At 42.9% G+C, this 60948-nt stretch overlaps 2 protein-coding genes across 3 annotated transcripts; both read right to left on the reverse strand.

The window, feature by feature from the left end:
- Nucleotides 1-17861: 17861 nt before the first annotated feature.
- Nucleotides 17862-24716, reverse strand: SPMIP10 (sperm microtubule inner protein 10; the record flags this gene model as incomplete). Its single annotated transcript, XM_080699037.1, has 3 exons — nucleotides 24616-24716; nucleotides 23756-23864; nucleotides 17862-18071 (listed from the first exon to the last, which is right to left on the reverse strand). The coding sequence occupies exons 1-3, from the start codon at nucleotides 24696-24698 to the stop codon at nucleotides 17862-17864; spliced, it is 402 nt and encodes a 133-aa protein (XP_080555163.1). The 5' UTR covers nucleotides 24699-24716.
- A 9128-nt stretch (nucleotides 24717-33844) lies between these two features.
- PHAX (phosphorylated adaptor for RNA export) lies at nucleotides 33845-52724 on the reverse strand (the record flags this gene model as incomplete). 2 transcript variants are annotated; one of them, XM_080698208.1, is made up of 5 exons in its annotated part: nucleotides 33845-34114; nucleotides 38840-38923; nucleotides 41929-42049; nucleotides 48688-49301; nucleotides 52635-52724. In XM_080698208.1, the coding sequence occupies 5 exons, from the start codon at nucleotides 52722-52724 to the stop codon at nucleotides 33845-33847; spliced, it is 1179 nt and encodes a 392-aa protein (XP_080554334.1). The 2 variants fall into 2 exon arrangements, with proteins under 2 accessions (XP_080554334.1, XP_080554333.1); XM_080698207.1 differs by having other exon boundaries at nucleotides 52629-52724.
- Between the last annotated feature and the right edge of the window lie 8224 nt (nucleotides 52725-60948).

The following is a 60948-nucleotide window of genomic DNA, read 5'->3' on the forward strand; positions in this document are numbered from 1 at the left end:
CTTCCCAAACCAAGTCATGAGAGCCAGAAGGGCTTGGAGTAACATATTCCAAACTCTGAAAGAAAACAACTTCCAGCCAAAAATTTCCTACCCAGCAAAACTTTCTATCAAATTAGATGGAGAAATAAGAAGCTTCCATGACAAACAGAAACTGAAGGAATTTATGTCTTCAAAACCAGCGCTAGAGAAAATACTCAAAGAGATTAACTACAAAGAAGAAATAGGTAACACACACCAGAACCAGAGAAACAAGAGTTTCCATTCAACAGACAACTAAGATTGGTTATCTGTGGAGATTCATTATTTATGTTAGTCTTTTACCTATCTCTAAATTGTATTGTTTGCATTTATTGTTGTTAATTTTTAGGATTTCTAGTTGGAATATTAATATACCTTCAGATAGAGCATTTGGAAATATTTTATCCTATTCTATCAGTAACTTTTAACTCTGTTTACATTGTCTTTGGATATACAATATTTTTTTTATTTTTTAGGGAGTTTGTTTACCCTTTTGTTGCCTGTGCCATTGAAATCATATCCAAGAAAACACTGCCAATTTCAATGTTGTGAGGTTTTATGAACCAGATTTTCTTCTAAAAATTTATAGTCTTAAAATTTATATTTAGGTCTTTTATCTATTTTGAGTTAATATTTGTATATGGTGTTAGGTAAGGGTCCAATTTTATTCTTTTTCATGTAATTATTATTTTCAACAATATTTAGTTAAAAGATTATTATTTCCTCCACCAAATGTTCGTGGAAACCTTGTCAAAAATAACTTGACACTATATGGAAGAATCTATATCTAGGCTTTTATTTAACTCCAATGGTTTATATGTCTGCTTTATAACAGTACTACACTGTTTCAAGTATTGTAGCTTTATATGGTTTGAAATCAGAAAATATACATCTTCTAGCTTTGTTCTTTTTCTAGATCGTTTTAGGTATCTAGAGTCCATATTCCATATTAGGATAGATTTTTTTTTCTGAAAAATAAATAAATAAATGTATGATAGTTTCACCTAAAAATATAAAATAAAAATATATTCTCTGGTAAGAAAGAAAGCAAAAAGAAATATTGAAATGTTATCTTTAAGTCATCAAAAGCTTGGTATCAGACAAATGAAACTGTTATTTGAGATTATCATCGTTAATATTGGATAAATTGCTATAATACTGTCAATCACTAAGCCAAGCATGGGAAGGAGGGATGGGGAGGGAATGAGGTGGGGATAGGGTAGGGGCTAACTGGGCGATGTGTGCATGTATGTCTACAAAAGTATTTTTTAACCCATTATGATGTATGAATACAGTGCACCAATGAAAAAATATATATAAAATAAAAAAAAGAAAAATTCAGTCCAGAAGCTTCAGTCGGGACCACTATTTGGTTGACTTTTGGTAGTCTAGGTCATCTGTCATAATCCATTAGCTTTTTGCAGGAATCAATCTACTGAGTTAAATGAGGATATGTGGGAATCACTGTTCTGTAGCCCTTAGGTCTTTGAGGATGGTATTAATGTCTACCATTCTACTGAGGATACAATGCTATGCTCATGTTACTGATGTTTGTTTTCATTTTGAAATATTTATGATTCACACATCCCGTGTCCCCAGCTTCCCTGTTTTCTGCACGTCTCAAATCTAGATCCGGTCCATAATTTAACATATCTTCTAAATACATTTTTATAGTGAACCTCTGAGCAACTGCCTCACCATGGTGAGCCCAAGAGTGGCAGTGTCTCACCCACCCCAGTGGTGATGAGAACCGGCATCCAGTGGGTGAGCGATCCAACGCCAAGGACCAGGTCCCTCAACAACCGTTAGTTAGATGATGCTCCCGCGAGCAAAGCCTGGGCTGGGAATTCTGGCTTCAATGATTTCAGGAAGAAACTTTTCACTTAAAGTGAAAAAACAGAAGGAAGACAGCAGAGGAAGAAATCAGGCAAAGAACTACAACTTCAGGAGATGTCCAGCTGCAGACCAACCCCGTAAGGCAAGCCCAGAGCCCAGGTCCGTGCTGCACAAGTTGTCCAGCTCAGGGGCCAGGAGTCTGCTATCACTCCCATCAGTTCAGCCAAGGTCCTTTCATGGGCGACACAACCTTTCAGCCATTATCTCCAGGACCATGTCCAGGCGAGGAGGCTCCTGCAAGCCTGTGATAATCCCCCCAATGGGACAAAGTCTTGAGCCACTGGCAGCCAGAACCCACAGGAGGCAGAGAGGAGTGTAGAGTTTGGAGAAGGCAACATGGAGACAGCAGTTGACAGCATCTGCTCTACATCTTGGAGAAGACAACATTCAGTGTAAAAACAGGATGAGCCAGGTGTGGTGGCACATGTCTGTAATCCCAGCATTCGGGAGGCTGAGACCTGGAGGATCGCAGTTTGTAGACAGCCTCAGCTACTTAGTGAGGCCCTCTGCAACTCAGTGAGACCCGGTTTCAAAAATAAAGAATAAAAATAGGGCAGGGGATGTATCTCGGAGGTCAATTGCCCCTGGGTTTCAACCCTAGACCTGCAAAAAAAAAAAAAAGGAAATAAATAAATAAAGGATAAGCTGGTCATGGTGGTGCACGCTTGTAATCCCAGCACTTGGGAGGCTGAGACAGGAGGATCGCACAGGTTCAAAGCCAGCCTCAGCTACTGAGTGAGGCTCTCAGCAACTTAGTGAGACCCTGTTTCTCAATAAATTTAAAAAAAAATCGGGCTGGGAATATAGCCTGGAGGTAGAAAAGCCCCTGGATTCCACTCTCAGTACCACAAATCAATCAATTAATTAATAAATGATAAAAAATAGGGCTGGGCATATAGCTCAGAGGTAGAATGTCCCTGGGCTCAATCCTCAGCACCACAATAAACAAACAAACAAATAAATATAATAAAAAGGTCTGGAAATGTAACTCAAAGATAAACTGCCCCTAGGTGCGAGCCCCAGTACATGATACAAAATAAGAAGAGTTAAGGGTGTAGCTCAGAGATAGAAAGCCCCTGGGCCCAATCCACAGTACCATGAAAAGCAAAGCCAGTCATGGTGCCGCACACTTATAATCCTAGTACTTGGGAGGCTGAGATAGGAGGATTGCAGGTTCACAGCCAGCCTCAGCTTCTTAGTGAGGCCCTCTGAAAATTAGAACTGTTTAAAAAAAAACAAAAAAAACCCCCCAAAAAACAAAATATAAGGCTGGGGGTGTAGCTTGGACATGGAATGCCCCTGGGTTCAATCCCCAGTAACACACGTACACATGCACAGGAGTACAAACACACACACACACACACACACACACACACACACACACACACATACACACACAGACAGTACCAGTAAGGAGGCAGCCATGTGAAAATCTCAGGAAGGACATTCTGTTTAGTTCTGAGATGGGATGTTTGAAGTACAGAAATTAGGTCGATATGAGTGGATGGCGGTGACCAAGGGGTGTGACTGAGTGCAAGGTAACACGGCTCTTCCTCTAACCACTGCTTCCTCGGGGCACTTCATATCTTCAAGACATGCTGATAAAGTAATTTATTTTCTGAATAAATAAATAATTTTTGTTGGGAGTCGCTTCTTTTTAATAGTTGGAGAAAAGAGATTGCGTTCATCTGATCTGTGCCAGGACGCAGAGAAATTCGAGTTCATGACATAATGGGATGTGTCGTCTCTGTTCTCGTTTCAGCCGCACACCCACACATCAGCGCACAGCTCGTCCCAGGAGCATCGGGTCTCAGACACTACCGCGTTCATGAATTTATATAAGGTAGCAAAGCCAGTCCAGTGTTGACCTTGGGTGTCTTATCTATTTCCACCTAATTAGGCTGAATTAGAATGAACCATCTTTGAAGGGGAAAACAGATTAGTCATACTAAATGGTGTTCTTAAAATACTTTAACTTAAAAGAAAGCCCTGCACCTCTTACTCCTTCTGACACCGCACATTGATCTTCTCCCCCTCTATTATTAACACTTTCTAGTAGAAGTGTTTTATTACTTACCTTGGAGGTGAAAGTGACTCCCTTTAATAGCTCCTGGCCTCACTTATAAAGGTATTGACCAAGTGCATTTCGACAATCTCAGTGTGCGTCAGACCCGTCTCCCTGTGTTCAGCTCTGTGGGGCACTTCACCCCACCAGTGCGGGGTGACCCTCTCTGTTCATGGATCCTTCATCCTCACCAGCACTTCTCACCAGGATTTGTTTCCAAACAAATGTCCCTGTCAGCCGGGCGTGGTGGTGCATGCTTGTAATCCCAGCATTTGGGAGGCTGAGACAGGAGGATCGCGGTTCGCGGACAGCCTCAGCTACTTAGGCCCTCTGCAACTTAGTGAGACCTTGTTTCAAAATAAAGAATAAAGATTGGGCAGGGGGTGTAGCTCAGAGGTCAAATGCCTCTGGATTCCATCCCCAGACCCGCAAAAAAAAAAAAAAAAATGTCCCTGTCTCCTAATCCCCAATTTGTCTTTGAACTATGGCCAGATTAATTTTTGTCCAACCCAATTCTGATCATTAATATCACCCTCTGACCCACAGTAATCTGTTTCAATATTTGTTTGAGAATCTAAAGATTTTTTAAGAGCTGGCTCTCTTCTCCCACCTAGAAACTTCTTCCTTGATTTTTTTTTTAACAAATGAGGCAATTTATGACAGCATCCTTTGTTCTAATGTTTCTTGTTGACAGCGGCCACCTGTCTGGTGATTCTGTCCAGATCGCTCTGTTTCTGAGGTGTTAGCTCAGAATGGGTGTCAGCCGCCATCGTGGTCCCTTTCCACCATTTTCAGCCCCTCCAGGCCTTGGAGAACCTGGCGGGCCACACTCTTGGAGCCTCTGCTGAAGTGGCTGGGCATGACGCCATTTCTATGCCTTCCCCCGTAGATCTTGGTCATGGAGCCAGCCCCAGTGCCACCTTGGAGGCCCAGGTGCCGCGCTGTGGAAGAAGCTCATATGTAGAACCAGTTCTCATGGTAGGGAGCAAGCTCTTTATGCTTGGCCAATTTGACTGCCCACCCATTTGGGAACTTTCAGCTTCCCTGACTTTTTCTTTCTTTCTTTCTTTCTTTCTTTCTTTCTTTCTTTCTTTCTTTCTTTCTTTCTTTCTTTCTTTCTTTCTCTCCTTCTCTCTTTCTTTCTCTCTTTCTTTTTTTTCTTTTTTGGAGTACTAGGAATGGAACTCAGGGGCAATCTACCTCTGAGTGACATCCCCAGCCCTATTTTTAATTCTTTCTTTCTTTACTTTTTTGAAACAAGGCCTCACTAAGTAGCTGAGGCTGTCTGTGAACCGCGATCCTCCTGTCTCAGCCTCCCAAGCGAGGGGATTACAAGTGTGCGCCACCATGCCTGGAGCCTTTTTTATTTTTACTGCAAAGCAGTATCTGGCTAGGCTGACGAGAGTCTCACTACTTGCCAAGGCCGTCCTTGAACCTGTGGTCCTCTGGTGTCAGCCTCCCAGGTCCAGCTGTGTGCCACCATGCCCAACTCACCAGGTCTCTTACAATAACCTCCCACTTTGTTCTCTGCCTTCTTTCCCAGCTTTCCCGTTTGTAAACGGGGTCAGCTCAGTCAACTTGAGGTCTTGCTGCTAGAGTGATCTTGCCCAAGTTACCCAGAGTCCCTGCAGCTTACGGATCAGAACCATTCCTAGGTGTGGTGGCGTGTGCTTGTAATCCCAGTACTTGGGAGGCTGAGACAGGAGGATCACGGGCTGGAGGTTGGAATCTACAAGTAGTGAGACTGTCACTAGAGTAGTGAGACCCTATTTAAAAAATAAAATAAGAAGCCAGGCGTGGTGGCGCACACTTGTAATCCCAGCATTTGGGAGGCTGAGACCTGGAGGATGGTGGTTCGGGGCCAGCCTCAGCTACTTAATGAGGACCTTTGCAACTCAGTGAGACCCTGTTTCAAAATATAGAATAAAAAATAGGGCTGGGGGTGTAGCTCAGAGGTAAAAATGCCCCTGGGTTCCATCTCCACTCCTCCTCCACAAAACCATTTGTAAAGAGAGAAAGTCAGCTGGGCATGGTGGCACAAACCTCTTATTTCAGTGTTTGGGAGGCTCAGACCAAAAAATCACAGGTTTGAGGCAGCACGCATGGTAACGTGTGAGATCCTGTTTCCAAATAAAAAATTAAAAGGACCAGTGGTATAACTCGATGGTAGAACTTCTCCTGGGTTCAATTCCTAATGTCACGCATAAATGGTGAAAATAATAAATTTTGTTATAGATCTTTCTACAAAAAAATAAATCAACTGAGCGTGGTGGTACTTGTTTGTGACCCCAGTACTTATGAGACTGAGACAGGAGGGTCGCAGGTTTGCGGCCATCATCAGCTATTTAGGCCCTCTGCAACTTTGTGAGACCTCAATTCAAAATAAGAATAAAATCCAGGCGTGGTGGCACACGCTGTAATCCCAGCATTTGGAAGGCTGAGACAGGAGGATCGTGGTTCGAGGACAGCCTCAGCTAATACTTAGTGAGGCCTTTTACAACTCAGTGAGACCCTGTTTCAAAATAAAGAATAAAAAAATATAGGGCGGGGGTGTAGCTCATATGTAGAATGCCCCTGGGTTCCATCCCCAGTACCACACACACAAAAAAAAGAATGAAATAGGGCTGGCAGTGTGGCACGGATGTAGAACACCTCTGGGTTCAATCCCCAGTTCTGCAAAAAAAAAAAAAAAATTAATAATAATGATAATAATTAGAAAATAAATAATTTAGATACACACAGCAGCACATTATGTAAGGAACATCAACATGCTCCTAATCAGCTTTCAGTTGCATGGTGTCTGGCACAGCGGACCAGAAAAGATGGGCGAGCGGAGGTCTCACTGCGGGGCACTGACGCCCTGCCCAGCGGCCCCCCGCACAGGTGCCTGCACTCACCCTGGCTCTGCAGGCACCGTGCAGAGTCCTGCTCTGTCCTGGATTTGACCCTCTGGTTTTTCCAACCTGCCTAGTATGACGATATGCTGGCTGCGGGCCACAGGAAGCCCAGTTCAACAGTATCTCGTCCAGAGAGTCTCCTCTCTTATATCTCCTGTGTTGGAAACATCACCCCTCCCCTCTGTCTGGGCTTCAATGGCGCTTGATGGCACTGCTCTGCCTGCAGGACCAACCTGAGGACGCAGGCCATCCTTAATGCTTCTCCACCCCCCACACCACAGCTTTGCACCAACAGCTCTGCGTGAATGTTTATGGAATGGCTGAGTGAAAGACAAAGGAGGAGTCTGAGAGCTTAGGCTGGGAGCAGCGCTGGCTTCCCACCTGACCAACCTGCCCACACAGGTTTTAATGGCTTTGTGTGCTTTGTTATAGCCTTTTTTTTTTTTTTTCCCCTATTTGGCTTAATCTTAGAAGAAGTGTTAGTTGTCTTGCTTTTTTTTTTTATTTCATTAACCACTAAATTCCAAACTGAACTTGTGTGTTAAGTGTGGAATCCCTATGTGATAGATTCATAGCCAGTCTTCTCTGGATTTCAATAAAGATACGTTAAGAAAAGAATATCCCGTATCTCTAATTCTTCTTAGTTATTTATTCTTAGTTATTTATCACTGGCAGAATTTTGATATTATGTGGTCTAAGGGCATTCAGAAATTATTATAAAACTGTACATGTTTATGGTATATCCTTTTTTTTTTTTCAGTGCTGGGGATCAAACCCATGGCCTTGTGCAGGCTGGCAAGCACGCTACCACTGAGCTATACTCCAGCCCCTCCACTCTGTTTTTTGTTCATTTATTTGTTTGTTTTGTTTTGTGGCATTGGGGATGGAACCCAGGGGCATTCTATCTCTGAGCTACACCCCCAGTCCTATTTTATTTTATTTTATTTTTTGAAGCACGGCCTCACTAAGTTGTAAAGGGCCTTGCTAAGGTGCTGAGACTGGCTGTGAACCTGCCGTACTCCTGTCTCTGAGAACCTTGCTAAGTCACCAAGTTCTGAACCTGTATTTCCCCTGTCTCAGCCTCCCAAGTACTGAGATTACAAGCATACCATGCCTGGCTTCTCTGTTATCTTTTGAATGAACCACTGCTGAGCAGTATTTCATCTTCCAGGAAAACAACCCTGGAAAAATGTGTGGTTGTCCATGATAAAACTTTGCCTCCAGTATTATAAGAAGTTAATGTTAGGTCAACATCTTCATCATAAAGATGAATCTTAGCCAGACGTGGTGGCGTATGCTTGTCATCCTAGTATTTACGAGGCCAAGACAGGAGGATCAAAGGTTCACAGCCAGCCTCAGCAATTTAGTGAGCCCTCAGCAACTTGGCAAGACCCTGTTCGAAAATAATAAAATAGTGTTTTGGGTGTAGCTCAGAGGTAGAACGCCCCTGCATTCAATCTCCTGCACCATGCACACAAAAAAGATGAATCTTCATTGTAAATTATTTGCTGAACTAACAGTGAACTCTGAATTCTCAGCTGGAGAGAAAAGGGAAACCATCTTTACACTGGAAAAAAGATTAACTCTTTCACACACACACACACACACACACACACACACACACGAGATGATGACAGTAATTCTCAGAGATGATGCAGTCCAAATCCAAATTAAGGGAAATAATCATTATCCAAAAAGCAAAAAGAATTTTCAAAGATGATACTTGCATATGATTTTTTAAAAAAGTAATTTAGGTTCTCCAGATCTTTGCATCATTCAGGAAATTACAAAACAAAACAAACGAAAAAGCCATTGATACCTAGGCCCTCCCACAAGCAGCATCAAGAGATGGCAAAGGTTATTTATTTATTTATTTTAGTTCTGGAAATTGAACCCAGAGGCATTCTACTTGCAGGCTACACCCTCAGCCCAATTTTATATCTTATTTGGAAACAGGCTCTCACAAAGTTGTTGAGAACCTTGCTAGGTTGCTGAGGCTGGCCTTGAACTTGCGATCCTCCTGTCTCAGCTTCCAAAGTACTGGGATTACAAGCATGCACCAACATGCCCAGCTAGAGGTTTCATTTTTATTTATTTATTTTGTCGTATTAGGGATGGAACCCAGGGGGAGTCTACCTCTGAGCTATACCCCCAGCCCTGTTTTTTTTTTTTTTTTTTTTTTTTTTTTTGCAGTACGAGGGATGAAACCCAGGGACATTCTACCTCCGAAATATATCCCCACTCTACCCCTAGCCCTATTTTTATTCTTATTTTGTTTGTTTTGTTTGTTTATTTTTGTGGTACTGGGGATGGAACATTCTTCCTTCAAGCTATACCTCCTGCCCTATTTTTTATTCTTTTTTTTTGGGGGGGGGCGGGTCTGGAGATGGAACTCAGAGGCATTCAACCTCTGAGCTACACCCCTTGCCCTATTTTTTATTCTTTATTTTGAAACAGAATCTCACTGAGTTGCAAAGGGCTTCACTAGGTAGCTGAGGCTGTCCGCTAACCTCAATCCTCCTGACTCAGCCTCCCAAACGCTGGGATTACAAGCGTGTGCCACCAGGCCCGGCTTTATTCTTTAGTTTGAAACAGGATCTCACTGAGTTGCAAAGTGCCTCACTTAAGTAGCTGAGGTTCTTGAACTGTGATCCTCCAGTCTCAGCCTCCTCAATGCTGGGATTACATATGTGTGCCACCACGCCTGGCTTCCTATTTTATTATTTATTTCATTTATTTTTTGCAGGTCTGGGGAGGGAACCCAGGGGCATTCGATTTCCAAGCCACACTCCCTGGTCTATTTTTTATTCTTTATTTTGAAACAGGGTCTCACTAAATTACAGAGGGCCTCAGTAGCTGAGGCTGTCCACGAACCGCGATCCTCTGGTCTCAGCCTCTTAAATGCTGGGATTACAAGCGTGGGCCACTATGCCTGGCTTCCTGTTTGTTTGTTTGTTTGTTTGTTTATTGGTGGTACTGGGGTTCCTGGAAATCCTTCTACCTCCGGGCTACACTCCCAGACACCTATTTTTTATATTTTTATTTGGAAACAGGGTCTCTTAAGCCAGCAAGTCTGGCTTCGAACCTACGCGATCCTCTTGTCTCTGCCTCCCAAGTGCGGGATTACAAGCGTGCACCACCACGCCCAGCCTATTTTATTTGTTTTAGTAGGGTCTCACTACGCTAGTGAGAGTCTCACTACTTGTTGAGGCTGAACTCCAGCCTGAGCACGTGCCACCACACCCAGCCTAGGAATCGTTCTGATCCATAAGCTGAAGGGACTCTGGGTAACTTGGGCAAGATCACTCTAGCAGCAAGACCTCAAGTTGACTGAGCTGACCCCGTTTACAAACGGGAAAGCTGGGAAAGAAGGCAGAGAACAAAGTGGGAGGTTATTGTAAGAGACCTGGTGAGTTGGGCATGGTGGCACACAGCTGGACCTGGGAGGCTGACACCGGAGGACCACAGGTTCAAGGATGGCCTCGGCAAGTAGTGAGACTCTCGTCAGCCTAGCCAGATACTGCTTTGCAGTAAAAATAAAAAAGGGCTGGTGGTGTAGCTCAGCTCAGAGGGAGAATGCCCCTGGGTTCAATCCCCAGTAACACGCAAAAGGAAGAAAGGAAGGGAGGAAAGAAGGAAGGAAGGGAGGAAGGAAGGGAGGAAGGAAGGAAGGAAGGAAGGAAGGGACTTGGTGTAAGGAAGAAATTAGCTTCCTAGAGGCAATGGAAGAGGGGCAGTTGTGGGAAACTAGCACCATCCACCTGCAAGAGCCGGAGACAATGGCTTTGCGTGGGGAGGCAGCAGGAGTCTGTAAATGATTTCTGAGACCTAGAGAACGGAGGACACGAGGCTGCATGAGTTCATGGTGTTTATCAAGAGCAAATAACTTTCAGAGATAGTTAAGTCAGGCCAGGTACCAAGGCCAACTTCAGCAACCTAGCAAGACCTTGTTTCAAAGTAAAAAAATAAAACAAAGAGGGCTGGCGGCACAGCTGAGAGGTAGAACACTCCTGGGTTTAATCCTCAGTACAAAGAAACAGCCAAGCATGGTGGCACTCACTTGTAATTCCAGCATTCAGGAGGCTGAGACAGGAGGATCGCGGTTTGCAGACAGCCTCAGCTACTTCGTGAGGCCCTCCTCAACTTAGTGAGACCCTGTTTCAAGCTAAAGAATAAAAAGCCGGGCGTGGTGCCGCACACTTGTAATTCCCGCATTTGGGAGGCTGAGACAGAAGGATCACACAGGTTTGAAGCCAGCCTCAGCTACTTAGTGAGGCTCTCAGCAACTTAGTGAGACCCTGTTTCCAAATAAAATATAAAATAGGTCTGGGAGTATAGCCCGGAGGTAGAAAGCCCCTGGGTTCCACCCCCAGTACCACCAAAAACAATAAATAAATAAATAAATAAATAAATAAATAAATAAATAAAATAAAAAGGGCTGGGGATGTTGCTCAGTGGTAAAGCCTTTGCCTAGCATGGGTGAGGCACTGGGCTCAATCTCCAGTACTGCAAACGAATAACTGGGGAGTTCTACCTCTGAGCAATACCCTCAGATTTATTTATTTATTTATTTATTTACTTATTTATTGGTGGTACTGGGGATGGAACCCTTCTACCTCCAGGCTTTACTCCCAGACCTATTTTATATTTTATTTGGAAACAGGGTCTCTTAAGCCAACGAGGCTGGCTTCGAACCTGCGCCATCCTCCTGTCTCCACCTCCCAAGAGCGGGGATTACAAGCATGCGCCACCGCGCCTGGCTAGTTTTTAATTTAGTAGGTTCTCACTAAGTTGCCCAGACTGGCCTCAAACCTGTGCTCCTCCTACTTCAGCCTCCCAAGTACAGGGATAATAGGTAAGCACCCACACAAGGCTTCTGTTTTCAATTTTTTACATACTGGATAAAATTCCTCTGCTCAGTAAAGACTTAGGTTTTAAAGAGAGCAGTCCAAAGGCTACAGAGTCCTCTTTGCTGATGAAACCATCTATATGAAAACTTGTTACTTACGGAGTCATCAATAAATATCTCTAATTTCTTTTTTTTTGGTTATTTATTTATTGATTGATTTTCTTACTTAATTATTTAGTGATACTGGTGGTTGAAACCAGGGGCATTCTACCTCAGAGCTATATCCCAGGTAGTTTTTGTTTTGTTTTGTTTTGTTTTGCAGTACTAGGGATGGAACCTAGGGGCATTCTACCTCCAAGCTACACCTCCAGTCCTATTTATTATTCTTTATTTTGAAACAGGGTCTCCCTGAGTTGCAAAGGGCCTAAGTAGTAGCTGAGGCTGTCTTTAAAACGCCATCCTCCTGTCTCAGCCTTCCAAATGCTAGGATTACAAGCATGTGCCACCACACCCAGCTATCTCTAATTTTTATAATATTATAATATCTCAGCTGGGCTTGATGGCACGTACCTGTAGCCCACTTGGGAGACTTAGACAGGAGGATTATAGGTTTGAAGCCAGCCTCAGCAATTTAGAGAGGCTCTCAGCAACTTGGCAAGACGCTGTTTCAAAATAAAAAATAGCAGGGTGTGGTGACACACGCTTGTAATCCCAGCATTCAGGAGGCTGAGACCGGAGGATCGCAGTTCACAGACAGCCTCAGCTACTTAGTGAGGCCCTCTGCAACTCAGTGAGACCTGATTTCAAAATAAAGAATAAGGAAAAAAATAGGGCAGGGGGTGTAGCTCGAAGGCCAAATGCCTTTGGGTTCCATCCCCAGACTCGCCAAAACAAAAAAGAAAAAAAGAAAAAAGAGAAAAATAAATAAATAAAAAATAAAAAGGACCCAGGCATGGTGGCTCATGCTTGTAATCCCGGTATTTGAGAGGCTAAGACAGGAGGATCACAGGTTCAAAGCCAGCTCGGCACTTTAGCCAGGCTCTCAGCCACCTAGTGAGACCCTGTTTCAAATAAGAAATAAAATCGGGCTGGAGATGTAGTGTAGATCCGAGGTAGAATGCCTCTGAATCAATCCCCTGTACTCAAAAAAAAAAAAAAAAAAAAAAGCCAGGCATGGTGGTGCAAACTTGTAATCCCAGCATTTGGGAGGCTGAGACAGGAGGATTGAGGTTTGTAGAAAGCCTCAATACTTAGTGAGGCCCTTTGCAACTCAATGAGACTCTGTTTCAAAATAAAGAATAAAAAATAAGGCTAGGTGTGTAGCTCGAAGGTAGAATGCCCCTGGGTTCCATTCCCAATACAGGGGGAAAAAAAAAATTATAAAGTGATGCAATAGCGCCCTCTCCTGGTCAAGAGGAGGAACTATTAGGCAGATGACCAACCTGAGAAAGTCAAGTCCAAGAGAAAACAGCCTGAAACAGGTCTCCTGGGAGGTGGTGTTTGTGGGGTGGAGGGTGGGGTCGGAGCCGGTCGCAGGCCCGAGGGGGCGCATCCTCCCAGCAGCGGCTTTGGCGCGAGCGCCCTGGGTCCCTTCTTCTTTGTTGATATGACATGTTTGCTGTAGCTGATGTATAAAGATCACCTGCAACTTGACATACGGAAGCACTGGGGACGCTTTGGGGAGCTGGCGTTCAGCTTTGTTTTCTTTGTCGTTACCCACAAAACTGAGGAAACCCTGACTTTGTCCTCCACTGTTCCATCACACACGCGTGCACGTGTGTGTGTGTGTGTGTGTGTGTGTGTGTGTGTGTGTGTTTTACTGGGGAATGAACCCAAGGGTGCTCTACCTCTGAGCTCCATCCCCAGCCCTATTTTATTTTTTATGCTCCGTCAGGGTCTTGCTGTATGCTGGCCTCGAACCTGTGATCCTCCTGTCTTAGCCTCCCAATACTGGGATCACAGGCATGTGCCACCATGCCTGGCTTCCCACCTTCTTCAAGAAAGAAAAAGATGTTTTCTTTGACTTTATTCTTATAATTTTATTAATGAAAAAAGATATTTTCTGAGAGCCAGGTTTCTTAGTAAATGACATTAAGGCTAGAGAACAAGTTTTTCTGAGTGTTTTTATACTGAATCCTGTTTGCCAGGGCCCGGTGAATATGTGAGATGCACACAGCACAACTCAGATCCTGGCAGGGGCTCGCCTTCTCACCGACGCCCCACGTGGAGTACAGCTGTGTGGCATCTCTGGGTGGCCCCACAGCCTGCCAGGAAGCCATTAGTAACAATCAAACATGATAGCCTCACCAAGTGCCCTGTGCAAGTATGAATATATCACTTTGAATATCAATGTGATATATAACTACAATATATCAATAAAAGTATTTATAAAACATGATCGCTACTGGGTGTGGTGGTGCACGCTTGTAATCCCAGCATTTGGGAGGCTGAAACAGGAAGATCATAGTTCGCGGACAACCTCAGCTACTTAGTGAGGCTCTTTCAATGCAGTGAGACCCTGTTTCAAAAATAAAGAATATAAAATAGGGCTGGGAGCCAGGCCACTACTGGGACCATCAAGAGTGGGATCGGTACTTGCAACACAGCATGCACAGAGAAATATCGCAGAAAATATAAATCAGACGCTTCTCTTAATCAGCAATAACTAGGAGGAAAAGGGCAACAGGAAGAGGTTGAGCTATAGAAAGGGCCCTATAGTGAAGCAACTAATGTGACCAATCAGAGGGTATGTAATACTGGAGGACGGAGCCTCTTTAAAATGCAGGAGGTACATAAACAAATGTATCAAAGTAAATCACCAAAGAAGCATGTGATGGAGGGACGGGGAGGGAATGGGATGGGGACTGGAGGAGGGCTAATTGGATGATGTGTGCTTGTATATCCTCTCAAGTCTTGTACTCCAATGTGATTGATATATGACTACAATGCACCAATTTAAAAAATAAATTAATTTTAAAAAATCATAAAAAAAAGAAAACAGAAAAATAAAATAAAATAGGGCTGGGGGGTGTAGCTCAGAGGTAGCATGCTCCAGGTTCCATCCCCAGCACTGCAAAAACAAAAACAAAAACAAAATATAATTGCCAATATTTTTACTATATTAAACCCATATCTATTAGCATTTTTTACTTTGAAAACCCCAGGGATTTTGCAGTCACTGGAACCAACCCACCTGAGCTAAGATGCAGCCTAATACTCTGCTCTCTTGTAAGAAAATTTACAATTTCAACCTAACCCACAGGCCAGGCACAATGGCACCCACCTATAATCCCAGCTATTCAGGAGGCTGAGGCAGGAGGATTGAAAATATGAGGCCAGCCTGGACAACATGGTGAGACTCTGTCTCAAAAAAAAAAAAAAAAAAAACAACAGAAAAACTCACCTCTTCTGACATGAGTAGAGCTATGGCACAAATTAGAGTTTACATTGAAGAGAGTAAAATTAAGTAAGCTGAAAGAAAGTCAATCACCAGGAAGTAACCGTGAGGTCACAGGAACTTAGAGAAAATTGAGATATTTTAATATTATAGGATAATAAGGTTGTCAGTCAGACCTCACAGGATGAATTTGTTATTTAATCTGTTTTTGTTGTTGTTGTTATCATAATAATGTACCTGAAGCTAGATAGCAACCTTACATATATATTAAAAAAAAATAATTGGAAAAGAAAAGAATTAGAACCAGGAGTGGTGGTCTCAGGCCTGTAATCCCAGTACCTGAGAGGTTGAGACAGGAGAATTACAGGTTCAGCAATTTCATTTATTTATTTATTTATTTATTTATTTATTTATTTATTTGGTGGTACTGGGGGTGAAACCCAGGGGCTTTTCTACCTCTGGGCTCTACTCCCAGACCTATTTTATACTTTATTTGGAAACAGGGTCTCACTAAGTTGCTGAGAACCTCACTCAGTAGCTGAGGCTGGCTTCAAACTTGTGCGATCCTTCTGTCTCAGCCTCCCAAGCGTGGGGATTACAAGCGTGCGCCACCACGCCTGACTCAGGTTCAACAATTTAACAAGGCCCTCCACAATTTAGTGAGCTTGTTTTGTTTTGATTTTTGCTTCCCCCCCCCCTTTTTTTTAACCAACCTCTGACCTACACGCTCAGCCCTATTTTTTTTTTTAATTTGTAAACAAAATCTCACGAAGTTGACGTGAGCCTCACTGAATCGTTGAGGCTGGCTTCAAACCTGCCATCCTCCTGTCTCAGCTTCCTAAATGCTGTGATTACAGACATGCACCACCACGTCCCACTTGTGACATCCTGTTTAAGAAAAAGGGGCTGGGGCTGGGAAATGCAGCTCAGAGGTAGACTACCCCTGGGTTCAGTTTCCAATAACACACACACACACACACACACACACACACACACACACACACACACACACACAATTTGGGGCTGGGAGTGTAGTTCCATGGTAGAACACATGCCTAGTGTGTGTGAGGCCCTCGGTTTGATCTCCAGCACTGCAAAGAGAAAAAAAAAAATTCATTTAGCTCACATGTGAAGGCTGAAAGTCCAAGATCAGGCAGCCCCATCAGTTCAACCTGTGATGAGGACCTGAGGGCAGGTGCATCATGGCAGGAGAAAGAGTAGAGAGGAGCCGGGCGTGGTGGTGCACGCTTGTAACCCCAGCATTCGGGAGGCTGAGACCAGAGGATCGTGGTTCGCAGACAGCCTCAGCTACTTAGTGAGGGCCTCTGCAACTCAGTGAGACCTGGTTTCAAAATAAAGAATAAAAAATAGGGCAGGGGGTGTAGCTTGGAGGTTGAATGTCCCTGGGTTCCATCCCCAGACCCGCAAAAAAAATTAATAATAATAATAATAATAATAATAATAAAATAAAAATAAATAAATAAATAGCAGCAAAAGACAAGAGGACTCAGGGTCGGGCCGGGCTGGGCAACAACCTGCTCTCACAAGGCGGACGTCGGTCCAATGAAAACTAATACGTGTGTGTGTGTGTGTGTGTGTGTGTGTGTGTGTGTGTGTTACTGGGGATTGAGTCCGGGGGCATTCTACCTCCGAGCCACACCCTCAGCCGTATTTTTATTTTGTCTTACTTATTTATTTATTTATTTATTTTTGTGTGTGGTACTGAGGGTGGAACCCAGGAACTGTCCACCTCCGGGCTACACTACCAGCCCTATTTTATATTTTGTTTGGAAACAGGGTCTCACTAAGTCGCTGAGGCTGGCCATGAACCTGCGATCCTCCTGTCTCAGCCTCCCAAGTACAGAGATTACAGGCGTCCGCCACCACGCCCAGCTCCTTTTTATTTTTGAGTCAGGGTCTTACTAAGTTGCCCAGGCTGGCTTTAAACTTGTGATCCTCCTGCCTCAGCATCCTAAGTAGCTGGCAGAACCTATTTTCTTCCCAAGGCTTCTATATATTCATACTATTGACTTAGGATATTTACACAAATTAAACTTATAGATGAAATATAAATGTACAACTGACTTATGAATATAAATTGAAAATGAATACAAATGCATATATATGAATGGATATATGATATATAATATATTTATAATATAATTATTTATATAAAATATATTTATATAATTATTATTTATATAAGTACAATTTATATAAATATATAAATTATATGAATATATAATATATAAATGAATATATAATGAATGAATATATGTGAATATAAAAGAATATATATGAATATAAATTGAAATTAAATAAATATAAATGTACATACAACCTTACAAGAGGTAAAGCCTGGCGTGGTGGCACACGCTTGCAATCCCTGCGCTCGGGAGGCTGAGACAGGAGGATCGCACAGGTTCGAAGCCAGCCTCAGCTACTTAGTGAGGCTGTCAGCAACTTAGTGAGACCCTGTTTCCAAATAAAGTATAACATAGGTCTGGGAGTGTAGCCCGGAGGTAGAAAGTCGCTGCGTTCCATTCCCAGCACCACAAAACAAAACAAAACCCAAACCTTACCAAAGGTAAGTGGGAGAGCAAGAGATTGAGACAACTTAACACTTTTCCATTTTTATTTGTTAGTGGTGATAGGGACTGAGCCCAGAGCACTGTTGCGGCTAGACAACACTGCGTAAGATCCAAGCTCACACCATCTTACCACTCTGTCTTTCCTCCCTCAGACCAGTCGCCTCCTGAAGCCATGGGAAATCACGGTGCTTTGGTATTTGGAGAGAGGGGAATGCAAGGGCATGTCTGCAATTTTTATTTCTGGTGGGCCTTTCTTCAAAACGACTTTACGATCTTCCCCATGACAGAGCCTTTCACTGTGGTCCAAAAACAGAGAGTCTTCTAATGGGCCAGTATGGATTCCACACGCTTCTGCTTGCTGGGGGAAAAATAAACCTTTGCTTAATAGTAAATCAAACAGCATTTTCTTGTTAGATTGGGATGGAGGGCTCCTGATAGTTTTTCATTCTTTATTTTGTAGTACTGGGTATCAAACCCAGGGGCATTCTATACCCTCAGGCCTATTTTTTTTTTTTTTATGGGTCTGGGGATGGAACCCAGGGGCATTCGACCTCCGAGCTACACCCCCTGTCCTATTTTTTATTCTTTATTTTGAAACAGGGTCTCGCTAAGTTGCAGAGGGCCTCACTAAGTAGCTGAGGCTGTCTGCAAACTGTGATCCTCCAGTCTCAGCCTCCCGAATGCTGGGATTACAAGCGTGCACCACCATGCCCCACTCTTATTCTTTTATTTTGAAACAAGGTCTCACTAAATTGCAGAGGGCTTCAGTTGCTAAGGCTGGCTTTGAACCTGTGATCCTCCCTTCTCTGTCAACCAAGTATTAGGATTACAAGAGTGCTCCACCACGCCCTGCTTCCTGATAGCTTTTCTAACTCTCAGATGCTGACAGATCAGCATCTCTCTTTTTTTTCTTCCCCTTCCTTCCTTTCTTCCTCCTTCCCTCCTTTCTTTCTCCCTCCTCTCCTCTCTCCCCTCCCCTCCCTTTCCTTCCTTCTCTCTTTCTCTGACTGGGGATTGACCCCAGGATGCTCTACCACTCGGCTACACCTTGTCTGAAGATTTCTTTGAGACAGGGGCTCACTTCGCTGCCTAGGCTGGGCTCAAACGATGTTCTCCTGTCTCAGCCTCCCGATCACTGGGATTACAGTATGTGCCATCACGCCTGGCTGACCAGTATCTTTTTTAGAAATCAATGCTCTGTTGCTTGATGTTACCCAAGAACCAGGAAGAGTCATGTGGACTGCAGGTTATAAAGGTGAGAGAGAAACTTGGAGTCATTAAATCTCAGCTTCGCGCTTGTGTGACCTTATACAAGTCACTTACCACTGCCCCAAACTCAGTTTTCTCAAATATAACTGAGGTTATCAATCAAAGGATTTCTTGAGTACTGAACAAAATGTATGTACATGAGGACTGGGAACGCAGCTGAGCAGTAGGGTGCTTGCCTAGCATGCTTGAAGTCCTACATTCAATCCCCAGCACTGGGAAAAAAATGTAAGGAAAAAAGGCTTTTGCCAATTATTAGCTATCAAATTGATATTAAGTATGAGGCTAGCAGGTGCAGTGGCACAATCGGTAAGTAATCTCAGTACTTGAGAGGCTCATGGCTTCCCAAACAGCCTCAGCACCTCAATGAGACCTGTGTCAAAAGAAAAAAAAAAAAAAAAGAGTATAACCTGGCGTGGTGGCGCACGCTTGTAGTCCCAGCATTTGGGAGGCTGAGACTGGAAGATTGCGGTTCTTGGGCAGCCTCAGCTACTTGGGGAGGCCCTCTGCAACTCAGTGAGACCCTGTTTCAAAATAAAGAATAAAAAATAGGGCTGAGGGTGTAGCTCGGAGGTCGAATGGCCCTGGGTTCCATCCTCAGGCCTGAAAAAAAAAGTATGACGTTCCTGTCACAGTTATCACTAAATAAATAACAGCTATTTGGGGTTATTGACCTAAGTGTACATTTGGGTTTGGTGCTACAGTAAGCCAAACAGCATTCCGGGGTGTCTTGAGGGTGCAGGTCCATTTCTGGTATACTGGGTTACCATTTTAATGTTACTAAATGTGTTTTATCACCTTAGGAAAAATGGTGAGGATGAATAGAAGGAAGGAAGAAGGAAGGAATATACTAGAATGTACTAGAATTTACTCAGGGCGGGCACATTTATTTATTTATTTATTTATTTATTTATTTATTTATTTATTTATTTATTTGCGGTGCTAGGGGTAGAACCCAGAGGCCTTCTACATCTGGGCTGCACTCTCAGTCCTATTTTATTTCTTATTTGGAAGCAGAGTTTCCCTAAGTTTCTGAGCCTCACTACTTTGCTGAGATGACTTCAAACTTGTGATCCTCCTGTCTCAGCCTCCCCCCCCCCCCCGACATACACACACACTTCTGGGATTAGAGGCATGAACCACTATACCTGGCTCACTCATTTTATTATTTTTTTTAATTAAAAAAATTTTTTTGTGGTACTGGGGAGGGAACCCAGGGGCATTCTACCTCTGAGCTACATGCCCAGCCCTAATTTTTTATTCTTTGTTTTGAAAGAGGGTCTCACTGAGTTGCAGAGGGCCTCACTAAGTAGCTGAGGCTGTCTGCAAACCGCTATCTTTCTGAAGCCTCCCAAATGCTGGGATTGCAAGCGTGCGCCATAACGCCCAGCTTGGATCACTCATTTAAATTTATTTATTTATTTTTGTGGTACAGGGGATTAACCCAAGGGCATTCTATCTCCAAGCTCTACCCCCAGCCCTATTATTATTATTTATTTATTTATTGGTGGTAGTGGGGTTCCTGGAAGCCCTTCTACCTCCGGGCTACACCCCCAGACCTATTTTATACTTTTTTATTTTTGGAAACAGGGTCTCTTAAGCCAGCACCGCTGGCTTCAAACCTGCTCGATCCTGCGATCCTCCTGTCTCCGCCTCCCAAGCGCAGGGATTACAAGCGTGCGCCACCACGCCCAGCTCCCAGCCCTATTTTTAATTGCAGTGGGCCTCACTAAGTAGCTGAGGCTGGCCCAGAACCAGTGATACTCCTCTCTCAGCCTCCCAAGTACTGGGATTATAAGTGTGCACCACCATGCCTGACTCATTTAATTTTTTATTTAAAATTTGTGTTAAGTCTGCAAGGTAGAATGTACCAGTCTCCAGTCATTTTACTATTTTATTTTAAATTTTTGTATTTATCTTTTGGCATCAGGGATTGAAGCCAGGAACATTCTACCTCCAAGCCACATCCTCAGTCCTTTTGGATATATATATATATATATATATATATATATATATATATATATATAATGTATATGTATATCTATGTATATCTTTATATATCTGTATATATCTATACATATCTATATATCTATATATCTATATCTATATCTGTATCTATATATATGCTTTTTTGTGGTACTGGGGGTGGAACCCAGAGGCTTTCTACCTCCAGGCTATACTCCCAGACCTATTTTATATTTTATTTGGAAACAGGGTCTCACTAAGTTGCTGAGAGCCTCACTAAGTAGCTGAGGGTGGCTTCGAACCTGTGCGATCCTCCTGTCTCAGCCTCCCAAGCACGGGGATTACTGGTTTTATATTTTTAAACAGGGTCTAGCTAAGTTGTTGAGGCTGGCCTCGAACCTGTGATTCTCCTGTTTCAGCCTCCCAAATATTAGGATTACACATGTGCAACATCATGCCCAGCTCTCATTAGTATTATTTTAAAATTTGTTGAGAATACTTGAAATAGCTCTGAAAATTATATAGAATTATACTCAAAGAATAAGATCAGCCAGGTGTGGTGGTACACACTTGAAATCCCAATACTTGGGAGGCTGCAACAGGAGGATCGCAGGTTCAAAGCCAGCCTCAGCAATTTAGTAAGGCTGTTAGTAACTTAGTGAGATCCTGTTTCCAATCATAAAAGTGCTGGCAGTGTAGCTCAGAGGTAGAATGCCCTGAGTTCCTGAGTTCAATCCCCAGTACCACAAAAATACACAAATAAATAAAGTACTCAAATCTAGTATTTGAGTCTTGATTTCCTCAAGATTATTTATTTACTTATTTTGGCACTGGGGATTTTTGGCACTTGGGGTATACTACTTCTGATCTACACTTCTAGCTGTTTGTTTGTTTGTTTGTTTATTTAATTTATTTATTTAATGGGTCAGGGGATGGAACACAGGGGCATTTGACCTCCGAGCTACATCACCTACCCTATTTTTTTATTCTTTATTTTGAAACAGGGTCTGACTAAGTTGCGGAGGGCCTCACTAAGTAGCTGAGGCTGTCCATGAATCGTGATCCTCTGGACTCAGCCTCCCAAATGCTGGGATTACAAGCGTGCGCCACCACGCCCAGCTTATATTTTATTTTTATTTGGAAACAGGGTCTCAGTAAGTTGCTGATAGCCTCACTAAGTTGCTGAGGCTGGCTTCAAACCTTTGATCCTCCTGTCTCAGCCTCCCAAGTACTGGGATTGCGGGTATGCCCCATCATGCCTGGCTCATTTGTTTTATAGTATTGCACATATGCATTTTATAAGAAAAATTGAACCATATTTTATATGTTTTTATTTTGCAATATCTGTCTTGGAAAAATATATTTTTATTAAACATGAATGCTTCATCTGAAATTTGCAAATTACTTATACTTTTTTCCCATGAACCCTTACTTGAAATTTCCTCTCATAGTCTGATTATTATAATATATTCTAGTCTCCTTTAAAGAAACAACTTACCGTATTTCACAAGTAAATGCGCAGTCTGGATTTGGAGAGTGTTTTAGAAGTACTGGCCAACGAGCACTGAAGGAGCAGCTCTTATCTGTAAATCTAGCTCAGTGTCCCCAGGGCTCTCTACTTGGATATGCAGTACAACTTAAAAATATATGCGATGTGCCGCAGCGTTAATATTAATGGCACCTGCTTCAGATGACTTTCTTAACCTGCAAGTTAGCATGATGCACAAGTTCTGAAATCCTTTCACATTTCTATTTTAAGTTTATAGTTGGTTTTTTTGGATACTGAGACTTTTGCTTGCAGGTTTACGTGAAAGTACATCAGAGTGGCTTTTGTATAGGCATACATGTCTATTCATAGACTGTATTACATGGTATAGTTTAAAATTTTTTATTTTTTGGTACTAGGGATCAGATCTAGAAATATTCTACTTCTGAGCTATATATGCTTCCAGACCTTTTTTATTTTTTATTTGGGAACAGGGGCTTGCTAAATTGCTGAGGCTAGCCTTGAACCTGCAATAATCCTGTTCCAGCCTCCCAAGTAATAGGATTATAGATGTATACCACTGGGCCAGGCTTCTTCTTCTTTTTTTTTTTTTTCAGTACTGAGGATTGAACCCAGAGGTACTCTATCTCTGAGCTACATCTCCAGTCCCCTCTTTTTCTATAAAAACATTAAGTAGCCGGGCGTGGTGGCACACGCTTGTAAGCCCCATGCTTGGGAGGCGGAAACAGGAGGATCGCGCAAGTTCGAAGCCAGCCGCGCTGGCTTAAGAGACCCTGTTTCCAAATTTTAAAAAGTATAAAATAGGTCTGGGAGTGTAGCCCGGAGGTAGAAGGGTTTCCAGGAACCCCAGTACCACACACACACACACAAACTAAAAACAAACAAACAAAGAAAAAAACATTAAGTTGACCAGGTTGGCTTCAAACTTGTGATTTTCCTGCCTCTGCCTCCTGAGTTGCTAGGATTACAGGCATGCATCACCAAGTTCAGCAAAGTGTGTGTGTATATACACATATATGTGTATATGTAAAAGTATATGCATAAGTATATATATATATGTGTATATACACACACATATACTTTTTGGCACTGGAAATTGAACCCAGAGGCATTCTACTTCTGAGTTACACTGCTAGCCCTATTTTATTTTTTATTTTGAAACAAGGTCTAAGTAGCTGAGGGTCTTGTTATGTTGCTGAGGCTGGCCTTGAACCTGTGATCTTCCCGTTTCAGCTTTCCAAGTACTAGGATTATAGGTGTGCGTCACCATGACCGACTTAGGTTTTTAAACTATGAGAAAATACCTTCAGATTCACACTTCTGAATTGCATGTTTTCTTTCCAAGGCATGACATAACGTGTTGGGATCATCCCTTGCTTCAGTGAAAACCGTGGCAAATGAATCTCACCATACCTGAAGATTTGGGATGAAGAAAGGTTAGCTTGTGAGTTAGCTGTTTTAGCATCATTGCAAGGGGATTTGCTAGTCCTCCTTCTGCCAGTTGAGTAACAGAAGGCATGGCATCATTATCAGGAATGGAGCCGTTTTTGTATAGGCATACATGTCTATTCATAGACTGCATTGGACCCTACGGATGCAGGACAGAGCTCTGCCACTGAGGCTCATTCAATAGGCAATCAACGCTTTGAATCCCCACAAATCACTAAGATTCAGTCAGGGGTAAGTATCTACCTCCAGCTGCATGTAGTCGTTTACGGTTGACCCGCAGTGTCCATACAACCTCACTCCCCTTCCCTTATCCTGTGGCCCTAGGGTTTGAACCCAGGACATTCTACCTCTGAGCGACACATCCAGCCCTATTTTATTTTTTATTTGGAAACAGGGTCTCGCTAAGTTGCTGAGGCTGGCCTCAAATTTGCCACCTTCCTGTCTTAGCTTCCCACGTACTGGGATTACAGGCATGTACCGCTGCGCCCAGCATATAACCTGACTTTAAGGTAGAAGGCAGCATGCCACGACTGGCCTCAGGCCTACCCACTGTCTAAAACCTAAGTGAAATCTTTGGCCAATGACCTGTTTTCCCTGCACACACACCGTGTTTACCTATGGAACAAAAGCTCTGTATATAAATGCCAAGGAGAAATAAAAAATTCATGTCCTAGACTGAAGAACAAATCAGCAAGCAAAGAACCCGAGTCCTCACATAATAGGCTTAGAGACATCCTCATCAGAGCAGTCGGTGGCCGGCTTAGGTAAAGTTGGACAAGTGTCTTTCCCCGAAGCCATTGCTGCTTGCAGTGACAAAATTCTCCTGTAGTATCTCACTGGTCTAATTCTGACCAAAGGGCTGCCGCTGATGTAACAATGTCTTGATTCCATAGCAACTCAGTAGTTCTATGAGCAGCTGAGAGTGTCAAAGGCCAAGGTGTTTGCAGTGGTTTTTTTGTTGTTTTTTTGTGGTACTGGGGGTAGAACCCAGAGGCTTTCTACCTCCGGGCTGTACTCCCAAACCTATTTTATATATTTTATTTGGAAACAAGTTCTCACTAAGTTGCTGAGAGCCTCATTAAGTAGCTGTGGCTGACTTTGAACCTGCGTGATCCTCCTGTCTCAGCCTCCCAAGCACCGGGATTACAAGTGTGTGCCACCATGCCCGGCTTGCACTTTTTTTTTTTTTTTTAATCTCTTCCTGGAAAAAAAACACGCCATGAACAATTTAAAAATGGGACATGCTTGCAATCTCCATACTTAGGGGACTGAGAAAGGATTGCAGGTTGGAGGCCAGCCTCAGCAACTTAGGGAGGCTGTCTGCAATGTAGTGAGACCCTATTTCAAAATAAAAAGGGATGAGGGTATAGCTCAGAAGGTAAAAACACTCCTGGATTCAATTCCCAGTGCTACATAAATAAGCCAGCCAGCCAGGTGTGGTCACTCATGCCTGTAATTCTAGTACTTGGGAGGCTGAAACAGGAGGATCACAGATTCAAAGCCAGTCTCAGCAATTTAGCAAGACCCTCAGCAATGTAGCAAGATCCTGTTTCAAAATAAAAAATAAAAAATGTCTAGAGACTTCCGGGAAGATGGCGACCGAGAAAAGCGGGGCTTAAGAGTCCCGCTAACAACCAATCTCCATTACCACAAAAAGAGCGCCTTTCATAGCCAGAAAACACCATCACCAGAAAAACAAAAAAACCACCAGGCTCCAGAGAGAAAGCGGACTGAGAACAGAGCTCAGGGCCACAGAGGAGACACACGCGCCCGAGGACGCGGCAGCAGCGCCATACTGCCGGCGGCAGCGGCGAACTCAGCGGACGGCTACAGCAAGCCGAGGTGACCCGCTGCGGAACAGCCAGGCGGGATCTTTCGGCGCAGACAGCATTTAAAGCTCCCAGTGGCTGAGCTCAGCACACGCTGCAGGGATTCAGAGTGGAAATCAAAAGCAGAGAAGAAAAAATACGCCAGCCTCATGGCCGAGGGTGTGGCAGAGGCGCCATATTGCCACCGGCGGCGGCAGCAGCAGTGAATTCACCGAGTCCAGTACAGCTACATCTACGTACTCAAGAACAGTGAGTCAAATTGCGGGCCACAGAGGAGAAATCCCAGTATTGTGCCTCTGGGACTTGAACCAGTGAGGGAGTGGTGGTGGCAGAGATATCACACCATAGGAGAGCGTGCAACCTGGCACCCCCCATAGTTTAAAGCAGCCTCTATCGACTCCCTGGGTCGGAGACTCTGTGATACAACCCAGTAAAGGAGTAGTAGGGTCTGAGATAATACAGACTCGAGATCCAGAGCACCTTAAGTGAAGCCATAGTGACCCAAGGGAAGAACCCAGAGAAGGCACAAACCTCCGAAATCATGGGAAAGAGGAATAACACTGAAGTAATGAATGTGCACAACCCCACAACATCAGAACCTGATAAAACAGAAAATCAGAGATTTCTAGAAGATCAAATCAGGAAAATAACTGTAGAAATAATAGAGGTGCTTCGAAAAGAACTCAGAGAGAGCCAAAAAGAGATAAAGGATGCAATTAATGAAGTAAAGGCCTCAATTCAAAGCACAAACAACCGATTAGACCACATGGAGAACAGAATCTCGCTCTTAGAAGATGAGCAATCCAAAAATGAATGCATAGTTTCTAATCTAGAAAAAGATATCCAACAGCAGGAATCTGACATTGAAGAAATATGGGCCCATCTTAAGAGAGCTAACCTAAGAATAATTGGAATAGAGGAGGGAAAAGAAAGTGATACCAAAGGGATCAACAATCTCTTCAAGGAAGTAATAGCAGAAAATTTTCCAAATATAGAGCAAGAGGTTGATACACAGATCCAGGAAACTTATAGAACTCCCTTTAGACAGGATCCGAGAAGAGGATCCACACGCCATATAATTGTCAAAATGACCAATGTGGAAGCCAAGCAGAGAATCTTAAAGGCAACAAAAACAAAGGGCCAAGTGACATTCAGAGGCAAACCAATTAGAATCACTCCAGACTTCCCAAACCAAGTCATGAGAGCCAGAAGGGCTTGGAGTAACATATTCCAAACTCTGAAAGAAAACAACTTCCAGCCAAAAATTTCCTACCCAGCAAAACTTTCTATCAAATTAGATGGAGAAATAAGAAGCTTCCATGACAAACAGAAACTGAAGGAATTTATGTCTTCAAAACCAGCGCTAGAGAAAATACTCAAAGAAATTAACTACAAAGAAGAAATAGGTAACACTCACCAGAACCAGAGAAACAAGAGTTTCCATCCAACAGACAACTAAGATTGGTTATCTGTGGAGATTCATTATTTATGTTAGTCTTTTACCTATCTCTAAATTGTATTGTTTGCCTTTATTGTTGTTAATTTTTAGGATTTCTAGTTGGAATATTAATATACCTTCAGATATAGCATTTGGAAATATTTTATCCAATTCTATTAGTAACTTTTAACTCTGTTTACATTGTCTTTGGATATACAATATTTTCTTTTATTTTTTAGGGAGTTTGTATATTCTTCTGTTGCCTGTGCCATTGAAATCATATCCAAGAAATCACTGCCAATTTCAATGTTGTGAGGTTTTATGACCCAGATTTTCTCCTAAAAGTTTATAGTCTTAAGATTTATATTTAGGTCTTTTATCTAGTTTGAGTTAATACTTGTATGTGGGATTAGGTAAGAGTCCAATTTTATTCTTTTCCATGTAATTATTATTTTTCAACAATATTTAGTTAAAAGATTATTATTTCCACCACCAAATCTTCGTGGAAACCTTGTCAAAAATAACTTGACAATATAGGGAAGAAGTTAGCTCTAGGCTTGTATTTAACTCCAATGGTCTATATATCTGCCTTTAGAACAGTACTACACTGTTTCAATTATTGTAGCTTTATATGGTTTGAAATCAGAAAATATACATCTTCTAGCTTTGTTTTTGCTTCGAGATTGTTTTGGGTATCTAGAGTCCATATTCCATATCAGGATAGATTTTTTTCTGAAAAATAAATATATGATAGTTTCACCTAAAAAAAAGAAAAAAATATTCTCTGGTAAGAAAGAAAGCAAAAAGAAATATTGAAATGTTATCTTTATGTCATCAAAAGCTTGGTATCAGACAAATGAAACTGTTATGTGAGATTATCATTTTTAATTTTGGATAAATTGCTATAATACTAGATGTCAACCACTAAGCCAAGCATGGGAGGGAGGGATGGGGAGAGAATGGGGTGGGGATCGGGTGGGGGCTGACTGGGCGATGTGTGCATGTATGTCTACAAAAGTTTGTATCCCACTATGATGTATGAATACAGTGCACCAATAAAATAAAATTAAAAAAAAAAAATGTCTAGGGAACATAGCTCAGAAGTAGAATGCCTTGGGATTCAGTTTCCAATATAAACAAACAAAATGTGTTGGACTAAGTGTTACAAGTCAGCACATTCTCGATTTCTCCTAACTTTCCTATTTATATACTGCATGTCATAGTTGGTACATACCCCTCCACCACTTATTTCTTAATGTCCTGTAAGTGTGTAAAGTCAACTTGCTTAAATCCAAACCAATTCAACCCATTTATCTTGTTATATTACAGAATATTTTAATTTCTAAACCCCTTTTAATAAAGTCCCAAGCGAGGATGAGCCCCTTAACCACCATGACAGAGAGCTGGAGTACTTTTGGTGTAAATCCTATTAGACAGGAAGTAGAAAAAATGTTAGGTTGAGCAGGAATAATTATTGCAAGATATGCCAGTCTTATAACTGGGGATAGTTTGAACAATTTCTTTTGGATATCTAGAACAGTTTAGAGAAATGCAATCTTATAAAAAGGATAGCCTTAAAAATGGAAGCATTGGTTTCTTGCGACAGTAGGATGCAATCTAAGTCCAACTCCTTGGTTTCAAATGGTGAAGAAACAACTATTAACATGAACTGGGGTAGGGGCCAAAGGGGCAATCTTAAAGTAGCCGTAGGCATTATTGCCTTTAAAAAAACTTTAATGTTGCCGGGTGTGGTGCACGCTTGTAATCCCAGTACTTGGGAGGCTGAGACAGGAGGATTGCAGGTTCACAGCCAGCCTTAGGTACTCAGTGAGGCCCTCTGTAACTTAGACCCTGTTTCAAAATCAAGAATAAAAAATAAAACTAGGGGTGTACCTCAGAGGTAGAATGCTCCTGGGTTAAATCCTTGATATTGCAAAAAACAACAAAAAAGCTCTAATGTTAGCTGGGCATGGTGACAGGAGGATCACAGGTTCCTGGCCAGTCTCAGTTACTTAAGTGAGATCCTCTGCAACTTAGAGAACCCTTGTTTCAAAATAAAGAATAAAAAAGCTGGGTGTGGTGGCGTACATTTGTAATCCCAGTACTTGGGAGGCTAAGACAGGAAGATCACAGGTTCACATCAATCCTCAGCTACTTAGTGAGGTCCTTTGCAACCTGTTTCAAAATAAAGAATAAACTGGGCATTGTGGTACACATTTGTAATCCCAGCATTTGGGAGGCTGAGACAAGAGGATCGTGGTTTGCGGACAGCCTCAGCTACTCAGGTCCTTTGCATTGCAGCAAGACCCTGTTTCAAAATAAAGAATAAAAAATAGGGCTGGGGGTGTTGCTCAGAAGTAGAATGCCCCTGTGGCTCAGAGGTAGAATCCATCCCTAGTACCACAAAAATAATAAGGAAAGAAAGAAGCAAGCAAGCAAGCAAGCAAGCAAGCGAGCCGGGCGTGGTGGCGCATGCTTGTAATCCCCACGCTTGGGAAGCGGAGACAGGAGGATCACGCAGGTTCGAAGCCAGCCACGTGCACTGGCTTAGGAGACTCTGTTTCCAAATAAAAATGTAAAAATAGGTCTGGGAGTGTAGCCCGGAGGTAGAAGGGCTTCCAGGAACCCCAGTGCCACCAAAAAAAAAAAAAAAAAAAGAAAGAAAGAAAGGAAGGAAGGAGGGAGGGAAGGAGGGAAGAAAGAAAGGTAGAACTGGGGTGGAGCTCAGAGGTAGAATGCCCCTGGGTTCAATCCCCAGTACTGAAAGAAAAAAACAAAACAAGACTTCCGGGAAGATGGCGACCGAGAAAAGCGGGGCTTAAGAGTCCCGCTAACAACCAATCTCCATTACCACAAAAAGAGCGCCTTTCATAGCCAGAAAACACCATCACCAGAAAAACAAAAAAAACCACCAGGCTCCAGAGAGAAAGCGGACTGAGAACAGAACTCAGGGCCACAGAGGAGACACACGCGCCCGAGGACGCGGCAGCAGCGCCATACTGCCGGCGGCAGCGGCGAACTCAACGGACGGCTACAGCAAGCCAGGTGAGCCGCTGCGAAACAGCCAGGCGGGATCTTTCGGCGCAGACAGCATTTAAAGCTCCCAGTGGCTGAGCTCAGCACACGCTACAGGGATTCAGAGTGGAAATCAAAACCAGAGAAGAAAAAATACGCCAGCCTCATGGCCGAGGGCGTGGCAGAGGCGCCATATTGCCACCGGCGGCGGCAGCAGCAGTGAATTCACCGAGTCCAGTACAGCTACATCTGCGTACTCAAGAACAGTGAGTCAAATTGCGGGCCACAGAGGAGAAATCGCAGTATTGGGCCTCCTGGGACTTGACCCAGTGAGGGAGTGGTGGTGGCAGAGATATCACACCATAGGAGAACGTGCAACCTGGCACCCCCCATAGTTTAAAGCAGCCTCTATCGACTCCCTGGGTCGGAGACTCTGTGATACAACCCAGTAAAGGAGTAGTGGGGTCTGAGATAATACAGACTCGAGATCCAGAGCACCTTAAGTGAAGCCATAGTGACCCAAGGGAAGAACCCAGAGAAGGCACAAACCTCCGAAATCATGGGAAAGAGGAATAACACTGGAGTAATGAATGTGCACAACCCCACAACATCAGAACCTGATAAAACAGAAAATCAGAGATTTTTAGAAGATCAAATCAGGAAAATAACTGTAGAAATAATAGAGGTGCTTCGAAAAGAACTCAGAGAGAGCCAAAAAGAGATAAAGGATGCAATTAATGAAGTAAAGGCCTCAATTCAAAGCACAAACAACCGATTAGACCACATGGAGAACAGAATCTCGCTCTTAGAAGATGAGCAATCCAAAAATGAATGCATAGTTTCTAATCTAGAAAAAAATATCCAACAGCAGGAATCTGACATTGAAGAAATATGGGCCCATCTTAAGAGAGCTAACCTAAGAATAATTGGAATAGAGGAGGGAAAAGAAAGTGATACCAAAGGGATCAACAATCTCTTCAAGGAAGTAATAGCAGAAAATTTTCCAAATATAGAGCAAGAGGTTGATACACAGATCCAGGAAACTTATAGAACTCCCTTTAGACAGGATCGGAGAAGAGGATCCCCACGCCATATAATTGTCAAAATGACCAATGTGGAAGCCAAGCAGAGAATCTTAAAGGCAACAAAAACAAAAGGCCAAGTGACATTCAGAGGCAAACCAATTAGAATCACTCCAGACTTCCCAAACCAAGTCATGAGAGCCAGAAGGGCTTGGAGTAACATATTCCAAACTCTGAAAGAAAACAACTTCCAGCCAAAAATTTCCTACCCAGCAAAACTTTCTATCAAATTAGATGGAGAAATAAGAAGCTTCCATGACAAACAGAAACTGAAGGAATTTATGTCTTCAAAACCAGCGCTAGAGAAAATACTCAAAGAGATTAACTACAAAGAAGAAATAGGTAACACTCACCAGAACCAGAGAAACAAGAGTTTCCATCCAACAGACAACTAAGATTGGTTATCTGTGGAGATTCATTATTTATGTTAGTCTTTTACCTATCTCTAAGTTGTATTGTTTGCCTTTATTGTTGTTAATTTTTAGGATTTCTAGTTGGAATATTAATATACCTTCAGATATAGCATTTGGAAATATTTTATCCAATTCTATTAGTAACTTTTAACTCTGTTTACATTGTCTTTGGATATACAATATTTTCTTTTATTTTTTAGGGAGTTTGTATATTCTTCTGTTGCCTGTGCCATTGAAATCATATCCGAGAAATCACTGCCAATTTCAATGTTGTGAGGTTTTATGACCCAGATTTTCTCCTAAAAGTTTATAGTCTTAAGATTTATATTTAGGTCTTTTATCTATTTTGAGTTAATACTTGTATATGGGATTAGGTAAAGGTCCAATTTTATTCTTTTCCATGTAATTATTATTTTTCAACAATATTTAGTTAAAAGATTATTATTTCCACCACCAAATGTTCGTGGAAACCTTGTCAAAAATAACTTGACAATATAGGGAAGAATTTAGCTCTAGGCTTGTATTTAACTCCAATGGTCTATATATCTGCCTTTAGAACAGTACTACACTGTTTCAATTATTGTAGCTTTATATGGTTTGAAATCAGAAAATATGTATCTGCTAGCTTTGTTCTTTTTCAAGATCGTTTTGGGTATCTAGAATTCATATTCCATATTAGAATAGATTTTTTTCTGAAAAATAAATATATAAATATATGATAGTTTCACCTAAAAAAACAGAAAAAAAATATGCTCTAGTAAGAAAGAAAGCAAAAAGAAATATTGAAATGCTATCTTTAAATCATCAAACGCTTGGTATCAGACAAATGAAACTGTCATGAGAGATTATCATTTTTAATTTTGGATAAATTGCTATAATACTAGATGTCAACCACTAAGCCAAGCATGGGAAGGAGGGATGGGGAGAGAATGGGGTGGGGATCGGGTGGGGGCTGACTGGGCGATCTGTGCATGTATGTCTACAAAAGTTTGTATCCCACTATGATGTATGAATACAGTGCACCAATAAAATAAAATTAAAAAAAAAAAAAAAAAAAAAAACAAAACAAATCAAACCAACAAACAAAAAACCCCCATAAAACTGGGGTGGAGGTGTGGCTCCACTTCATACTTACCTCAGCACCTAATAGTCATTGAGGTTAAGGACTGCCAAAAATCGAATTTCACTTTTGCATTATTTACAAATAAAAATCAACCAATAACCACTTTCCTCTTAAATCCAACTTTAATGACTATATTTTTAGGAACTACTGAAAGACTTCAAGTACACTGTAAAGAATAGTTTAATTGCTAAATTATACATTTTTGCTTAAACCCCCAAATTTTTGCTTACAAAGTACATTTTGCTTAAGATATTTTGTAAAGTAGAATTAACCCTTGGAACATCTTAAATAAACTTTCACTTTCTTCTGTAATCAGAATGAGTAATGTGAAACTTCATGCAGATGTGACATTTTACAACCTAACTTCCTTAAGGTAAGGTCTTAGGCCAGTCTACTGGGAATTTAAACCGTCCATGATAAATACGAGGTATGGGCTGCATTCAGGATTTGGCTTACGACCAAATTAACTAATAAGTAAAAAATAAACATAGCAACCAATACTTCTGTAATAAGCCTCTGACATTTATTTGTTTCTAAACCAACAAGTGGGAAGAACTTTAGGTATAAATTGTCTTTAGTGCCTATCTTAAAACTGCTTAAGATTTTACAAACACAGAAAAAACAAATTTGAATGCATTTGTAATAGCTTAATTTGTGTGTCCCATCTGGATTTTTTTAATGGAATGTTTTAAAACCAAAGCATAATTCACTACAGATCAGAAAAACAAAACAAACTTTTGAGTGGTGTGTTATAATGATCAGGATGAAACTAATTATCAACTAGTAATACTCATAATTAGCACATGCAACTGAGAAATTAAATCCTGTGCTATATATAAAGTACTGATATGAGCCATCTTTAAATGTTCCTATCAATTGCATTCATCTCCCTGCATATATTAATTTTTATTTAAAACAAGAAACATTTCTCTGTTCTCCCATTCTCATGTTTATCAGTGGAAAGTAAAACAAAACAAACTCAGTAGAAAGTCTGTTACAATGTTACTTTAAAAGGCTTATTCCCCAGAAATGTCCAAAGTATGCTTAAAAGATGTCCAGGTCGTGAGAATGGTCCACCTCGATGGCCTCCTCTGTGTCCAGCCGGGCTTCCCCGTGCCCCTCCTGGGACTCGTCCAGGGAGGCCAGGGCCTCATTTGTGTCACTTGCAAAAGTTTCTCGAGATGTATCATCATCTTCTTGAAAATTCAGACTTTTAATAGCTTGTTTCATTTTTTTACCCAATATCTGTGTCCTCCTCTTCCTAGCAGCTTTTTTATTTTCATATTCCTTTTGATTTTCGATATAGAAAATGTCCTATAACAGAAATGAACAACTTTATTTGAAAATAACTACCATTTATTAAGCACATTTCTCATATTTTAAAGTTAATATTCATAGGCTCATTCTCAGACAGAGAATCTAAGATATTAAATAAGATTGAAACTACAATAGAATCCAACCTAGTATTGATTTAAGCCCCACGTTTATTACACCCTGACACATCATCTGTATAGTTTTCTTTCAGTGTGCATATATGGTACTGGGGATTGAACCTAGAGACATTCTATCTCTGAGCTGCACACCCAGCCCTTCTTCTTTAAAAGAAAAAAAAAAAAAAAAAACAGCTTTTGCTAGGATGTTGAAGCTGGCCTTGAACCTATCTATGGTCCTCTTATCTCAGCCTCCCAAGTCGTGCGATTACAAGCATGCACCACTCAACCGGACTTCTACAGTTTTCTAAATGAAATACAAAAGTCATGCTGTTTTGAGTTTAAATAAAATAGAAGTCTATAGAATAACGATTTACAAACTCTGAAATGTCATCATAACTACACGTGTAAGCCTGTGCTATGGAACCAAACGACGTCTGTGTAAGAAGAATGATGCCACCTATCTTGTCGGGAGACGGGCTAATAAAAACATCTCATGAGGGAACACACTGAGTTATGAGAAAACTCCATGGACAAAGGTCTTTCACTCAGTGTGCTCTGTACAGAGATGTGTCCTTGGCTGTGTTCTCACACTCTAGAAATATGTATATTCCTTGTAACCAGATAGATTTTTTTGCAGAAGACCTTGACTTGGCTTTCTGAGACTATTGTGCTACATGCCTAGAGCTGTACATAGTCTGTAACCTCTAAAAACCTCCTGGGTCCTGCTGGATGATAAAACCTTGCAGGTCCTAGAATAAACTGGCTATGGCATAAGACTGTAGTCTGCCTTGGTTCCAGGTCTAGCACCGACCTTAATAAATATCACTGCAATTAACATGTACATGTACATCTTTGTCAAAAACTTTTTTCTTAAGCCAGGCGTGGTGGCGCATGCTCGCAATCCCAGCATTCGGGAGGCTGAGACCAGAGGATCGCGGTTCGTGGATAGCCTCAGCTACTTAGGCCCTCTGCAACCTAGTGAGACTGTTTCAAAATAAAGAATAAAGAAATATAAGCCGGGCGTGATGGTGCACGCTTGTAATCCCAGTACTTGGGAGGCTGAGACAGGAGGATTGTGGGTTCACGGCTCGCCTCAGGTAGTGAGACTTTCTGCAACTTAGTGGGACCCTGTTTCAAAATGAGAAAAACAGAGCTGCAGGTGTAGCTCAAGGTAGAATGCCTCTGGGTTCCAACCCCAATACCAAAAAAAAAAGAACAGTGGATATAGCTTGGAGGCTGAATGCCCCTGGGTTCCATTCCCAGACCTGTTAAAAAAAAAAAAAAAGTACACAAAGTACAAATCCCTTATTTATAAAGAACACTGAGCAGTGTGGTAAGATAAAGAAGGCTTGGCCCCCAAATTTATGCTTAATAGTTACATAAAGCACATAGAATAGCGGAGGAAGAAGTAAAACTTTGAAATGAATGGGGACAGTAGAAAAGCTTCAGAACACAAGTGTTTTGATGACGAGAACGAGTAGGAGAAGCATTTGCTAAGGAAGTGCGGGACACACTGGGCTTGGTGGGCACACAGGTAATCCCAACGCTTCAGAGGCTGAACTGGAGGACAGGGGCTAGGTTCAAGGCCAACCTTAGCCACACAGTGAGACCCGGAGAAACTTAGCAAAATCAAAATAATAAATTAGGACTGGAAGTGTAGCCTGGAGGTAGAATTTCCCTGAATTCAAATTCTCAGTACCCAAGGGTGGGGGGAGATGAGGGAGGACTATAAATGGAGGAGGTACATATATGAGAAGGTTCAGGAAAAACAAAAAAGTATATTTTAGGAGAAAATAAGGCTAGCTATCATTTAATAAAAAACATTTGTTTGGGTGGTACTGGGGATTGAACCCAGGAGTTCTATCTCTGAGATATATGCCCCAGCCCTTTTTATTTTTTTTTATTTATTTTTTTATTTTTATTTTTTATTTTTTTTTGGTGGTACTGGGGTTCCTGGAAGCCCTCCTTCCTCCGGGCTACACTCCCAGACCTATTTTATATTTTTGAAACAGGGTCTCTTACGCCAGCACGGCTGGCTTCGAACCTGCGCGATCCTCCTGTCTCCGCCTCCCAAGCGCAGGGATTACAAGCGTGCGCCACCACGCCCGGCCCTTTTTATTTTTTAAACTTTGAAATGGTCTAAGCTGTTGAAGGTCTCACTAAGTTACTAGATGGCCTCTAACTTGCAATCATCCTGCACCCACCCACCAGGTTCTAGGATTGCAGGTGTGCACACACAGTCCGGCGCTGAGTGAACACTTTTATGTGCCTTGCATTAAAAACTTTCCACACACGTTAACTTCTTTATCCTCACAAAAACCTTAGGAGGTGGGCGTACTATCGTTGCATCAGTTGTGAAAAACAAGGCACAATACGGAGCTGGGGGCAGAGCTCAGAGGTAGAGTGCCTGCCTAGCATGTGTGGACTCAATCAACACTACAGCAAAACAAAAGGTCTGAACTCAGCCAGGTGCAGCAATGCACCCTGCAATCCCAGCACTCGAGAGGCTGAGACAGGACTGAGATTCAAGGGCAGCCTCAGCAATGTAGCGAGACTCTCAGAACCTGGCAATAACAAAACAAAAAATAAAAAGGGCTAGGGGTTGCAGCTTGAAGGGAGAATGTACCTATATTCGATCCCAAGTACTACACAAAAAACATATATGATTTCAATCCATACTCTTAAAATAAGCCATACTAGCCGAGCATGGTGGTATATACCTGCAATTCCGGCATTTGGAAGGCCAAGACAGATTTCAGGTTTGAAATCAGTCTCAGCAACTTAGTGAGACCCTGTTTATTTCAAAATAAAAAGAAAAAAGGGCTGGGGGTGTGGCTTGGAGGTAGAATACCCTGGGTTCAAACCCCAGAACCAGAAAACAAACAAACAAATAAACAAAAAAAAATCTTTATTTATTTATTTTTTAGTACTAGGGACTGAACCCAGAGGCGTTCTACCTCTGAGCTTCACTCCCAGCCCTATTTTTATTCTTGATTTTGTGGAGAGCCTCACTAAGTAGCTGAGGCTGTCTGTGAACTGCAATCCTCTGGTCTCAGCCTCCCAAGTACTGGGATTACAAGTGTGCCTGTAATCCTAGTACTCGGAAAGCTGAGACAGGAGACTGTAGGTTCAAGGATAGCTTCAGCAAGTGGAGACTCATTAACCCAGTAAGATCCTCTTTCAGAAAACAAAAACAAAAAGCTGGTCGTGGTGGCACATGCTTGTAATCCCAGTACTTGGGAGGCTGAGACAGGAGGATCACGCAGGTTCAAAGCCAGCCTCAGCTACTTAGTGAGGTTCTCAGCAACTTAGTGAGACCCTGTTTCCAAATAAAATATAAAACAGGTCTGAGAGTATAGCCTGGAGACAGACAGCCCCTGGGTTCCATCCCCAGTACTACAAAAAAAAAAAAAAAAAAAAAAAAAAGGGCTGGGGTGTAGCTCAGAGGTAGACTGCCCCTAGGTTCAATCCCCATTAACACCACACACACACACACACACACACACACACTCTAAATAAATAAATATTGTTCCCATGAGAAGAAAAGCAGTTATCGACTAGAGATTTCAAATATAATTGCTTGTAATTTTAGTAATGGATGCTCCTAGATTCACTCCATAGTACAAGGAAGAAAAAAAAGAAAAATGAATGTCCAAACATTAACCATCCCTTGTCATCTACACGGAGAATACATGAGTATTCATCTTATTGTTCTTTCATCTGATCTGTATGTTTGCAAGTGATCAATAATAAAAAAGTTTAGGACAGAAGAGTAATTGCATGCCAAGATACCAGGATCATCATAAAAACAAAAGAAACTAGCCGGGTGTGGTGGTGCACACTTGCAATCCCAGTACTCAAGATGCAGAGACAAGATCAATCGCAGGTTTACAGCCAGCCTCAGCAACTTAGACTCTGTTTTAAAATAAAAAATAAATCCTGGCATGGTAGCCCATGCTAATTGTGTAATCCCAGAATTGGGAGGCAGAAGGATCAATAGTTCCAGGCCAGCCTCAGCAATTTAGCCCTATGCAACTTAGTGAGACACTGTTTCAAAATAAAAAATAAAAAAATAGGTCTGGGGGTGTGTGTGGCTTGGAGATAGCATGCCCCTGGGTTCAATCCCCAGTACTGAAAAACAACAACAACAACAACAACAACAACAACAACAACAACAACAAAAACTTCTTTTTCTTTTCTTTTTGCGGTACTGGGGATGGAACATAGGCATTCTACTTCAGAGTTACACCTCCAGCCCTATTTTTCAGTCTTTTTTAATTTTTGAAAGAGGGTCTTGCTGAGTTGCGAAGGGCCTCGCTAAGTAGCTGGGGCTGTCTGTGAACCAAGATCCTGGTCTCAGCCTCCCGAATGCTGGGATTACAAGCATGCGCCACCACGCCCGGCCTTTTCTTCTTTCTGAAAGAATAAAATGAGGCAGGACTGTACAAAAGGCACAAGTTTTACTTGAAATGACACAATGTGTCATTGTGGCACAATCTCGGAGGCATCTGACCTCCGAGCTAATCTCCACTTGTGCCTGAGTAGGTGATGGAGATGGTAGGAAATGAACCTAGAGGCTGAGTGGAATCAAGAACGTTATCATTACCTTAACTTGTTCTTCACTGATACTAGGAGTGTTTTTCAGGAGATTCAAAAAAACTCCACCTGGTGTTCTTCTTCGACTACCATTCTACAAAAAGGAACAGGAACATTAAATTAGGGTTTGTTTATATGGGTTTGTTTGCAGTACTTGTGTGTGCTAGACAAGCACCCGACCACTGAATTATATCCCAAGCCCAACTACAGAGACAATTCCCAAGAACCGCCGCAGCATCTTTTGATGGAGACACACTAGAGAGATGAAAGGAATACCAGATTTTAAGTCCAATTCTAATTCTGATTCTTAAAATGACTGTATTTTCTGCCATCTGGCCAAATCAATAAATATTCTACTAGATGTTAAAATACATTGTAAAGCCTCAATAATTAAAATAATGAAATAAAACTAGAAATGATCAATGAAACAAAATCTAAAACTAAAGCCAAATATACATGAGAAGTTAGTAATGATATGTGAGCACTTCAAACTAGAAAAGATAAAAGGGGCTATGTAATAATCGGTGGTAATGGAGCTACTGAATAGCCACATAGGAAAATACTAAAAGATTCATACCTTTGTATCTTAACCCAGGGGTACTCTACCACTGAGCGACATCCCCAGTTCTTAATTTTAAGACAAAGTCTTTATTTTTATTTTTACAGTACTGGGGGTTGAACCCCGGGCATTCTACCTGAGCTATATCCCCAGGCCTATTTTTTATTCTTTATTTTCAAACAGGGTCTCACTGAGTTGCAAAGGGCCTCAGCCTCACTAAGTTGCTGAGGCTGGCTGTGAACCACGATGCTCCTGTCCCAGCCTCCCAAAGGCTGGGATTACAAGCGTGCTTTACCATACTCGGCTTATTCTTTATTTTGAAGCAGGGTCTCACTAAGTTGTGGAGGAACTCATTAAGTAGCCAAGGCTAGCCTCGCACCTGCGATCCTTTCTGTGTCAGCCTCTTAAGTACTGGGATTACATGTGTGTGCCACCATGCCTGGCTGAGACTAGGTCTTATTGAATTGCCCAGGATAGCCTCCAACTTAGGATTCTCCTGCCTCAGCCTCCCAAATAGCTGAGATTACAGGCGTAAGCCACCATGTGCCCAAATTCTTTAAGGTGCCAACAATTTCCCACCAGACTCATTACTTCTTTGATCTTTACCCCACTCTCTCTCTCTCAAGTACTCTGACCAGCCACAGTGGTTCCTTGCTCATACCAGAAAGCAGAAGGAGATTATGGTGGGGAGAGAGGTGTGAGTCTTCCAAATACCTTTCCCCCCTCCCCCAAAATAAAAAATAACATAGGGCTGGGAGAGTTGTACTTCAGAGGGAGAAATGCCCCAGGTTCAATCATCAGTGTGTGTATGTTTTACACTTACACACAGCCTCAGCAATTTAGTGAGACTTTGTTTCAAGAGAAAAAACAAATTAGGGCTGGGGGTATAGCTCTGAGGTAAAATGCCCCTGGGCTCAATCCCCAGCACCCCCCCTCACAGACACAGTAAACTGCAAACTACAAGTAATGAGAAAGAAGAAAGCCATGCATTCTTCCATCTTCACCCTGAGGTGAGGCTGCTTAACCGAGATCTTACCTGCAGCTGCTGAGGAGTGGCCCTGGACAGAGGAGCTTTTTCTGTCATTCTAAAATAGCAAATGTCTTTCTCACCTTTCTTTTCCATTATTACCCCCAAGGAGCCTTTTCTAACTTTTTTTCTTTTTACTCCCACCGCCCATGAGCATTTAATACAAATGGATATGCTATACTTGTGCTTTATAACATAAGAAGAATGAAAGGGTTTTTTTGGATTACAAGTATGCGTCACCATGCCTGGCTGAGACAAGGTCTTATTCAATTGCCCAGGATGGGCAATTCATGCATTTTTTTCAAGAATGCATGATCCTAGTACTTGGGAGGCTCAAGAAAGAAGGATCACAAGTTCAGAGCTAGCAGGGGTTAACTTAGGGAGACCCTGTTTCTTTCTTTCTTTGAAACAGGATCTCACTGAGTTGCAAAGGGCCTCGATAAGTAGCTGAGCCTGTCCATGAACCACAAACTGCTATCGTGATCTTCTGGTGGAGACCCTGTTTCTAAATAAAAACTAAGCTGGGAGTGGTGGCCCAGGCCTGTAATACAAGTACTTGGGAGGATAGTAGGTTCAGAGCCAGCCTCTGCAAGTACTGAGGTTCTCATCAATCTAGCAAGGCCGTTTCAAAATTTAAAAAAAAAAAAAAAAAAAAAAAAAAAAAAAGGGCTGAAGGTATGGCTCAGAGGTAGAATGCCCCTGGGTTCAATCCCCAGCACCACAAAAAATAAATAAATATAAATAAAGGGTGAGGGTGTAACTCAGTGAAGAATGCGCTTGGATTCAATCTACAGTACCATAAAAAAAAAATAAAAAAAAAAAACCCTAAACTTCCAGGGTCCTCTTTGACTAGTTTTAAAAAAAGTCATGCCGGGAGTGTTAAAATACACCTGTAATCCCAGTATGTGGGAGGCTCACATCAACTTAGCAAGACCCTATTTCCAAGTAAAAAATAAAATAGGATTGGGGTTGCAGCTCAGAGGTAGAATGCCCCCTGGGTTCTATCCCCAGAACCACAAAAACAAAAAATTACAACTTTAGCCCTTACCTTTAATGAATCATAAAGAGATGATTTGTCAACTATACCGAAACAGGCTAGTTCTTGTAAGGAAAGTATCAACTGGAAAAAAGATGGTACTGAACTTGTACAGTCTTCACTGTTAATGTTATTTTTAAAAATCTAAAAACAGGAGCCAGGCGTGGTGCACACGCTTGTAATCTCAGTAGGCTGAGACCGGAGGATCGCGGTTCGTGGACAGCCTCAGCTACTTAGTGATGCCCTATGCAACTCAGTGAGACCCTGTTTCAATATAAAGAATAAAAAAATAGGGCTGGGAGTGTAGCTTGGAGGTCAAATGCCCCTGGGTTCAATCTCCAGACCCGCCAAAAAAAAAAAAAAAAAAAAAAAAAAAATCTAAACACACTACAATAATATATAATAAAAAGTCCAAGAGACACATTTTATAAAAAAAATAACATGACAAACAATACAGGAACTGTGATGCAGTCTTACCATTATAAAAAGGCCACCATTTTGTTCAATTTCAGCAGTTTCCATGAGAAGTTCAATTGCCTTTTTGTTCCCAATTATCTTCACTACTCGGGCTATCAGATCCTTCTTTGGTTCCTGTAACCTGATAAGAACAAAGTAAAGTTAACCTCTTATATGTTGTTAATGAAATCTACCATAATTCCTAGTGTAGTGCTCAATTAGAATTAAAAACCTATTCTAATAGTGTGCTTTTCTAAATCTCTGACAACTAACCTAGCAATCACCGACAGCATCCTGATCTTGGCTCATGCAAGAAGACAGTACCTGCAAGGTCATACTTGGCCTCTTCATTTGCCTTAATGAATGATGGCAGATTTCAAAATAATTGTACAAGCCAGGTGTGGTGGCACACAGCTGTAATCCCAGGATTTGGGAGGCTGAGACAGGAGGATTGCAAGCTCCAGACCAGCTTCAACAACTTCGGGATGGGAGTGTAACCTGGACCTAGAATGTACCAGAGTTCAATCCCCAGCAACCCCGAAAAATACAATAAATAAATAAATAAACAAGGCCGGGCATGGTGGCGCACGCTTGTAATCCCTGCGCTTGGGAGGCAGAGATAGGAGGATCGCGCAGGTTCGAAGCCAGCCGCGCTGGCGTAAGAGACCCTGTTTCCAAAATATAAAATAGGTCTGGGAGTGTAGCCCGGAGGTAGAAGGGCTTCCAGGAACCCCAGTACCACAAACAAACAAACAAACAAACAATGTGCACATACAGCAAAGTAAATACAGCATGTCTGAATACAAAAAGGTTAAAATGAGTTTACTCCTGTCAGGACAAACAACAAGTATGCTTTCAATTATTATGCCTAAAAGTAGCTTGTCTAATTCCAGAGATATATGGACTAGAGGTTGAACTCAGAGATGCTCTATCTCTGAACTATAAATCCAGCCCTCAAGCTGGGCGTGGTGGCGCACACTTGTAATCCCTGCGCTTGGGAGGCTGAGACAGGAGGATCACACAGGTTCGAAGCCAACCCCAGCTACTTAGTGAGGCTCTCAGCAACTTAGTGAGACCCTGTTTCCAAATAAAATATAAAATCCTCCTGTCTCAGCCTCCCAAGAACTGGGATTACAAAAGTGTACCATCATGCCCATGGGTATGGAGACTTTAAATTTTGTGTGTGTAGGGGTACTGAGGATGGAACCCAGGGGCATTCTACTTCTGAGCTATACCCCTCAGCCCTATTTTATTCCTTTATTTTGAAACAGGGTCTCACTAAGTTGTGGAAACCGCAAACCTGTGATCTTCCTGTCTCAGCCTCCCAACTACTGGTATTATAAGCCTGTGCCAATACTCCCAGAAAATTTTTGTTGTTGTTGTTCTTAGTTTGTTTTTTGAGTCTTTTTATTTTTTGAACTGGGGAATGAACCCAGAGTGTTGCACTTGCAAGCCAAGCACTTTGCCACTGAGCTACATCCCAGCCTCTGTTTGGGGACTTTAAAATAGATAATATCAAGCTGGGCACAGGGGCACATACCTATAATCCCAACTACCCTGGAGGCTGAGGCAGGAGGACTTCAAGTTTGAGGCCAGCCTGGGCAACTTAGTGAGACCCTGTCTCAAATTTTAAAAATAGCTGGGGATGTAGCTCAGTAGTAAGGTGCTTACCAAACATGCACGAGGCCTTCTGTTCAATTCTCAGCACCACATACAAAAACACTGACCTTTTGAAAAATACATAAACTGTAAATTTGCAATCCACTAAGCAATTCTACTCCTAGGTATTTACCAAAAGAAATGAAAACATGTTCACAATAGCACTATTCATAATAGCCAAAAAGTGGACTATCCATCCAATATCCATATCCAATTTGGACGCATACAAACCTAAAAGTAATTGATTTCTGATATTTGTATGGATCAATCTCAAAAGCACTAAGTGAACCTGGGTATGGGGGCACAGGCTTGTAACCCCAGCATTTGGGAGGCGGAGACAGGAAGATTGCGGTTCACGAACAGCCTTAGCTACTACTTAGTGAGGCCCTTTGAAACTCAGTGAGACTCTTTCAAAAAAGAATAAAAAATAGGGCTGGGGGTGTAGCTTGGAGGTAGACTGTCCCTGTGTTCCATCTCCAGTACAGCAAAAATAATTAAATAAATAAATATTAAAAAACCACTAAGTAAAAGAAGCCAGGAACGAGATCACATATTATACAATTCCATTTGTTGAGATAAGGCACATTTGTAGGCACAAATGTAGATTAGTGGTTGTCTTTGAGACAAGAATTAACTGTAAATAAACAAACACTAAGGTTCTTACTGGGTGGTGGATACATTTAGAAAGTAATGGTTGAGCCTGGTGTGGTGGCACATGGTTGTAATCACAGCATTTGGGAGGCTGAGACAGGAGGAACAGTTCAAGGACAGCCTCAGCAAGTAGTAAGACTATCACCAACCTAGAGAGACCCTGTTTCAAAATAGAAATTAAAAAAATAATACAGCTCAGTGAGGTGGCACACACTTGAAATCCCATTACTTGGGAGGCTGAGACAGGAAGATTACAGGTTTACCTCAGCAAACAATGACTTTCAATAAAAAAGAAAAAAAAAAAAAATAGGGCATAGCTGTGAGGCAAGGAGCTACTCGGGCCTCCAAGGCCAGGGTCAGAGCCTGCCGAGGGGTTAGGCTGGTGCTGGGGCCAGCGAGTCCGGGATCAGAGCCTGCCGTGAGGCAAGGCCGGGATCGGAGCCTGCCGAGGGGTCAGGCCGGTGCCAGGGCCAGCGTGGCCGGGATCGGAGCCTGCCGTGAGGCAAGGCCGGTGCTGGGGCCTCTGAGGCCAGGATCAGAGCCTGCCGAGGGGTTAGGCCGGTGCCGGGGCTAGTGGCTGGCATCGGAGCCTTCCGTGAGGCAAGGCCGCTATTGAGGCCTCCGAGGCCGGGATTGGAGCCTGCCGAGGGGTTAGGCTGGTACTGGAGCTAGTGAGGCCGGCATCGGAGCCTGCCGTGAGACAAGGCCGGTGCTGGGGCCTTCGAGGCCGGGATCGGAGCCAGCTGAGGGGTTAGGCTAGTGTCGGGGCCAACGAGACCAGAATCGGGGCCTCCCATGAGGCAAGGCCGCTGCTTGAGCCAGTGAGGTCTGGATCAGTCCACGCGGTATCCAGGCCACTACTGGGGCCGGAGTGGGATCGGTATTTGAAACGTGGCATGCACAGAGAAATATCGCAGAAAATTAAAACCAGATGCTTCCCCTAATCAGCAATAACTAGGAGGAAAGGGGCAACAGGAAGTGGTCGAACTATAGAAAGGGCCCTACAGTGAAGTAATTAAGGTGACCAATCAGAGGGTATGGAAAAGGGGAGGATGGAGCCTCTTTAAAAAGCAGGAGGTACATAAACATATGTATCAAAGTTAATCACTAAACAAGCATGGGATCAAGGGAGGGGGAGGGAATGGGATGGGACTGGATGAGGGCTAATTGGATGATGTGTGCTTATATATCCTCTCAAGTCTTATATTCCAATGCGATGTATGATTACAATGCACCAATAAAAATAAATTAAAAAAATAAATCCATTGATTGAAAAAAAAAAAATAGGGCATGGTGTTGCATGCTTGTAATCCCAGTACTTGGGAGGCTGAGAATACAAAATAGAGCTGGGAATATAGTTTTGAGGTAGAATGCCCCTGGGTTCAATCCCCAGCAAAATTAAAATTAAAATTAAAAAATCTGGGCCTATGCCTGTAATTTCAGTACTTGGGAGGCAAAGATAAGAGGATCACAGGTTTGAGGACAACTTCAGCAAGTAATGAGACTCTAATTAACCTAGGGAGACCCTGTTTCAAAATAAAAATAAAACTGGGCTGGGGGTGTAGCTGAGAGGTAGAATGCCCTTGGACTCAATACCAAAAAAATGAGTGATGGTTGTACAATTTGATATATTTACCAAAACCAATAATCAATACATGAAAATTGTGAATATTGCCATATGTAAAATATAACTCAATGAAGTTTTTTTTTTTTTGCGGTACTGGGGATGAAATCCAGGAGTATTCTACCTCTGAACTACACCTCCAACCTTATTTTTAATTAATTAATTAATTAATTAATTATTGTGGTACTGGGCATTGAACCCAGGGGCATTCTACCTACAAGCCACTCCCCCCACCTTACTTTTGATTCTTTATTTTGAAACAGGATCTAAGCTGCAAAGGGCCTCACTAAGTAGAAGCTGAGGCTGTCCCTGAACCACGATCCTCCTGTCTCAGCCTCCCAAATGCTGGGATTACAAATGTGTTCCACCACAGTCTCACTGAGTTGCAAAGGGCCTCACTAAGCAGTAGCTGAGACTGTCTGCAAACTGCAATCCTCTGGTCTCAGCCTCCCAAATTCTGGGATTACAAGTGTGTACCACCATGACTAGCTCAATAAAGTTTTTCTTTGAAATCATGAAAGCACACTCAAAACTACATGAGTTAAAAAAGATGTTTTAAGTTGGGTGCATGTTGCATACCTGTGATCTTAGGACTTGGGCGGCTTAGACAGAAGGCATAGGTTTGAGACAGCCTCAGCAATTTACCAAGACCCTCAGCAACTTATAGCAAGATTCTATTTCAAAATAAAAAAGGAGCTAGGTGCCTCTGCTACTTAGTAAGGCCCTGTAGGACCCCATTTCAAAATAAAGAATAAACTTATAAGAGGAAACTGGACAGTAATGAACAACTTTGAAATAGGGGGAGATGCACTAGCTGGCTTAAGTTGAGCCATCCTGAAGAGTGAGCTAAAGTTCACATAAAGTTCTTAGAACACTGGTACATACTAGGTATATAATACATTTTAGTTTAATAATACAAACCAAGACGAAAAGAAGAAATGAGAAAAGGTGGTGGAAAGGAGGAGAAAATAGGAAATGAAAAGATTAGGGTTTGGAAATTTGTATTAATACAATATAGTATATAAAAGGCCTGAAGGTAACTGAAATAGTATAAAGCGGGGAGGTGAAGTGTGATTTAAAAAAATGGTTTAAAAAAACCTAAGTAGCCAAGCGTGGTGGTGCACACTTGTAATCCCAGTGCTTGGGAGGCTGAGACAAGAGGATCATGGTTTGAGGAAAGCCTCGGCTATTTAGGCCCTTTGCAACTCAGTAAGACCCTGTTCTAAAATGAAGAATAAAAAATTGGGCTAGGGAGTGTAGCTCAGAGGTAGTTTGTCCCTGGGTTCCATCCCCAGAACCGCAAAAAAAAAAAAAAAAAAAAAAAAAAGAAGAAGAAAAAAAAAAAAACCTTAGAATTTTAAATTTCAAACAAGCTTTATATTTTTTAAGGATTTTCTGAACATAACATGAAAGGTTTAGATTTTTTTGAATAAAAATGATTCCAAAAGTAAACAATATTTTTGAGTGCCTACACTTACCATTCTGCTGTATACTGTTCTATCTAATCCCTATATGGCAGGTGCTATTATCTCCATTTTATAGATAAGAAACAGCTTAGAGAAATTCAGAAATTTAACATAGCTATAGCAGAGCTGGGATTTGATCCAGTCTGAATGTGAAGCCCAAGTTCTTTGTAGGAGACTCTACTGCTGCCTTAAAAAAAATCTTTTTGTAGAATTCCAGCTGTTTAAAGGAATTTGTCTATGGAGATTTATATTTCCTTATAAAGTAGCTACATTAGGTAAGCTGGGCGTGCTGGCGCACACTTGTAATCACAGCATTTGGGAGGCTGAGACAGGAGGATCGCGGTTCAAGGACAGCCTCAGCTACTTGGGCATGGTGGTGCACGCTTGTAATCCCCGCACTTGGGAGGCGGAGACAGGAGGATCACACAGGTTCAAAGCCAGCCTTGCTGTATTAAGAGACCCTGTTTCCAAATAAAAAATATAAAATAGGTCTGGGAGTGTAGCCCAGAGGTAGAAGGGTTCCATCTCCAGTACCATCACCAAAAAAAAAAAAAAAAAAAAGAGAGAAAAGAATTAAAAATGGGGAAGGGGGTATAGCTCGGAGGTCAAATGCCCCTGGGTTCCATCCCAAAACCCACACCATAAATAAACAAACAAAGTAGCTATATTAGGAATTTTGTATCCTTCCCAATAAATATTCTTAGTACTTTTTTTCCGATAGAGCAACTGTCTAGTCACTTTGACTTAAATGAGACCTTGGAGTAGCATATGTTACGAGTGGGCTGTGGCATTTTGATTTTTAAAGGATGGCTTTTAATCTGAAGAACTAGATGTGAGCCCCAGTGTTTTGTGCCCTTCAGTCACCCTGATCCTTAAACTTAACTATGATACATAATATACATACTTAAACAGGCATTTTCTTAGTCACTTTAGGATATTAAATAAAAAGGTCTTCCCCACCCCACTCCCTGCTGCATCCCTGCTTTCAAGTGAAGCTGAACACTCCTAGGTAGTTTATATTGTGTTAGGGATAAGCACACTTTTAAAAGTTGTTTTCTAGCCCTCAATTTTATGACATTGGGTACTTAAATTTAGAGCATAGTAGCTAGTGAGAACAAAATTCTGGGTTTGAGGAAAAGGGATGGTTGAGGCCATTATCAAGTGGGAGAATCAGCATTGTAAACACTGCAAACATGAAAAACTTCTGCCTGCTTTTTGTAAAAAGCTCACTTGGAAGATCTTTTAAGACGACCGATTTTTCTAAATGTAATTTTCCTACCAAAAAAAAATCATTATAAATGTATTAGGCATCTATTATTTCCTGTAAGTAGAAGAAATGTGGCCAAGTGCTGGATTTGTGGGTCCAATTTAAATGCTCACCTGAAAGAAATTTCATCAGCGACTTTCTCTTGAGAATCTTCCTCTGTGATCTCATATCGGCCCTTGTAATTCATTTCAAGTCTGTCTCCTATTCTGTCTTTGGCAGGTCGTTTCCGTTTGAGGTGACCTTGCCCATTTTCCTCTTCCTTTGACCCTGATTTCTTGTCACCATGCATATATTCGTCTAGCTCTTTGTCTAATTCTTTTTTATACTCTTGAGATTCCCTCTTAAGTTTCTTAGCAAGCAGGTAATTGTAGGTCTCAGACTGTCTGCTCTTGTCAATGGAGCCCTCCATTCCCAAGATACCGAGTTCGGTAGCTACTGCATCTTGATTCTGCTCCTGCAGCACAGCACCCCAGATGTTGTTAACCTTCTTTCCTATGGTAGCAGGTGGCTTCTGACTGCTCTGGCCAAACTGAAAAGGCTCTGGTTTGAGAGGAGGGTTAAGACATTTCTGTCGCTTGCGTTTCCAAAGAGAGCTGTCATCATCCGAATCAGAAAAACTCTCTTCGCTTGAATCTGCACTCTTAATAGTCCGATAATGTGACACTGGTGCACAGGCTGTTGCAGTACTCTGGAAGGTCCTCACGGCACTGTCCCCACCCAGGACTTTCTGCAAGTAAAAGACAATAACAGTCAATTCCACAAAACTAATTCTACCCACCTTGAGCTATTTTAAAGTAACTGGAGATTCATCTGGAGCATTGCGAAATAGAACTTATCTGAAGACAGATCTGAAGGCAATTCAGTGCCTACTATTCTGAAGTCCTACATGAAACCTGCCCGTTTTAAAGTCACAAATTCTTATTTCTACTGCTAAAGCAACACCGAGGCTTCCTAAAATTTACTAAAGCTTTTAATTCTTTTCTTTTTTTCCCCAGTACCAGGGGTGGAACCCAGGGGCATTGCACCTCTGAGCTAAACTCCAGCCCTATTTCATTTTTTCTTTTGAAACAGGGTCTCACTAATTGCAGAGGGCCTAAGTTCCTGAGGCTCTCCTTGAACTTGTGACCCTCCTGCCTCAGCCTCCCAAGTAAGGGGATTACTTGTGCCACCACGTCCGGCTTAATTCCTACCTTTAAGACACTTCAGTCTTTTTAACTACCATCAGAATGTGTGAAAATGACATACACAATAATTTTTATTCGCAATTAAAACAGAATTTGTTATCTTTCTTTCCAAAGATACATCAACATCCTTTACATGGTTCTGTGCTACACTCCTTTTAGATTAGATGGTGAACTCCTAATAGGAGGAATCCTTGATAGACTGAAAATCTGAGCTGGGCGTGGTGGTGCACACAATAAACCCAGTACTTGGGAGGCTTGTGTGTGTGTGTGTGTGTGTGTGTGTGGTGTCACGGGTTTGTGGCCAGCCTCAGTTACTTAGGTCCTCCACACCTTAGACCGTTTCAAAATAAAGAATAAAGCCGGGCATGGTGGCACACACTTGTAATCCCCACGCTTGGGAAGCGGAGACAGGAGGATCGCGCAGGTTCAAAGTCAGCCGCTCTGGCTTAAGAGACCCTGTTTCCAAATAAAAAAATATAAAATAGGTCTAGGAGTGTAGCCCGGAGGTAGAAGGGCTTCCAGTACCAAAAAAAAAAAAAAAAAAAAAAAAAGATAAATAGGACTGGGTATATAGCTCAAAGGTAGAATGCCCCTGGGTTCCATCCCCAGTACCGCAAAACAACAACAACAACAACAACAACAACAACAACAACAACACGATCTGGGTGTGGTGGCACACGCTTGTAATCCCAACATTTGGGAGTCTGAGACAGGAGGATCACAGTTCGAGGACAGCCTCAGCTACTACTTAGTGAGGCCCTTTGCAACTCAGTGAGATCCTGTTTCAAAATAAAGAATAAAAAATAGGGCTGGGGGTATAGCTCAGAGGTAAAATGCCCCTGGGTACCACCTCCAGTACTGCAAAAAAAAAAAAAAAAAAAAAAAAAAAAAAAAAAAGAAAGAAAGAAAGAAAGGAAGAAAGAAAAAATGAAACAAAAAACCCTGAAGATTTCATGGCATTAAGTTATTCTATCCTCCTGTCTCAGCCATCTAAGTACTGGAACTACAAACATGCACTACTGCACTCAGCTCACCTTTACTTTGTCATATGTAAAAACTGTATCAACACAGAAAATAAAGCCAGATAAGGCGGCACACACCTATAATACTTGGATAGCTGAGTACTTGGACAGCTGAGATAGGAGGCTGAAGGCCAGCCCCAGCAACTTAGTGAGACCTTGTTTCAAAATAAAAACGGGGGTGTAGCTTGGAGGTAGAAGCCCCCTGGTTTCAATCCAAAGCACCACAAAAATAAATAAATAAATAAACAAACAAACAAATAACGGGCTAGGGTTGTAGCCTGTAAATGTCCCTGGGTTCAATTCCCAGTACTCCCTACCCTCCCCCCAAAAAAACCCTGTACAAACTTAAGAGTGTATATTGTCATGTTTCAATATCAGGGCAATTAACATATCCACCACCTCAAGAATGTTTCGTTTCTTTGTGTTATAACATCCCAAATCCTCTCCTCTATTTTCCTCTCCTTGTTCCTGGGGTTTAAACCCAGCGCCTCACACAAGCCAGGCAAGTGCTCTCTCTCTTAGCTCCAACCCCAGCCCCTTTTCTGTTTTGCCAGGGCCTGACTAAGTTGCCCAGGCTGGCCTTACTTAACCTTGCAATCCTCCTGCCTCGGCCTCCTCATTGAGTTGAATCACAGACACACAACACACCTGACAACTTCTAGTCCGTTACCCCCCCCCGCCCCCCCCCCCCGTACTGGGGATGGAACCCAGGGGCACTCTACCTCTAAGCTATATCCACAGCCCTATTTTTTAGTCTTTATTTTGAAATAGGGTCTCACTGAGTTGCAGAGGGCCTAAGTAATGGCTGAGGCTGCTTCTAACTGCGATCCTCCTTTTTCAGCCTCCCGAATGCTGGGATTACAAGCGTGCCCCACCATGCCTGGCTAACTTCTAGCATTTTTGATATAGACATTCTTGTTAATGATAGCCACTCTTCAATACAACAAAACACATTAATTCATTTCTCCTAACTCTTAACTTTGTACTCGATCTGTTTTTTTGTACTAAAAAGCTTCCAAAGTATTTGTTGATCTCCTGATCTATGCTAGAAATAGGAATGTGTGTGGTTGACTCAGTAAGAAAATAGTCTTCCTACCTTCCAAAAATTTTTTTTTTTTTTTTTTTTTTTTTTTTTTTTTTTTTACTGCGGTACTGGAGGTCGAACCCAGGGGCATTCTACCTTCGAACAACACCCCCAGCCCTATTTTTTTTTTTTCTTTATTTTTTGAAACGGTCTCGCTGAATTGCAGAGGGCCTCGCTAAGTAGCTGAGGCTGTCCACGAACCGCGATCCTGCCTCGGGGAGGCTGGGATCACCAGCGTGCACACCACGCCGGGCTCCCTACCTCCCACGCCCACCGCGGTGCCCTTCCCGGGCAAAGCGCGGCGCGTTCCAGGGAATCCTCCAACCCGCGCGCGGGGGCTTCGCGACGTTCCACGGAGGGGCCGCCTGGGCGGGAGGCCGCGCAGGTCCCTCGGCGGCGGGGCCGGCGATTCCCGCGCTGGGCCCCCGGGCGTCCCACCTCCCAGCTGCACCCCAAGTCCTTTTCCTCTTTTCTCCCTCACTTAAACCGCGAGGCTGGCCTGGAGCCCGCGACCCTCCTGCCTCGGCCGCTCGGTTCCGGGGTCCAGGCGGCGTGCGCCCCCGATGGCGCCCCCAGCCCGGCGGCCAAGGCAGACGCCCACTTAGGAGAAGACGGCGGAACTAAGCCAACCCAGCGCCCGGCGCCGCGCCACAAGCCCGGTGCGGTGGGCAAAGGCAGACCCGGCCCGGCCGCCTCCCGCCCGCCCAGGGCCTCAGCCGTCCAGCCGCGAGCGGCCCCTCCGCGCCCGGGCGCCCGCCACTCACCGGGCCCTGCAGCGGCCTGTCGCTGGGCGCCACCGTCATGTCGGAATCCGAGTCGGAAAGCTGCCCGTCTTCCATGTCCACGGCCTCCAGCGCCATCTTCCCGCGGCGGCGGGCGGCGAGCGGGAGAGCACTTCCGGCGGCGGGCGGCGCGGCGCGGCTCGGGCGCCCCCTCGCGGCGGCGGGCGGAGGCACAGCGCCTCGCGGCGGGAAGACCTCCCCATCCCCCAAGCCTTTTGTTTTTAGAGGGGGGTACTGGGAATTGAACCCAAAGGCGTTCTGCCTCCAAGTTTTATCCCTAGCCCGATTTAAAAAAAAAAATTTCCTATTGGAAAAACGGTCTCACTAAATTGCAGAGGGCATCGCTAAATCATCTCTCTCAAATCCCGGGCTTTTTTTTTTGGGGGGGGGGGGTTACTGGTAATTGAACCCAAAGGCATTCTACTCCAAGTTATATCCCAAGCCCGACCCCCCCCCATTGGAAACAGGGTCTCACTAAACCTCAGAGAGCCTCTTTAAATGATCTTCCCAATTCCCAGGCTATTTTTTTTTGGGGGGGGGGATTGGGTATTGAACGCAAAAGCATTCTAACTCCAAGTATTTTCTCTAGCCCGATTTTTTTTTTTTTAAATTTCCTATTGGAAAAACCATCTCACTAAATTGCAGAGGGCCTTGCTAAATGATCTCTCCCAACTCTTGGCCTTTTTTTTTTTTTTTTTTTTTTGTATGGGAATTGAACCCAAAGGTATTCTACCTCCAAGTTTTATCTATAGCCCGATTTTATAATTTAAATTCCTATTGGAAACACGGTCTCACTAAATTGCAGAGGGCCTCACTAAATGATCTCTCCCAACTCCCAGCCTTTTTTTTTTTTTTTTTGAGGGGGGGCATCATGGGATTGAATCCAGAGGGATTCTACCCACCAAGTTATACCCCTAACCCGTTTTGTAGTTTCTTATTGGAAACAGAGTCATATTAAATTGCAGAGGGCCTCGCTAAATTGCCTAGGCTGGCTTTGAACCTGCAATTCTCCTGTCTCAGCCTCACAAGTTGACTGGGATTACCAGCGTGTGCCACCACACCAGGCTCTCCCAGGCTTTATCTTCGCCAACTGAAGTGCAGCAGCCCTCCCTTCCCCTCAGGCCCTTCACTCAGCGGCCCTCAGCAGTTCCCAGCTCCCATTCTTGCTCCTTCACCACCCACAGAACTTCCTGGGGCTTTCCTCTTGAGTAAGAGTCAAGTCCCTGTAGTCTGGGCTCAGGCCACTGGCCCCAGTCTATCTCTCTCCCAGCCCCTCCTTTACTTTCCAGGCTAAAGGCCTTTGCAGGGCTGGGAGTAGTGGCACAAGCCTGTAATCCTAGTACTTGGGAGGCTGAGATAGAGTCACAGGTTCAAGGCCAGCCTCAGCAACATAGTAAGCCTCAGCAACCTAGAGAGACCCTGCTTAAAAAACAAACAAAAACATAAATAGGGCTGGGAATGTAGCTAGGAGGTGGAATGTCCCTGAGCTCAACATTCCGCATCACAATAAGTAACCAAGTAAATAAATGAAGGCCTTTGCAATCACCACTCATTGGGCCTGAACCCCATTGCCCCTTTTTTTTACAAAGATTGTTCTAACATCTGCTTCTGTTTCTCATTGAAGGCTCCTCAAAGGCCTTTTCCAACCTCTTCAACCATTCTAAGAAAAGCAGGATGCTCCATTGTCATTGTCTAACATTTTAGGCTTTTCATGGCACTGATAGTTTTATTATATTTGTTTTAGTTTGTTTCTGAGTTCCCCACTAATAGGTCTGTTTTGTTTACTGTTTTTCCTCCAGTTTCCTGCCCAGTGATTTTGTGCTCATGAGAGTGATTAAGAAATCTGGAGCCGGGCATGGTGGCTCACGCTTGTAATCCCCGCTTGGGAGGCTGAGACAGGAGGATTGCACAGGTTCAAAGCCAGCCTCAGCTATTTAGTGAGGCTCTCAGCAACTTGATGAGATCCTGTTAACAAATAAAATATAAAATAGATCTGGGAGTATATCCTGGAGGTAGGAAGCTTCTGGATTCCACCCCCAGTACTACCCACTCCCCAAAAGAAAAAGAAAAAAGAAAAAAGAAAGAAAGAAACAAAAAAGAAATACCTTTAGGAGCCTGATGGGGTGAATGGCTGAGGATCATAAGGTTGAGGCTAGCCTTGGTAATTTAGGAAGACCTAATATGGGTAATTTGGATGAGGCTCTGAGCTAGAGTGCCCCTGGGTTTTATCCCCAGTACCCAGTGTGTGTAGGGGGGAGGGGATGGACTGGGACTGTAGATTAGTGGTAGAGGGCTTACCTAGCATGTTGAAGGCTTTGGATACTATGCAGCATCAGGGAAGGAAGGAAGGAAGGAAGGAAGGAAGGAAGGAAGGAAGGAAGGAAGGAAGGAAGGAAGGATACCATCCCATCTCAAGTTAATTTAGTAATTTATGTTCTAGGATGTGTTATATTTCACCAGACCAAAGACATTTTGAGTTTTAATACCGTAATTGACCCTGAATAATCCTGGTTGGTTTTCCTTGGATAGTTTCTGAGCATACTATAGATATAAACCCTCAGAGTCTGGGGAGCTTTGTGGCCACACTGGGCAGGCACCATCCATCGGCACCAGCAGCGTGCCTCACTGCCTCGCCAGGTTGTGCTGAACTGACTGCATTCTGCTTGGATAAAGTCGCTTACCTTGACCATTACTAGGCCCCTGGTTTTTTCTTTTTCTTTCTTTTTTTTTTTTTTTGGTGGTACTGGGGTTCCTAGAAGCCCTTCTACCTCCGGGCTACACTCCCAGACCTATTTTTACATTTTTATTTGGAAACAGGGTCTCCTAAGCTAGCGTGCGCGGCTGGCTTCGAACCTGAGCGATCCTCCTGTCTCTGCCTCCCAAGCGTGGGGATTACAAGCGTGCGCCACCATGCCCGGCTCTAAGCCCCTCTTTTTGACCCACTGCAGGGATCCGCTGGTCTTGCTGTCACCCAGGACCATGTTCCTGTCAGTGGGTTCCCAGTAAACTGCATGCTGTGGAGTCGTGGACCTGTCCGCCTCTTCCCTTCTTTGCTCTACAGCACCTCACAGCCAGTTCTCATATGTTGGGATCAGGTTTTCTGAAACATAATAGAAACCTTCCTTCATCTTTTCCCCACATGTTATTCCAGCATCATTTGTTGAAAAGACTTTATTTTCCCATCAAATGGATATTTATTGAAAAAATTATTTGATGGCTGGTGGTGTAGCTCCTGGATTCAACCCCCAGCACCCTGCCAAAAAAAGGAAGAAAGAAAGAATGAGTTGTTTTTTTTTTTAATTATTTTTTATGCAGTACTGGGGATGGAACCTAGGGGCATTCTACCTCTGAGCTATACCCCAGCTCTGTTTTTTTATTCTTTATTTTGAAATAGGATCTCACTGAGTTGCTAAGGGCCCCACTAAGTAGCCAAGGCTGTCTGGGAACTGCGATCCTCCTGTCTCAGCCTCTCAAATGCTGGGATTACAAGCCTGTGCCACTACTCCTGGCTTATGAGGTTATTTTTTTAACTCCATTCTATTCTGTTGATCTATTTGTCTGTCCTAGGACTAATATGCTATTTTAATTAGTGTTGATTAAGCCAGTTGGATTGGGTTAAGTGCAGAGTTAGGTGTAATTACAGTACTTGGGAGGCTGAGACAAGTTCAAGGATGATCCTTGAATTTACCCAGACCCTAAGCAACTGAACAAGACTCTGTTTCAAGATAAAAATAAATAAATAAATAAATAAATAAATAAATAAAATAAAAAGAGCTAGTGGTATAGCTTTTAGGTAGAGTACCCCTGGGTTCAATCCCAATACCACAGAAACAAAAAAGAATAATTACTACAGCTTAGAATAAGCATCAAATTCAAGTATTGTAAGTTCTCTCACTTTGCTTTTCTTTTTCAAGATGCCATTGGCTATTCTAGGTCCTTTACATTTGTTACTATGGAGGAACTGTTACGGGGGCCCTGTTTGGATCCTAAACTGTAACAGTGAGAGATATAGCTCTGGGTTCTTGTTCTGAGCTATGTGTAGAAAACAATAGCCTGAACTCTTGCTGTAAGCTTAATTGATTTTATTACTACAAAGACGGAAAGAGAGGACAGCTTAATAAAGCCCTATACCAGAGGTAGTATAGGAGGGTGACTTGAAAAGAAGTCACCAGAGGTTGTTTTGGACCCAGGACATTTTTATCAAGTCTTCTGACCCAACTAGACCCGCCCCTTCTGGGGCAAGTCTTTTGATGTGGGTATTCCTTCCTGTAGGTCTGCCCTGTCTCCAGTACAGACCCCAAACCTTTGTTATAGCCCAAAATGTGTTAATTGATCTTCAGAATCTGGGATTTCTTGAAGATTTATAGCATTCTCCCACATCCCTGGGAAATCTTATCTTTACAATGAAAAAGGGTCTTGGGGCCATCTCTGTTGTCTTGCTAATCACCTTTGGTGCCTGGAATTCTGCAAGATCTCTTCCCTTGTCTGAGCACCTGCCCTATCTCCAAGCTTTCTAATATCAGAGATATTTTCAAATACATTTTGAAGTCATTTCCCAATACCAGCACATTATATTGAAGCTATTTTTAAATACATTTTAAAGTCATTCCCCAACACCGGCACACATTTACCTATAAATTTTAAAATTAGTTTGTCTATTTTTACAAAAGAAAAGTCTAGTGGGATTATGTTTGGGATTTATTGCATCTACCTATCAATCTGGAGAAAACTGAAAGCAATGTTGGGTCTCCAATTCATGTTCATGGTATAATTCTCCATTTATTTAGATTTAAATTTATTTCTTGCACCAATGTTTTATAGTTTTAATATAGTTGGATGCCTTTTGTTCTAATTATTCCTAAGTATTTTATTTTCAAATTGCCTTTAAATTATATCCCCTTTATTGAAGGATAATTTACAAAATTTACAAGCTTTATCCATCCAATTCACTAAAATTTGTGTGTGCATGTGTGGTGTGGATATTGTTAGATGAATTTGGTTCTTATTTCAGATCTCCCCCACCCCCATAAGCTAAGTGTCCTGAAAGGCCCTGGTCTGACCAGTTAAGCTACCATCCCCCTCTGACCGAACCTGGTCACTTACCTGAGAGACCTGCCCCCTCCTGGTGTCCTTGGCCAATCAGTGAAAGGGACATTCCCCGCTGACCCCAAGCCAATTACCTGGCCGCACGACCCCCTCCCATGGGACTCTAGCCAATTAGTTCAAAGAGCATTTCTCCTATCCTATTGGCCCCCAATCTGTAACCCCAAGTCCCTATATAACCCTGATCCCAGCACATGCTCTCTCTCTTCCCGGATTCTTCTTTCTCTCTGACTGTCTGTCTGTCTGTCTGTCTGTCTCTCTCTCTCTCTTCCTTTCATTTCATACCGGCCCCTCCAATAAATCTCTTGGCTACAAGGTGGTCTCTGGTGTGATCAAACTTTGTCCTTTCAGATATGAAGTACCGGAGATTGAACCAGAGATGTGCTACCACTGAGCTAGACCCTCAGCCCCTTCCTCCCTTCCTCCTTCCCTCCCTTCCTTCCTTCCTTCCCCTCCTCCTCCTCCTCCTCCTCCTCCTCCTCCTGTTCCTGTTCCTTCTCCTCCTCCTCCTTCTTCTTCTTTTCTTGATGGAACCCAGGGACATTCTACCTCCGAGATACTCTCCCAGGGCTATTTTTTATTCTTTATTTTGATACAGGGTCTCACTGAGTTGCAAAAAAGAATCACTAAGTCCTGTCTCAGCCTCCCAAATACTGGGACTACAAGCATGCATCACAACATCCAGCCCCCAGCCCCTTTCTAATTTTATATTTTGAAACAGGGTCTCTCTGAGTTGGTGAGGCTAGCCTTGAACTTGTGTCTTAGACTCTGAAATAGTGGGATTATTGGCTTGTGCCACTGTGCCTGGCCCTGCTAAGTTTTGACAAATGAATAAAACATTGCAAGCACTACCCCAATTATGATTAAAGAAAAAAATACCCTACACCAAAAAGTCCCTTCCTATCCTTTGTCACCTCCCTCCCCCAGCCCCTGGCTCATGGGGACCACTGATCTGCTTTCTGTCATCGTAGATGATGTAGTGTAATCATATACATAAAGTCTAGTGTGTCATATACATAAAATTACTGAGTATGTAGTCTTGTATTTGGCTTCTTTCGCTTAATATAATGCTTTTGAGATTTATCTCCGACTTTATGAGGAATGACAGGAGAGCTTCCAAAGTGCTGTACCATTATCTAACTAATCAGAATACGTGAGTTTCAGTTGAGTCACACCCAGTACTTGGTTTTGTCAATCTTTTAAATTATAGTCATTTGTATTGGTTAGAATTCCGTAGGAAAACAGAACTGATAGGATATATTTAGAGATAGATTTGTTGTATACAGGGATTCATTATAAAAATGGACTCACATGAGGATGGAGACTGAAGGGTCCCACACTCTGCCTACTGCAAGCTGGACACTGAGGACGTTCAGTTGTACTGTCTTAGTTTGACCTCAGAACATCTCTGGGGTTCCTGTGTTGCTATGAGATCTCTCCCTCTCTCATATACCCCCATCCCCGGCACTGTCTACCATGGGATACAACTGAGGGGACTCTCAACAGAGCTAAGCCCCTGTTGGCGCTGTCACAGGAGAAGGGCAATTCCTGAACTTAGGATCTGTGGGTTGATCTTGGCTCTGTAATGTCGAAATTGAGTCAGGGGTTGCAAAGGAGGCAAAATCCAGCAAAGGAGTATGATACCAGGCCCCTTTTATTAAAGTGTCTGTCACTCCAGGTGGAGATCTGCTGACAGATATTGGGAGGGGGGTTTATCCATCAGCAGAGTCATGCCGCAGAGGGTATTTAGGTAGCTGGGCTCTTGGGGGTGGGAGCTAGCAATGTGTGAGAATGCCAGTCCTCTCATGACATCAGGTGTCTGCCCCACGACATCTGGAGTCTTGCGATATCTGGTCCTCTCGCGACATCTCTGCTTCTGGCTTCTGGGGTTCCACCTCCTGTCCCAGCTGCAGGGTCTCTTGATGGGGGAGGACAGAGGGGAAAGGGATCCAACCTATCAGGCTCATGTGACAGAAAAAACATTTCAGCACGTAACCAGTCACAGACATAGACAGAGGCTCATTTAGGAAAGTAAAAAAATACACATTTAAGAGAGAATGTAGAGGTGGTTGTGGTGGTGCATGGCTGAAATCCTAGTACTTGGAAGGCTGAGAGAGGAGGATTGCAGGTTTGAGGGCAGCCTCATCAATTTAGCAAGGCTCTCAACAACTTAGCAAGACCCTGTTTCCAAATAAAAAAATAAAATAAAGCTGGAGGGGTATAGCTCAGAGGAGAATGCCCCTGGGTTCAAACCCCAGTACCAAGAGAGAGAGAAAGAGAGAGAGAAAGAGAGAGAGAGAGAGAGAGAGAGAGAGAGAGAGAGAGAGAGAGAGAGAGAATGAATGAATGAGAACATGGAAGCCAGGCTTGGTGGCACATGCTTATAATCTCGGTAGTTGGGAGCCTGAGGCTGAGACAAGAGGATCAGGGTCAAAGTAAGGCTCGGCTACTTAGTGAGGTTCTCAGCATAGTGAGACCCTGTTTCCAAAGAAAATATAAAAAATAGGTCTGGGATGATAGCTCGGGTTCCTCCCTTCCCCCTCCACCCCCTCCTCCTCTGTCCCTTCCCCTTCCCCTATGGGACTCTGCAGCAGGGACAGGAGGTGGAACCCCGGAAGCCAGAAGCTGAGATGTCGGGAGACTCCAGCGGTCACAAGACTCCAAATGTTGCGAGAGGACCAGCATTCTCACACTGCCGGTCCCCACCCCCAAGACCCTGGCTACCCAAATACTCTCACTTCCTCTCTGTGGCATGCCTGCTGACCGTGACTCTGCTGACCTATCATGGCCCCTTTCCCCAGGGTTGGCAGACCTTGCTCTTGCCAGTTAATTAAAGAGGCCTGGCTGCCGGGCGTGGTGGCGCACGCTTGTAATCCCCGCGCTTGGGAGGCAGAGACAGGAGGATCGCGCAGGTTCGAAGCCAGCTGCGCGCGCTGGCTTATGAGACCCTGTTTCCAAATAAAAAAGTATAAAAAATAGGTCTGGGAGTGTAGCCGGAAGTAGAAGGGCTTCCAGGAACCCCAGTACCACCAAAAAAAAAAAAAAAAAAAAAAAAAAAGAGGCCTGGCTTCACACAAAAACTTGGCTGGTTTTTGTCTTCTTTGTGACCCCGATTCAATTTCAATGTTACATGGGAGTGTAGTTTGGAGGTAGAAAGGCCCTAGTTTCCATCCCCAGTATCACAAAAAAATAAAGGGCC

Source organism: Muscardinus avellanarius (genome assembly GCF_963383645.1).
Source record: "Muscardinus avellanarius genome assembly, chromosome: 7".
NCBI classification, from domain to species: domain Eukaryota; kingdom Metazoa; phylum Chordata; class Mammalia; order Rodentia; family Gliridae; genus Muscardinus; species Muscardinus avellanarius.